We start from the raw sequence: 68,251 nt of genomic DNA on the forward strand, positions 1-68,251 counted from the left end.
ATATAGCCCGAAAAAACCTATAACAACCCAATCAATAAACATATTTTTCAACCATTTCCCAATTATTATTATTATTTTGCCTTTTGTTGCGGACGAATGGAGTTCTAACCATGGTCTGGCGTGAAAGCAATATAAGTCAAGCAGTCTGGAATGTAATCCGCCAATATGCCCCTTGATGAGAAAGCTGTAACATAATAGCAATTAATAATTGTTTATAATAACTGTCATAGTTATGACAGGCTATTAGTCAAAGCCTTCATAGCCTAGGAACAATTCATACCAGTTCCATTGAAATCAGCAAGTCCTTCCTTGGGTGCTTCCAGACAGTGGTTCGAAACGAAAACGAGCCTTGGGCAACCCTTCTGTGTTTTCGTCCTGAACAGATTTGTTTATCTGGTCTGTTAAAAGAGAGGAAGCAATGGGAAAGCAGAGGGAGATGTAAATAGAAGGCGGCGGCATCTGGAACCCTGTACGATTCCAGGAATGAGTCAGGACGACTGCACATTGGAAGTCTTGTTTGGAAGCATCCTTTGTTCAAAACGATGGACTCAGCCAGGGAATGACATGTTGAAATTACACAAAGAATAATTTCATGCCACCAGCAACTGCGGCGCACAGTTGTCGGATTAATCACTAGTTGATGAATGTGCATTGTGCAGCAGTTTGGAAAAATACTGTGGCTGCGAGGCAAGAAAGTTCTGTTTGCGGTGGGAGGGTCCGTACGCATTATCTCTCTTGCTTTCTCTCTCTTTCAAACATCACCTTATGACGTTGAGTACATTGTGAGGACCACGTCTGTGTGAACCAGCCACCGGTGGGTCCTATGTTGGCAAATAAAGCCAGGCATAATGCAAACAGCTCCAAGCTTAAGTAATTAAATGCAATAAAATTTGGAGGCAAATGGGAAAGAACTGGCTGCTACTGCCAGCTGGTGGCCTCGAGCTGTCATTGGAAAAGATAACTCCCATTAGGTTCTTGTGGGTTTTTTTGGGCTATAGGGCCATGTTCTAGAGGCATTTCTCCTGACGTTTCTCCTACATCTATGGCAAGCATCCTCAGAGGTAGTGAGGTCTTTTGGAATTAGGACAATGGGTTTATATATCTGTGGAATGGCTGGGGTAGGGCAAAGAGCTCTTCTCTGCTGGAGCTAGGTGTTAATGTTTCAACTGACCACCTTCATTAGCATTTGAAGGTCTGGCTGAGCCTGGGAAAATCTTTTGTTGAGAGGTGCTATTAGTCAAAGCCTTCATAGCCTAGGAACAATTCATGCCAGTTCCATTGAAATCAGCAAGTCCTTCCTTGGGTGCTTCCAGACAGTGGTTTCCTCTCTGCTGTTTCCTCTCTGTTGTTTTGCTGTTGTAATTTTAGAGTTTTTTAATACTGGTAGCCAGACAAGTCTACCTAGGGACCACCAAATGCAGCATTGCCCAGACACGAATCAAGGAACATGAAAGGCACTGCAGACTCCTTCAACCAGAGAAGTCAGCCATAGCAGAGCACCTGATGAACCAGCCTGGACACAGCATATTGTCTGAGAACACAGAAATGCTGGACCACTCCAACAACCACCATGTCAGACTACACAGAGAAGCCACTGAAATCCACAAGCATGTGGACAATTTCAACAGAAAGGAAGAGACCATAAAAATGAACAAAATCTGGCTAAAATTACAACAGCAAAAGAGCAGAAAGAAAACAACCAGGCACCTCTTAACACCTCTCAACAAAAGATTTTCCCAGGCTCAGCCTGGCGTTCAAATGCTAATGAAGGTGGTCAGTTTAAAAATTCACACCTAGCTCCAGCAGAGAAGAGCTCTTTGCCCCACCCCAGCCATTCCACAGATATATAAACCCATTGTCCTAATTCCAACAGACCTCACTACCTCTGAGGATGCTTGCCATAGATGCAGGCGAAACGTCAGGAGAAATGCCTCTAGAACATGGCCCTATAGCCCAAAAAAACCCACAAGAACCTAGTGATTCCAGCCATGAAAGCCTTCGACAATACATAACTCCTATTGTTTTGGCAGTCCCTGAGTTGCAAACATCTGACTTACAAACGACCCGTACTTACAAATGGGGGTGAAACAACAGGAAGTGAGAGAGATCTACCTCTAGCAAAGGAAAATCGCTCCTGGAAGAGGTATTCTCATGGAGGAAAGGAGTCTCTACTGAAGCTTTAGCACTAATTCTTGTTTCCATAACAAGCTGAATTTTCCAGAAACCAATTATTACAGGAACAGAAAGTGAGGTGAAATCTTCTAAACAGAGAAACAGGCAGCAAAGGAAACAGAATGATGGTTTCAATAATAATAATAATAATAATAATAATAATAATAATAATAATAATAATAATTTTATTTATACCCCGCCACCATCTCCCCCGTGGAGCCCCCAGTGGCGCAGTGGGTTAAACCCCTGTGCTGGCAGGACTGAAGACTTGACAGGTCGCAGGTTCAAATCCAAGGAGAGGCGGATGAGCTCCATCTATCAGCTCCAGCTCCTCATGCGGGGACATGAGAGAAGCCTCCCACAAGGATGATAAAACATCAAATCATCCAGGCGTCCCCTGGGCAATGTCCTTGCAGAAGGCCAATTCTCTCACACCAGAAGCGACTTGTAGTTTCTCAAGTCACTCCTGACACGACAAAAAAAAACAACCCATCTCCCCATGGGAGATGATTGTATTCTGCCTTGGGCTTGGGCTCCATGTAAGCCGCCCCGAGTCCCTTTGGGGAGATGGAGGCGGGGTAGAAAAATAAAGTTCTTCTTCTTCACCTCCTCCTCCTCCTCCTCCTCCTCATTCGTCTATATATAAACATCACTTACTTAGTTTCCAACAGACCCCTCAACCTCTGAGGATGCCTGTCATAGATGTAGGTGACATATCAGGAGAGAATGCTTCTGGAACATGGCCACACAGCCTGGAAAATTCACAAAAACCCATTGATTTCGGCTGCTAGCACTTCGAAAACATGCAAATGTGAGTAGATCAATAGGTACCACTCCGGTGGGAAGATAATGGCGCTCCATGCAGTCATGCTGGCCACATGACCTTGGAGGTGTCTACGGACAATGCAGGCTCTTCAGCTTAGAAATGGAGCTGAGCACCAATCCCCAGAGTTGGACACAACTGGACTTACTTTTACTACCTTTTACTTTCCCATTGCTTCCTCATAAGATAGCCTTGATGCACAGTGATACGTTCTCTACATATTCTGATCCCCTAAAAGCTTGCCGCAGTTTTCATTGCTGTTGGGTGTGATTTATGTGTTTTTTACCTCAAGCACAGCTGTGAAATAACATGACGTGCGGCCTGTCACATTGCTTGCAAATCTTGAGATATCATTTTCTTATTATATTAATATTGATCATCCTCCCCGCTTTTGAAAAATGCACACTTCAAAGCAGGGAGGGAAAGGCGAGAGCGCGACTGGCCTGGTGATAATAAGAACACAACGATCCCCAAAAGTGCTAATGTCATGGAACACGAGTTTCTCTTTCTTTTCTTTCTGCCTCTCCTTAATGAAAGGGAGAAAAGGATAAAAGCAGGCGGCCAGCAACTCAAACAGAGCTTTAAAAGAGTATTAAACGGGTTCATGGAAGACAAATTCAAAGGCTTACACTGACTAGGAGAGTATTACTATGAGCAAAACGAGGTGTAGGGATGGATGGACCATTGGCACCGGAGTTATTCAGATCTTTCTGTTCTCATTAACTGCAGTCAAGTTTGACTTATGGTGAACCGATGAATGAGGTTGGAGCTACACTGCCATATGGTGTGACATATGGAAATGTTGACCATTTCCGCACCCTTGGCAGCCACCTCTCCACAAAAGTCAACATTGACACTGAAATACAACACCGTCTGAGCTCTGCGAGTGCAGCATTTTCCTGAATGAAGCAGAGAGTGTTTGAGGACCAGGACATCCGTAGGGATACCAAGGTGCTTGTTTATAAAGCTATTGTCCTCCTGCTATACGCCTGTGAAACGTGGACTGTCTACAGACGTCACATGCAACTCCTGGAACGATTCCATTAGCATTGCCTCCAAAAAAAATCCTGTAAGTGCAGCATTTTTCCGAATGAAGCAGAGTGTTTGAGGACCGGGACATCCGTAGGGATATCAAGGTGCTCGTTGATAGAACTATTGTCCTCCCAATCCTGCTATATGCCTGCGAGATGTAAACTGTTTACAGACATCACACTCAACTCTTGAAATAATTCCATCAGCCTTGCTTCCAAAAAAATCCTGCAAGTGCAGCATTTTTCCGAATGAAGCAGAGAGTGTTTGAGGACTAGAACATCCGTAGGGAGACCAAAGTGCTTGTTTATAAAGCTATTGTCCTCCCAACCCTGCTCTATGCCTGCGAAACGTGGACTGTCTACAGACGTCACATGCAACTCCTGGAACGATTCCATCAGCGGTGCCTCCAGAAAATCCTTCAAATCTCCTGCAAAGACAGGCAGACAAATGTCAGCGTGCTGGAAGAAGCAAAGACCACCAGCATTGAAGTGATGCTCCTCCGCCATCAACTCCACTGGACTGGCCACGTTGTCCAACTGTCCGACCACCGTCTCCCAAAGCAGTTGCTCTACTCCGAACTCAAGAACGGAAAACGAAATGTTGGAGGACAGGAAAAGAGATTTAAAGATGGGCTCAAAGCCAACCTTAAAAACTGTGGCATAGACACTGAGAACTGGGAAGCCCTGGCCCTTGACCACTCCAGCTGGAGGTCAGCTATGACCAGCAGTGCTGCAGAATTTGAAGAGGCACGAATGGAGGGCAAAAGAGAGAAACATGCCAAGAGGAAGGTGTGTCAAGCCAACCCTGACCGGGACCGCCTTCCACCTGGAAACCAATGCCCTCACTGTTGGCATAGCGGGTTAAACTGCTGAGCTGCTGAACTTGATGACCGAAATGTTGGTGGTGCTAATCTGGGGAGCAGGATGAGCTTCCACTGTTAGCCCCAGCTTCCGCCAATCTAGCAGTTCAAAAACATGCAAATCAACTTATATCCCCATACCAAAAAAGGGAAACGCGAAAGACTGCTCAAACTTCCGTACAGTGGCCCTTATTTCTCATGCCAGTAAGGTAATGCTCAAGATCCTGCAAGGAAGACTCCAGCAATACATGGAACGAGAGTTGCCAGACGTTCAAGCTGGGTTTAGAAAAGGCAGAGGAACGAGAGACCAGATTGCCAATATCCACTGGATAATGGAGAAAGGCAGGGAGTTTCAGAAAAACATCTACTTCTGCTTCATTGACTATTCTAAAGCCTTTGACTGTGTGGATCATAATAAATTGTGGCAAGTTCTTGGTGGGATGGGCATCCCAAGCCACCTTGTCTCTCTCCTGAGGAATCTGTACAAGGACCAAGTAGCAACAGTCAGAACTGACCACGGAACAACAGACTGGTTCAAGATTGGGAAAGGCGTACGGCAAGGCTGCATCCTCTCACCCAACCTTTTTAACTTGTATGCAGAACACATCATGTGAGGATGTGCGGGGATTGATGAATGCAAAGCTGGGGTGAAAATTGCTGGAAGAAACATTAACAACCTCAGATATGCAGATGATACCACTCTGATGGCCGAAAGCGAGGAGGAGCTGAGGAGCCTTCTAATCAAGGTGAAAGAAGAAAGCGCAAAAGCCGGGTTGCAGCTAAACGTCAAAAAAACCAAGATTATGGCAACAAGAATGATTGACAACTGGGAAATAGAGGGAGAAAATGTGGAGGCCGTGACAGACTTTGTATTTCTAGGCGCAAAGATGACTGCAGATGCAGACTGTGGCCAGGAAATCAGAAGACGCTTCCTTCTTGGGAGGAGAGCAATGTCCAGTCTCGATAAAATAGTCAAGAGTAGAGACATCACACTGGCAACAAAGATCCATTGCCTAGTCCAAGCCATGGTCTTCCCTGTAGTCACCTACAGATGTGAGAGCTGGACCTTCGGGAAGGCTGAGCGAAGGAAGAGAGATGCTTTTGAGCTGTGGTGTTGGAGGAAAGTGCTGAGAGTGCCTTGGACTGCGAGAATAAAGCCTGACTGCTCCTTGGAGGGAAGGAGACTAGAGACAAAGTTGAAGTCCTTTGGCCACATCATGAGGAGACAGCAAAGCCTAGAGAAGACAATGATGCTGGGGAAAGTGGAAGGCAAAAGGAAGAGGGGCCGACCAAGGGCAAGATGGATGGATGGATGGCATCCTTGAAGTGACTGGACTGACCTTGAGAGAGCTGGGGGTGGTGACGGCCGACAGGGAGCTCTGGCGTGGGCTGGTCCATGAGGTCACGAAGAGTCGGAGACGACTGAACGAATGAACAACAACAACAACATAATAATAATAATAATAATAATAATAATAATATACTGAAATAATATATTATTATTATTATTATTATTGATGTTGGTTATGTTTTAAAGGAAGGAACTGGCAAAATGACCTCTGTATATATAAATTTCCCTGCAGAAGAAACTCTATGAAAGCCCATAATATAATAGGCCTGTGTGATGTATTAAATGTTCCAATACTCATTAGGAAAGTGGGGTAGGGAAACCATGTCTTTCCGAAAAAACACAACAATAATGACACTGTTATGACCCCAATTTATGCCCCGCCCCTAAGAATCCCCTAAAGCCCGCCCTCTGCCTGCTTTCATTCACACATTTTTAGCCAGTGATGTAATTGAAGACCTTCGTCCAATCAGCAGCCGCGCCTGCTTCCTCTCCATTCACTGGATGGGAAAACCCCGCCCACCGTTCCATCGGGGGGCGTGGCTCCTCCTCTGTTCCTCCTCCCTCTTTGTCCTTTCTCGTCCTCCTTTCCTTTTCCCCGCCTTCCGGGCCCTGTCAGCCAATAAGGAAAGGCGATGTGCCTTGAGTGACGCAAGCGAGACCAATGAGCTTGAAAAGAACGAAAGAACCGCTCTCTTTTGCCTTTCCCCGCCTTCCAAGCCGTTTCGCCCAATGGGAAGAGAGAATTGACTTTGAGTGACGTGAAGGGTTAAGAGTGAACCAATAAGGTTCGAGAGTCAGGGCGGAGTCGAAGTGAGGCAAATAAGGCGATTCGGAAACGGTTGAGAGGAGTTTGTCCAATCCCCTTCGCGTTCCGTCCATTACCCCGCCTTCGAGGCCGTTTTACCCAATGGAAAGAGATAATTCCCTTTGAGTGACGTGAATGGTTAGACCAATAAGGTTCGAGAGTTAGGGCGGAGTCGAGGTGAGGCAAGTGAGGTGATTGGAAAAGGGTTGATGGCTGTCTGTCCAATCCCCATCCGTTCCCTCCGTTTCCCCGCCTTCCGAGCCATTTCACCCAATGGGAATAGGAAATTAACTTTGAGTGACATGAAGGGTTAGAGTGGACCAATAAGCTTCGAGAGTTAGGGCGGAGTCGAGGTGAGGCAAGTGAGGCGATTGGAAAAGGGTTGAGAGGTGTCTATACAATCCCCTTCCCGTTCCCTCCGTTGCCCCGCCTTTCGGACCGCTTCACCCAATGGGAAGAGCGCATTGACTTTGAGTGACGTGAAGTGTTGGAGTGGACCAATAAGCTTCAAGAGTTAGGGCGGAGTCGAGGTGAGGCAAGTGAAGCGATTCGGAGAGATTTGAGGGCTGTCTGTCCAATCCCCTTCCCGTTCCCTCCGTTGCCCCGCCTTTCGGACCGCTTCACCCAATGGGAAGAGCGAATTGACTTTGAGTGACGTGAGGGATTAGAGTGGACCAATAAGCTTCGAGAGTTAGGGCGGAGTCGAGGTGAGGCAAGTGAGGCGATTGGAAAAGGGTTGAGGGCTGTCTGTCCAATCCCCTTCCCGTTCCCTCCGTTGCCCCGCCTTCCGAGCCATTTCACCCAATGGGAAAAGCGAATTGACTTTGAGTGACGTGAAGGGTTCGCGTAGACCAATAAGGTTCGATAGTTAGGGCGGAGTCGAGGTGAGGCGAGTGAGGCGATTGGAAAAGAGTTGAGGGGTGTCTGTCCAATCCCCTTCCCGTTCCCCCCGTTGCCCCGCCTTTCGCACCGCTTCACCCAATGGGAAGAGCGAATTGACTTTGAGTGACGTGAAAGGTTAGACCAATAATGTTCGAGAGTTTAGGGCGGAGCCGAGAGTTGAGGGAAGGAAGACAAGGCAGGTCGAAGGGTGGCTGTCCAATCACCTTCCAGTTCCTACCGTCGGAGACTTTTCATCCAATGGGGGTAAGGGAAAGGCTTGAGTGACGCGGCTGAGTGGCCAATGGCGGGGAGGAGCGAGGGCGTGGGGCGGGGCGTGGCGTGAGGGGCCGCCGGGCGCGAGGCGGGGCCGGGCATTTGCGAGGCGAGACCGGAAGTGGGCGGACGGGGCCGAGAGGGGCTCCCCTCCTGCGGCCATGTCCGGGGTGGTGCGGACGCTGAGCCGCTGCCTCTTGCCGGCCGAGGCCTCTCCCCGCGGGACCGGGAAGGAGCGGGGCGGGGGCGGCGGCGAGGCGGAGCGCGAGGCCCGGCGCCGCAGCCGCGAGATCGACGCCCAGCTGGCCCGCGAGCGCCGCGCCGTCCGCCGCTTGGTCAAGATCCTGCTGCTGGGCGCCGGGGAGAGCGGCAAGTCCACCTTCCTCAAGCAGATGCGCATCATCCACGGGAGGGAGTTCGACCAGAAGGCCCTGCTTGACTTCCGCGCCACCATCTACGAGAACGCCCTCAAGGTACTGGCCCAGCGAGCGAGAGGGCCTCCAGGCCAAGGGGAAGGGGGGGGGCGCCCCCAACAACACTCAACAATAACAACACACACACACATATACACACATATATAAATAAGTATACCAACTGCTGTGGTCAATAGACTATTCAATAAACTTTGCTTGCTTGCTTCACAGTGACCTGACCCGGCAAGCTCATCTTGATCTCCGGGTCAGGAGGAGTTCTCGCCTGGCCGGCAGACGAGAAGCCAGCTCAGTGAAAGGTCATCGCAATGATTTCATGTAATGTTTTCATGTTAGCAAGGTATTTACCCCCCTGCTACATCAGCTCCACTGGCTGCCGATCCAATTCCGAGCACAATTCAAAGTCCTGGTTTTGACCTACAAAACCCTATACGGTTCCGGCCCAGTGTATCTGTCCGAACGGATCTCCCTCTACATCCCATCTCGAAATTTAAGATCGTCCGGGGAGGCCCTGCTCTCGACCCCGCCACTATCACAAGTGAGGTTGGCAGGGACGAGGAGCAGGGCCTTCTCAGTGGTGGCCTCTCACCTGTGGAACTCACTCCCCGGGGAGATTACATCGGCGACTTCCCTTTTGGCGTTCAGGAAAAAACTGAAGACCTGGATATGGGGCCAAGCTTTTGGACCTTCTGGCAGTTAAGGGAAGATCTGACGATATATGTGGGCGAATGGAATTGAATGGAAATATGGAACTCTGAACACTGAGCATGAGATTGTTTTGCTATTTTATTATGTATGAATGTTTTAACCTGTTAATTGTTTTATGTACTGCTTGTTTAATTGATTCAGGCATCAAATTGTGACTTTGTTTGTAAGCTGCCCTGAGTCCCCGTCCCCCCCAGGGGTGAGAAGGGCAGGGTAGAAGTAACTGAAATAAATAAATAAAATAAATATTTAGGCTTCTTGCAAACCAAGGGAAAGTGTCAGTTCAACGTAGCTTATTAGCCTGAAAGCTTCATGGAATAACCTTAGCCTGGAAAGCAGTACGCTTGGGATTTCTTGCATGGTGATTCATTATTATTATTATTATTATTATTACTAAACTTTATTTGTACCCCGCTAGCATCTCCCGAAGGATTCGATGCGGCTTACACAGGCCGAGGCCTCAACACACAACACAACAGTACAATCTAAGCAAATCAAACAATTAAAAACAGAATAAAGCAAAATAAACAACAGGCACAATACACTAAAACACAATAAAACTGGGCCGGGCCAGAGAATGGGTACAAAGATTAAAAGTGCTGATGTGACAGGAGGTGTATAAAGGGCTTCTAGGGCAAGTGCGATGTGCAGTGTGCAACAATCATTGGTTCTGATAAAGTGCTTATGGGACTTGGTAGTGGAGATTTCCTAATCTGGGAAGGCGCATCGGAAAAGCCAGGTCTTCAGGTTCTTTCTGAAGACAGCCAATGTAGGGGCCTGTCTAAGGTCTTTGGGGAGGGTGTTCCAGAGTTGGGGGGGCCACCACGGAAAAGGCCCTGTCCCGCGTCCTCACCAAGCGCGCTTGCGACGCTGGTGGGATCACGAGCAGGGCCTCTCCAGATGACCGAAGTGAACGTGTGGGTTCGTAGATGGAGATGCGGTCACGCAGGTAGGCTGGTCCCAAACCGTTCAGGGCTTTGTAGGTAAGCACCTGCACCTTAAATTGGGCTCGGAGGATAAACGACAGCCAGTGGAGCTCCTTGAACAGGAGGGTTGACCTCTCTCTGAAAGGGGCCCCAGTTAGCATGGGGCAATTGTTTTATTGCTTGTACCAGGGACTCTGGTTTGAACCTTGCCAATAGGATTGTGTCTCCTGTTTTTACCTGAAGATCTTTGGAACTATATTCTGCATTTAACTTAATCTTTGGAACTTTGCAATGCTTATTCTTTATTTTGACTTGGATAATATTATAATGTATTACAATATAATAAAATATACCAGTTTCTGCTCTGGGACCAGAGTGAAGAGAGGGGGCCAGGAAGATAGTTCCCCCTTGTCTCCTGCACTGTGCTAATAATATAATATACTAGCCGCCCCCTGCCACGCATTGCTGTGGCCCACTCTGGTGGTCATGGGAGAACTGTGTGCCAAGGTTGGTTCCATTTTATCGTTGGTGGGGTTCGGAATGCTCTGATTGTAGGTGAACTATAAATCCCAGTAAGTACAACCTCCAAATGCCAAGATTCTATTTTCCCCAAACTCCACCAGTGTTTACATTTGGGCATATTGAGTATTAGTGTAGAGTTTGGTCCAGATCCATCATTGTTTGAGTCCACAGTGCTCTCTGGATGGAGGTGCACTACAACTCCAAAATCAAAGGACACTGCCCACCAAACCCTTCCAGTTTTTTCTGTTGGTCGTGGGAGAACTGGGTGCCAAGTTTGGTTCTATTCCATCATTGATGGGGTTCGGAATGCTCTTTGATTGTAGGTGAACTATACATCCCAGCAACTACAACCTCCAAATGACAAAATCACAATTTTTTGAGTGATGGTCACTCCTTGTGTTGTGAGATGTTTTGTTGCCAAATTTGGTGTCAATTCGTCCAGTAGTTCTTGAGTTCTGTTAATCCCACAAACGAAAATCACCTCACTACCTCCGAGGATGCTTGCCATAGATGCAGGCGAAACGTCAGGAGAGAATGCCTCTAGACCATGGCCATATAGCCCGAAAAAACCTACAACAACCCAGTGATTCCGGCCATGAGAGCTTTCGACAATACATTGAACATTTATATGCACACACACACACATATAATTATACCAACTGCTGCTCTGGGACCAGAGTGAAGAGAGGGATCCAGGAAGACAGTTCCCCCTTTTCTCCTGCCCTGTGCTAATAATGTAGTGTAGAGTTTGGTCCATATTTATCATTGTTTGAGTCCACAGTGCTCAAACTGTGGACTATAATATATTGTATATACATATAATATTGATAATATTATAATGTAATACGATATAATATATATAATACCAGTTGCTGCTCTGGAACCAGAGTGAAGAGAGGGATCCAGTAAGACAGTTCCTCCTTGTCTCCTGCACTGTGCTAATAATATAATGTATATACGTATAAAATAGATAATTTTATAATGCAATTTAAAAAATATACCAATTGCTGCTCTGAGATCAGAGTGAAGAGAGGGGGGTCAGGAAGACAGTTTCAACTTGTTTCCTGCATTGTGCTAATAATATATTGTATTACATTATAATATTGATAATATTATAATGTAATACAATATAATAATAATACTACAATATTATAATTATATATTTTATATTACATGTAATAGTGCTAATAGTATTAAAGTATAATGGTGCAGTACAATATAGTAATATATCATAATAATACTGTGTTATGGTAATAATATTTATATGTCACCTGGTCACGCCCAGCATTATTTTTTAATTATTTTTTAATTAGTACATTTGGCCCTGCCATAGGTTTTTAAACGTCTATGTGTTATTGTGAATGTTTATTGCTATTTTCCGTTTATGAGCTTTATTTATTGTTGTATATTTTGCTATTGTTGTATTGTGGGCTTGGCCTCATGTAAGCCGTATGGAGTCCCTTGGGGAGATAGTAGTGGGAAACAAATAAAGTTTAATAATAATAATAATAATAATAATGTATTCACATATTACTTGTAAGTCCCCTTTGGGAAGGGTGGCATATAAATGTCATAAATAAATAAACTCGCACACTAGCCGTCCCCCTGCCATTCATTGCTGTGGCCCAGTCTGGTAATCTAGAAAATAAAGTAATGAGAAAGTGCTGGTTTCTAATATATGTCATTTCTTTGTGTTTGTGGGTAAACAGTATTTCTTGTTGTTTCTTGGTCATGTTGATGTAGAGATTGTCTGGTTTGCCTACTTTGGAACATGCAAGATATATTTGTCTTTCTTTGTGGGTCCCTTTCAAATCTATGATACTACATTTGTCATATATACAGATATATGTGTATGAATAATATCTATCTATCTATGGCTTGATGGCTCTTTGTCAGGAGGGCTTTGATTATGCCTTGCTCTTGTGAAGGGAGTTGGACTGGAAGGCCTTAAAGTGGCATTTCTCAACCTGGGGGTCGGGGCCCCTGGAGGGGGGGGGTCACGAGGGAGTGTCAGAAGGGTTGCCAAAGACCATCAGAAAACACAGTATTTTCTGTTGGTCATGGGGATTCTGTGTGGGAAGTTTGGCCCAATTCTCTTGTTGGTGGGATTCAGAATGCTACTTGATTGTAGATGAACTATAAATCCCAGAAACTACAACTCCCATATGTCAAGGTAGCCATGTATAAATATGTGAGAGGAAGCCACAGAGAAGAGGGAGCAAGCTTGTTTTCTGCTTCCCTGGAGACTAGGACGCAATGGAACAATGGCTTCAAACTACAAGAGAGGAGATTCCATCTGAACACGAGGAAGAACTTCCTGACTGTGAGAGCCGTTCAGCAGTGGAACTCTCTGCCCCAGAGTGTGGTGGAGGCTCCTTCTTTGGAAGCTTTTAAGCAGAGGCTGGATGGCCATCTGTCAGGGGTGCTTTGAATGCAATATTCCTGCTTCTTGGCAGAATGGGGTTGGACTGGATGGCCCATGAGGTTTCTTCCAACTCTTTGATTCTATGATTCTAAGGTCTAGTTTCCCCAAACTCCACCAGTGTTCACATTTGGGCACATAGAGCATCTATAACAAGTTTGGTCCATATCCATCATTGTTAGAGTCCACAGTGCTCTCTAGATGTAGATGAACTGCAACTCCAAAACTCAGGGTCAATGTCCACCAAACCCTTCTAGTATTTTCTGTTAGTAATGGGAGAACTGTGTGCCAAATTTGGTTCAACTCCATCATTGGTGGAATTCAGAATGCTCTTTGATTGTAGGTGAACTATAAATCCCAGCAACTACAACTCCCAAATATCAAAATCAAGTATTCAAATTTGGGCATATCGGGTATTTGTGCCAAATTTGGTCCAGTGAATGAGAATACATCCTGCATATCAGATATTTACATTACAATTCGTAACAGTAGCAAAATGACAGTTACGAAGTAGCAATGAAAATAATGTTATGATTGGGGGTCACCACAACATAAGGAACTGTATTAAGGGGTCGTGGCATTAGGAAGGTTGAGAAACACTGCCCTAACAGGACCCAAAGCAGCTCACGAAAAAATACAATACAAATCAAAGTAAGTCTGTCTATATATCTAGATACACATAATAAAAGTGAAAATATGTAGGTGTATATGTGGCTGGGGTGTCCACTTGCACACACAAGCTCCTGCTTCCACAAACAACTATAGCTCCCACTGCTCAGGAGACACCAAAGGTCCTCCCTCCAATGACATTGCAGGTTATAGTGAGCGCCAAGAGCTCTGTCAATGTCCTCCACAAACACCACACTGCCCACCACCCAAGTGAAAGTTTTCATTCGGGGACAGTTCCATCCTAGATTTTATGTGTTTCTTCCACTACAAGCATCCCAGTGTTCCTTACTCTCTCCATTGGTGTGGAATTTGCATGACTCTACCTATGGCCTCTCCCTTAACCCTTTCCTATTCTCTGTGGCATACAGCAAACAGAGGAATTGATCAGCAACTGAACATACTGGATAGGTTTGGGGAGAATTCACTATGATTTATAGGAGTTGTAGGTACTGGGATATATAGTTCACCTGCAGTCTTAGAGAACTCTTAACTCCAACTATGGACCTGGAACTAACTCGGCACACAGAACCCCCATGACCAACAAAACATACTGAATGGATTTATAGGAATTGTAGTTCACCTATATCCAGAGCGCACTATGAACACAAACAAAGATGGATCTGGACTAAACTTGGCATGCATACCTCGTATGCCAAAAAATTAGATTGTGGTTTGGAAGGAACTGACCTTCCTTTCTGGGAGTTTTAGTTCACCCACAACCAAATAAACTGTGACCTCCACCAATGGTGGACCTGGTCCAAACTTGGCACACACAACCCCCATGACTAACTCAGCCTACTGGAGGAGTTTGAGGGGACTGACTCCCCATAGTGGGAGTTGTAGTTTACCCTACAGCCAGAGAGCACACCGAACCCCACCGATGATGCAATTACTGCGAACATAACAAGCTTTAAGTCCTGATGAAGTATTTCAGGGTTAACCTGGCATTATGTGATTTGTAGTTCACCCACACCCTTATGTGTTGTGTACAATTAAAAAAATTGATGACAAAATTACATCACATAAAAATACAACAAAAAACATCATATAAGCAAAACTAAACACAAATACACACTACATAAGCCAAGTTTGCCAAATTAATAAATTGAAACATCATACCATTAAATCTATTACAAAATTCTCTGACCCTCAGGCCATTATGGTTATCCATTAAAACTTGTTCTAGGGTCCTAAAAAGATCCATTTCCTTTAAGCCGTGTTAAAATGTTGCCGGTCTGAACTAACATTCCAGTAATATACAATTACTGGTACTAGTATGTATCTGGCCATTGCCTATTGTTGATATTCAGGAAATGCCTGTTGCCATCAAAAGGTCAAGTTAGAGAGTAAAAGGTCAATAAAGAGGGGGCGGATCATACCTCTCTAGGAAGAGAGTTCGAGAGCTGTAGAGCCACCACCGAAAAGGCCCTTTCTCTTGTTCCCACCAATCATGCTTGTGACGATGGCAGGACCGAGGAAGGGCTTCTCCTGATGATTTTGGGGCTCATGTGGGTTCGTAGAATGCGATGGGGTCCCTCAAGTAGGCTGGGCCCAAACCAATTAGGGCCTTATAGGCTAAAAAATGTGTTGTATTTATGTGTTACTAGCTGTCCCCTGCCACGCGTTGCTGTGGCCCAGTCTGTGTATATGTGCTTTGTGTGTGTACATATTTGTGTATACGTGTGTATATTTGTGTTTGTATATATATATATATGGTTTTGCGCATGTGTTGTGATTTTTTTTTGGCTTTTTAAGTCCCTTCTGCTGTGTTTTCTGTGTTTTTATGAGTGATGGTCACTCGTTGGCCTGATAGGTGTCTTGTGTCTGAATTTGGTGTCAATTCGTCCAGTGGTTTTTGATTTATGCTAATCCCACAAACGAACATTACATTTTTATTTATGTAAGATAACAGGAGTTCTACTAACAGGAGCTGGTTACAGGGAGCACACCACTCCACTTCTAATAATAATAATGATAATAATCATCATCATCACTTGGGAAGTGTCCAACGTGTGATCCAATACAACAGCCAGCATAGTGATCTTGTTTGCTGTGTACTAATCTTGTTGTTGTTGTAATAATAATAATAATAATAATAATAATAATAATATAACTACAAATGCTCTGGCATAAACCAGTACAGGTGGTCCCAGTGGTAATTGGACCCCGGGTGCCGTACCAAAAGTTCTCAGCATTTGAAAACAATAAACATTGACAAAATCACGATCTGTCAACTGCAAAAGGCCACCTTGCTTGGACCTGCGCGCATCATTCGAAAATACATCACACAGTCCTAGACGCTTGGGAAATGTTTGACTTGTGATTTTGTGATACAAAATCCAGCATATATATCTCGGTTTGCTGTGTCGTACTGTGTTTTTGTGTTAGTAAAATAAAATAAAAACCTTTATTTTTAACACGCCCTCTCTCTTCCCCAAGGGGACTCAGGGCCACTTCCAAAAACAAAAAGCAAACATTCAATGCCTTGTGCAGTGTCAACATAAAATGAAACAAACAACAAGATAAAACAAAACAAGCAATTAAAATAAACAGTTAAAAATGCACAACTTTGGCTAAAACAAGTAATAATAATACTTTATTTCTAGACCACCTGTCTCCCTAAAGGGACTCAGGGCAGTTTACACACACAAAAAGGCAAACATTCATTGCCTAGGTAAGTGCAAACACATCAAAAACAATGCAGAATAATGCACAATAACAACAGTAAACTTACAATAAAAGAATTAAAGATTTGAATGCAACTTTTTTTTGTTGTGTCAGGAGCGACTTGCAAAACTGCAAGTCACTTCTGGTGTGAGAGAATTGGCCGTCTGCAAAGACGTTGCTCAGGGGACGCCCGGATGATTTGATGTTTTTAATCACCCTTGTGGGAGGCTTCTCTCATGTCCCCGCATGAGGAGCTGGAGGTGACAGAGGGAGCTCATCCGCCTCTCCCCGGATTCAAACCTGTGACCTGTCGGTCTTCAGTCCTGCCGGCACAGGGGTTTAACCCACTGTGCCACCGGGGGCTCCTGAGTGCAACTAAAATAGCAATAATCTAATAAGACAATAAGTAAACATTAAAACATATACCCTAAAAGCAGTTGAGAATCGTCCAGCACTAAGAAATATTAGTAATCTTGTGAGCTTGTTATGCTACTTCCTGTGCCTTGTTGCTTGTAGAATTCAGAATAAATTGTATTTCAGCCATATATCATCAGGCGGGCAAGGTTAGAGCCTCACTGAAGGTGGATTGTTTAAAAAAGAGAAGCCACAACTGAAGGAATAGGGGGCTGAGCAGCATTTACACACCCTAGTAACTGCTCAGACTTGTTTTCTGGTCTTGCTCTCTCACCCTCGGGGCTAGAAACCTGTTTTTAAAGAACAGCAGGAATCCAGATTTTCCATGGTGCAGAGAATATAACCCTGAATATTGGAAGCAAACAGATTCCAGAATGTTGGCTTTGGAAAGAGTGTTTTTCTAGGGAGTGGTACCACTCTGCGACTTTGCAAAATTTACAGATATGTTCTAGCATGAGAAGCTACTGAGAATCTCATGCAAGATTGAAGGAAAACATCCATCTGCTGCTTTTCTGCAAAAGCGAATGCAAAAATAAACTTAGTTTATTCATATTTATTGAAGTATTGAAGAGTTCATTATCTATTAATCCCTTATGTCTGTATCCTGTATGTCCTCCAGTAAGTTAACAGTAGTGTAGATAGCAGTCTGTAACCCAGATCTGTTTGCCTATATAGTTTTAGTTGGTTGTGTTTACAGCAGACAGATGTTACCCCTGATTAAAAAAATACATTGAAAATTGTAATAGTATAGAAATTGGCTCTGAAAGTGACTTGGTATTATCCTGTGATGTCACTGGCACTTTTGGAGCCCCAGGCGGCGCAAACACTTGTGCTGGCAGGACTGCTGACCAATAGGTCAGCGGTTTGAATCCAGGGAGAGCAGGTTGAGCTCTCTATCAGCTCCAGCTCCCCATGCGGGGACATGAGAGAAGCCTCCCACAAGGATGGTAAAACATCAAAAAACATTCGGGCGTCTACTGGGCAACGTCCTTGCAGATGTCCAATTCTCTCATACCAGAAGCGACTTGCAGTTTATCAAGTCACTCCTGACATGAAATAATAATAATAATAATAATAATAAATATTTATATCCTGCTGTTCTCCCTAACGGGACCAAAAAAAGCAGCTCACAGCATAATACAATACAAATCAAAGCACATCTATACACATAATAAAAGTGAACATATGTATTATTTCTTTATTTATTTCACATGTTTGTATCGCTTCCTTCTCACCCCCAGAAGGGGACACAGCGCGCCTTCACAATACGCCAGACATGGAAAAAAAGGCACCTTATGACTACAGAAGGATTTAAGGCTCATGCATAGATGGGCACACATAAAAGTGAACATTGCATTAACTTTTCAATCAATTTATATTTTTTAAGTAGTTTTAATTTTAGAAATGTTACATCCATGTTTTAATCTAATTACAATTTATTCAATCATCCATTTTTATGCCAAAGATGTTTATTTATTTATTTACGACATTTATATCCTGCCCTTCTGACCCCGAAAGGGACTCAGAGCGGCTTACAAGTTATATGCATGTACATATAATATTGTCCTGCCCCTAAACTAGTGCCGGTCAGCAGTGATGGACTGGATGAGGGCTAATAAGTTGAAAGTAAATCCAGACAAGACAGTGGTACTCCTGATCAGTCAGAAGGCAGACCAGGGTATGGGATTACAGCCTGTGTTGGACATGGTTGCACTCCCCCTGAAGATGCAGATTTGCATTCTGGAGGAGATCCTGGACTTATCGTTGACCCTGGAACCCTAGGTGCCGGTGGTGGCCAGTAGCGCCTTTGCACAATTAAAACTTGTGCGCCATTTGCACCCATACCTTGAGATGCCAGACTTGGCTATGGTAGTCCACACCTTGGTCACATCCCGTTTGGACTAGTGCAACGCTCTCTACGTGGGGCTCCCTTTGAAGACAGTTCAGAAGCTACAGCTGGTTCAGAGATCGGCAGCCAGATTACTAACTGGAGCCACGTACAGAGAGCGGAAAACTCCAATGTTATGGCAGCTCCACTGGCTGCCAATCTGCTTCCGGCCTAAATATAAAATGCTGGTCATTACCTATAAAGCCCTAAACCAGTGTTTCTCAACCTGGGGGTCGGGACCCCTGGGGGGTTGCGAGAGGGTGTCCAAGGGGTCGCCAAAGACCATCAGAAAACACAGTATTTTCTCTTGGTCATCTGGGTTACGTGTGGAAAGTTAGGTCCAATTCTATTGTTGGAGGGTTTAGAATGCTCTTTGATTGTAGGTGAACTATAAATCCCAGCAACTACAACTTCCAAATGCCAAGGTCTATTTCCCTTAAACTCCACTAGTGTTCACATTTGGGCATATTGAGTATTTGTGCCAAATTTGGTCCAGATCCATCATGTAGGTGAACTACAACTCCCAAACTCAAGATCAATGCCCACCAAACCTTGCTAGTGTTTTCTGTTGTCATGGGAGTCCTGTGTGCCAAGATGGGTTCAGTTCCATCATTGGTGTTCAGAATGCTCTTTGATTGTAGATGAACTATAAATCCCAGCAAGTAGAACTCTCAAATGATAAAACCAGTCCCTCCTCCCAACCCCACCAGTATTCTAATTTGGGCATATTGGGTATTTGTGCCAAATTTGGTTCAGTGAATGAAAATACATCCTGCATATCGGATATTTATATTACGATTCATAACAGTAGCAAAATTACAATGAAAATAATTTTATGGTTGGGGGTCGTGGCATTAGGAAGGTTGAGAACCACTGGGGCCTAAACAGTTCAGGCCCAGACTATTTGAAAGACCGCATCTCTGTATACAAACCAACATGAGCACTGTGGTTGGCGGAGGAGGCCCTCTCCTCGGTTCCACTCCTGTCTCAAGCATGGCTGGCGGGAGCGAGAGAGGGCCTTCTCTGTGATTGCTCCCCACCTCTGGCACTCCCTAAAGTGTTAAAAATGGCCTCCTCCCTCCTTTCCTTTAAAAAGCTATTAAAAACACATCTATGCAATTTAGCTTATGGAGAGGAGGACTAGGTATATCTATATGCGCCTTACCTAGCTGCTAGCATCCGCTCTGTTTATCTGCTGCTCTCCATCTCCCCTCCAACAATTTTTGCCTAATTTTAGAGATATTAAATGAGATTTCAAGGATTTAATATATTAGTAATTATGTGGAATATGCGGCTTCTTATTCATTGACATTGGTTTATAATTTATTGAGCTCCACCTCACATCCGCCGGGAAGTAGCAGTAGTGAAAGGACCAAGGCAGAGACATCTCCAGCTCATCCCCTGTTTGGGTATCAGCCAGCATGTCAACAACTTAAATCTAGAAATAGTTTTCTAAGATCTACAGAGACATTCGCCGGAACACCTCAGCAAGCGAGAGTCCAAAAGTGGCAGGCTCAAACCCAGAACCTCAACCAATGGCTGATACCAAATGAGAGACTCCACGCTGGGCACACAGAGGACTGGGCGACTTGGAAGGCGCTGAACAGACTGCACTCTGGCACCACGAGATGCAGAGCCAACCTCAAGAAATGGGGCTACAGAGTGGAATCCTCGACATATGAGTGTGGAGAAGAGCAAACCACGGACCACCTGCTGCAATGCAACCTGAGCCCTGCCACATGCACAATGGAGGACCTTCTTGCAGCAACACCAGAAGCACTCCAAGTGGCCAGATACTGGTCAAAGGACATTTAATCAACTACCAAACTCACACATTTTGTATTTTCTCTGGTTTTGTTTTGTTTTTTGTTTCTTGCTTTGTTCTGTTAGAAATGTAATATAATCGACTGGTTGCACTGACACGATAAATAAATTTATTGAGCTGTTTTTAATTGGTTTAGTGATTTGTTTATACGTATATTATTGTAGGCATTGAATGTTTGCCATGGTGTGTTTTGTTGTAAGCCGCCCTGAGTCCCTTCAGGGAGATACGGTGGGTGATAAATAACGTTTCATTTCATTCATTACACCCACCACTACTCTCCCCTGAAAATGATTAGTTTTCAAGCAAAGATTGCCTATATATGATCTATTACAAAGTTAATCATAGATTTTCATTCACTCTGACAGACATTAGATGCTTTCGGAAAATATTAGTAATACTTAAGTGTCAATTAGGCAATTTGCCTTGTTTACTGTTGTGTTTTCCCTTTATATCTGTCTTTACAGAGAAGGCACAGTTGCAAGTGCTGAAAGTAAACCACAATCCAAAATTTATTTTTCCATCCAGTGCAGGCAGTGGTTAGACTTGTATTTTTTCCTAGCATTTATCCTAGCTTTCCAAACGTCGGTTTTGCTTTGCTTTAAGTAAATACTCACAACCTATCGGTGGATTTGCTTGTTAATTGAAACTAAGTTTTAACATAGGTTTTTAAAATGAGGAACAGTAGTCTTAGAGATCATAGAATCCTAGACTTGGAAGAGACTTCGTGGGCCATCAGTCCAACCCCATTTTGCCAAAAATCAGGAAAATTGCATTGAAACCACCCCCAATAGATGGCCATCCAGCCTCTGCTTAAAAGCCTCCAAAGAAGGAGCCTTCACCACACTATGGGGCAGAGAGTTCCACTGATGAACAGCTCTCACCATTAGGAAGTTCTCCCCAGTGATCAGATGGAATCTCCTTTCTTTCTCGTATAAAAACAATTCCAGAAACACTTATTAAAAGGATATTCCTGCTTCCAATTCCAGGGCAGCAGAAAGGAAGTTTGCTCCCTCCTCTCTATGACTTCCCCTCACAACTTGATCCATGACCCTCATCCTGTCTTCTCTCAGCCTTCTCTTCTGCAGGCTAAACATGCCCAGCTCTTTAAGCCGCTCCTCATAGCGCTTGTTCTCCAGACCCTTGATCATTTTAGTCACCCTCCTCTGGACACATTCCAGCTTAGTCAACATCTCCCTTCAATTGTGGTGCCCAGAATTGGACACAGTGTGACTCTAGGTGTGGTCTGACCAAGGCAGAATAGAGCGGTAGTATAACTACCCTAGATCTAGGCACTAGACTCCTATTGATGCAGGCCAAATCCTATTGGCTTTTTTAGCTGCCACATCATATTGTTGACTCATGTTCACCTTCCTGTCCACGAGGACTTCAATAACTTTTCCACAGGTACTCCTATCGAGCCAGGTGTCCCCAATTCAGATACATGGAGTTTGTTAGTTCAGACTATCCAAAGGAATATACAAATACATTAAAAACCTGTAACAAGAGAAATTCATCTGAGTTGAACATTGCAGTGAAATCCTATATTGCTTTATCTGGAACCTGTATACAATGGGCTTTTCTGTTCAATGGGTATGATTGTGTTGCAGCCTTAATCAATTATATATGTATGAATGCATAATACATTTTTCTGGGGGAATGAGCCTTTCAAGTGTTAAAATTATAGGTGAACGTCTGAACATTGTAAATTAGAGAGTTGTTGTGAGTTTTCCGCGCTGTAAGGCATGTTCCAGAAGCATTCTCTCCTGATGTTTCACCTGCATCTATGGCAGGCATCCTCAGACTTTGTGAGGTCTGTTGGATTGGTTTTTAATATATTTGTGTTGTTAGCAGTATATTATTGTTGTTGTTATTATTATTATTTGAAACACAAATTAGCAGTATTAGCAGTATATTATTGTTGTTGTTATTATTATTATTATTATTATTATTATTATTATTATTTGAAACACAACAAGATGAGTCCACAGCAGACAAGATCACTCTGCTGGTTGTTGTATTGGATCACATGTCGGACACTTCCCAACTGTCTAGGACTGTGTGATGTATTGGCAAATAATGTGTGCAGATCCCAGTAAGGTGGCCTTCTGCAGCTAGGAGATGGTAATTTGATCAGCACTGATTGTGTTTAAGTGCAGGCCAAGGTCTTTAGGCACTGCACCCAGTGTGCCGATCACCATTGGGACCACCTTTACTGGTTTGTGCCAGAGTCTTTGCAGTTCGATCTTTAAATCCTCATATCATGTCAGCTTTTCCAGTCCTGCTGTCACCTGGGATTGCGACATCGACAATCCGTATTTTGTTTTTTAACACGATTGTCAGGTCAGGAGTATTGTGCTTCAAAACTCTGAATTCGGAAATCCCAGAGGAGTTTGACGTGTTCATTTTCTGTAACTTTTTCTGGCTTGTGATCCCACCAGTTCTTTGTTGCAGTCAGATGGGATTTGTGGCACAGGTTCCAATGAATCATCTGAACAATGGTGTTATGCCTCTGCTTGGAATCTGTCTGCGGAATCTTGCAGGAGCTGAGGATGTGATCCATTGCGTCATCTGCTTCCTTGCAGAGTCTACATCTGGGATCTGACATCGACTTTTCAATTCTGGCTTTGATGGCATTGGTTCTAATGGCTTATTCTTGGGCTGCCGGAATCAGGCCCTCTGCACCTGGAATATTGTATCCAATTAGACCACACCTGGAATATTGTGTCCAATTCTCGGCACCACAATTCAAGAGAGATATTGACTCTAAGCTGGAATGTGTCCAGAGGAGGGCGACAAAAATGATCAAGGGTCTGGAGAACAAGCCCTATGAGGAGCGGCTTAAGGAGCTGGGCATGTTTAGCCTGAAGAAGAGAAGGCTGAGAGGAGATATGATAGCCATGTATAAATACGTGAGAGGAAGTCACAGGAAGGAAGGAGCAAGCTTTTTTTCTGCTTCCCTGGAGACTAGGCCATGAAACAATGGCTTCAAACTACAAGAAACATGAGAAAGAACTTCCTGGCTGTGAGAGCCGTTCAGCAGTGGAACTCTGCCCTGGAGTGTGGTGGAGGCTCCTTCTTTAGAAGCTTTTAAACAGAGGCTGGATGGCCATCTGTCTGGGGTGATTTGAATGCAGTATTCCTGCTTCTTTGCAGGGGGTTGGACTGGATGGCCCAGGAAGTCTCTTCCAACTCTTTGATTCTATGATTCCGCCTCCTTTTTCAAAGTTCCATCATCATCATTATTATTATTACCATCATCACCATCATCATTATTGGAAACTAGGATAATGGGGTTTATATGTCTGTGGAATAATGTCCAGAGTGGGAGAAAGAACTCTTCTCTATTTGACATAGGTGTGAATGTTTCAATTGGCTACCTTGATTAGCATTCAATGGCCTACCAATTTCAAGATCTGGCTTCTTACTGCCTGGGGGAATCCTTTGTTGGGAGGTGATTAACTGGCCCTGATTGTTTCTTGTCTGGAATTCCCCTGTTTTTGAGTGTTGTTCTTTATTTATCCTTCAACAATACATTTCAAATTAGAGTTGTTAATTTACAAATAGGTTTTTGCTTGATCTGTTAAGTTGCCGTGCAGTGTATGTACTAATTTGGATAATACATTTTCAGTAAGTATCTCATATCAATTTCCGTCTCGCCTCAAATCAGTTTTCACCTTCAAGGTTTCACTGTCACGGCATCAAGACAACCCTCTTAAGCCTTTTTTTCCATTTCTTGGGATTTACTTGGAGCCAGAAAGTCGTCTTCTAGATTGCAGGCATAAATGCAGCTACAAATACGAAGACTTTCCGCTTAAGTCGATGGATTAAGTTTTCGTAGGCTAAGTAAAGTGAAGATTCTTTTGTTCGTGGGGTCTGTTCTTTTCATTCAGTATTCCAGTAATCTTGATGTTTACACTACTAACCTGTGTCTAAATGACGAAATATGTGGGACTGTGCAAGATACTTTTAATTCTGTAAGTGCCAGGTCTATGGTGTCCAGAAACACTGTGTTTGACACATACATAATACTGTGTGACACTATTTTTGTTACTGAATTATAACTGTCACGCATTGCTGTGGCCCAGTCCGTTTGATATGGAAAACAGAGTAATGAGAAAGTGTTGGTTTCTAATCTATGTAATGTCTTGATGCTTGTAGGTAAACAGTATTTCTTGTTGTTTCTTTGTCAGTGTTCATGTGGAGAGTGTCTGGTTTGCCTACTCTGGAACATGCAAGATATCATTGTCCTTCTTTAAGGGTCCCTTTCAAATCTATGATACTATATTTGTGTGTGTGTAAATCATATCTATATCTATGGCTGGATGGCTCTTTGTCAGGAGGGGTTTGATTACATTTTCTTGCCCTGGTGAAGGGAGTTGGGCTGGAGTATTAACTTGAGTTAATACGTTTTCCCTGTTTTTTGTGATACAGTTAGGTGCCTCAGCTTATATTTGGGTTGGCTTATACTCAAATATATGCAGGTTTTTGTTTTGTTTTTGTTGTTTTTTTTGTCATGTCAGGAGCAACTTGAGAGACTGCAAGTCACTTCTGGTGTGAGAGAATTGGCCGTCTGCAAGGATGTTACCCAGAGAACGCCCAGATGACTTGATGTTTTTATCATCCTTCTGGGAGGCTTCTGTCATGTCCCCAAATATATGCAGTAATTAGATATTGATAGTTGAAAAAAGGGGAAGACAAAAGGGCATTAGACACTTTGTCCTGTCCTGTGAGATTGGCAGTAGTCAATATTGAAATACTAAATACTATGCCCCAAATGTCATATTATAATGTATTTGAACATCACTGAATGTGTGTTTTCTGTCTTTTTCAGGGCTGCAAGGTTCTAGTTGATGCACGGGACAAACTAGGCATTCCTTGGCAGTACACCGAGAATGAGAAGCATGGGATGTTTCTGATGGCTTTTGAAAACAGGGCTGGGATGCCCATTGAACCCTCTCTGTTCCAGCTGTATGTGCCTGCCTTGATTGGTCTGTGGAAGGATTCTGGGATCAAAGAAGCTTTTAGCCGCAGGAGTGAATACCAGCTGGTGAGTATGTGAAATGGCATTTTGGACGAAAGAGCAAGGATTTGCACAAGTATAGAAATACTCCTCCAGTTGTAAGAGCAGTTTTTGGAAATAACACTCTGTTTACTATTCAAGCAGCTGTGGAAGTGCTATGAATCTTAATGTATGGATAGTGGTGGGGAGTAATATGGGAGAAAAGTTTTAAAACTTTAAAACAAGATTGCAGGGAGTGATTTGAGATCTCTCTTCCTGATGAACTAAATTCCCTGCCCGGTTCTTTGGATTGTGCCCTTCTCTTTCAATAAAGGAGTAATATTATAACCATAAAGCTCAGTGGAAAATGCTATTTTTTCCTCTCCTAAACCTTTATCCTATATGAAACAACTTTTCCAAAATGAAGAAATTCTCCAATTCCTTGTTACTGAATTGGGAAAGTAGAGGTCTTTTTTTTCAAAGGTTCGGAGTATAACAGACTTAATGTGTTGTCAAAGGCATTCATGGCTGCAAGCACTGGGTTGCTGTGAGTTTTCCAGGTTGTCTGGCTATGTTCCAGAAGCATTCTCTCCTGATGTTTTGCCCACATCTATGGCAGGCATAGTACTTTGTACTATGTACTTTGATGTACTTTGTACTATGTACTTTGATGTACTTTGGCCATATCATGAGACAGCAAAGCCTAGAGAAGACAATTATGCTGGGGAAAGTGGAAGGTAAAGGGAAGAGGGGCCAACCAAGGGCAAGATGGATGGATGGCATCCTTGAAATGACTGGACTGACCTTGAAGGAGCTGGGGGTGGTGACGGCCGACAGGGAGCTCTGGCGTGGGCTGGTCCATGAGGTCACAAAGAGTCGGAGACGACTGAACGAATGAACAACAACAACAAATGGCAGGCATTCTCAGAGTTTGAGAGGTCTGTTGGAAACTAGGAAAATAGGGTTTATATATCTGTGGAATAATGTCCAGGGTGGGAGAAAGAACTCTTGTCTGTTGGAGGTAGGTGTGAATATTGCAATTGGCCACCTTGATTAGCACTGAATGGCCTTGCAGCTTCAAAGCCTGTCATGTTGGTGCCTGGGCGGGCATGTTTTGTCACCAGGATAGTAAATAAAGAGGAACACTCAGGAAACAGAGAATTCCAGACAGGAAACAATCATGAACAGCTAACACCTCCAAACAAAGGATCCCCACAGGCAACAACCAGCCAGGCTTTGAAGCTGCAAGGCTGTTGTATGCTAATCAAGGTGTGCTGTGCTAATAATAAAATATATTGTATATACGTATAATATTGATAACAGAATTATAATGTAATACAATATAATATTAATAATAATACAATATAATAATTGTATATTATATATTACATGTACTATTAGTAATAATATTGCAGTATAGTGGTATAGTACAATATAAATCAAGAAATAGTTTTCTAAGATCTACAGAGACACGCACTGGAACACCTCAGCAAGCGAGAGTCCAAAAGTGGCAGGCTCAAACCCAGAACCTCAATCAGTGTCTGATATCAAATGAGAGACTCCCCCCTGGGCACACAGAAAACTGGGCAACTTGGAAGGCACTGAACGGACTGCACTCTGGCACCACGAGATGCAGAGCCAACCTTCAGAAATGGGGCTACAAAGTGGAATCCACAACATGCAAGTGTGGAGAAGAGCAAACTACAGACCACCTGCTGCAATGCAACCTGAGTCTCGCCACATACACAATGGGGGACCTCCTTGCAGCAACACCAGAACCACTCCAAGTGGCCAGCTACTGGTCAAAGGACATTTAATCATCTACCAACCTTGCAAACTTTGTGTTTTGTATGTATGTATGTATGTTTGTTAAAAATATGCAATATAACTGTTAGGTTTGCTCCTGACACGATAAATAAATAAATAACAATATAATAATATATAATACTAATATTGTGCTATGCTAATACTTATAATATATTGCATGTACATATAACTTGTAAGCAGCTGAGTCCCCTTCAGAGTGAGAAGGGTAGCATGTAAATGACATAAATAAATAAATAAATAAATAAGGTGGCCAATTGCAACACTCACACCTGCCTTACGCAGACAAGAATCTTTTCTCCCACCCTGGACATTATTCCACAGATATATAAACCTCACTTGCCTAGTTTCCAACAGACCTCACAACCTCTGAGGATGCTTGCCATAGATGTGGGTGAAATGTCAGGAGAGAATGCTTCTGCAATATGGCCATACAGCCCAGAAATCTCACAGAAACTGTGACTTGTTTTGACTCTTTATCTTCACCGTGTATCCATGTAATGCACTGCCACTTTGAAAATCAAAGTCGAAGTATGACCCAAAATACGTATGACAAGGTTGGATCCCAGCTGCATTGTTGGCAGCATTAAGTTTGCTATTTGATCATGGCTTACTATCATTTGTTCATTCTATTTTTCAACCGATGTATCAAAACTCTGGCTGTGAATCCTTGTGTGGGACCTTGGGTCTTTGTGTCCTGTGTGGGTGGATGCTGCAATAGTAGTCTTTTCTCTGCTTCCGCCTTTCTCCCCTGGAGCACACTAACGGGCTTCCTCCCATCTGTGTCCCTTGGTAAGTTTCTTTTCTTCCAGCAAGTCTTTGAGTGACAAAAGCTTCATTGTGTATTCCAGCTACATTTATCAGGTTTCTGTCCTTTTCTGATGGGAGGGGTGTGCATAGAGCTGCAGAATAGGAATTCTTTTATAATCAGTATGCGACTGCCTCCGGCAACCATATTTGTCTGCTTGCTTATTCGGAAGGAGTGTACTGTGTTGCTTTCTGTCGCTATCATATACAACTCCTAGTTTCTTGAACTTCTTTCCAGAGAGACTCGATAAGCAGAAAGTCTCTGGTGTTTTGAACGGGCGGTACTTACTTCCCCATAGTGTTGCCAGAATTATTTTGTAATCCTTTGCACAATGGTTCGTCAGAGCTATGCATCTCCCTTCCCGGATAACCTATAAATCTGTGGAGAGGGGTTTTCAGAACTTTGGAATGGGAGGATTCATCATTCTAGGCAGCTCCTCTTGCCATAATTATCTTCCCCTTCCTGTTGTTGTTATGTCATTTATACTTTGTCTTTCCCCCAAATTGGGACTGAATCTGTCTTGCGGTACGTTTTGGCAGCCGCTAGAAGAGAGTTGTAATTGTATTTTGTTGTTGTTGAGGATTCCATTAAAATAACCCACAGCAAAAAAGGAATTGGGCAAAAATGTCTCCAGTTTAGTACCGTATATACTTGAGTATAAACCAACCCGAATAATTTTAGCACAAAAAAACCTAATTTTAGCACGAAAAACTGGGAAAACGTATTGACTCGAGTATAAGCTGAGGGTGGGAAATGCAACCGCTACTGGTAAAGTTCAAATTAAAAATAGATACCAATAAAATCACATTAAAAGCCATCAGTAGGTTCAGAATGTTTTAGAATCTTTATATAAATAAAAATGTAATGTTCGTTTGTGGGATTAACATAACTCAAAAACCACTGGGTGAATTGACACCAAATTTGGACACAATACACCTATCAGGCCAATGAGTGGCCATCACTCACAAAAACATTGGAAAACACAGCAAGAGAGACTTTAAAAGCAAAACTCCCCAAAAAAATTACAACACATGCACAAAACCACACATATACACAAACACACATACACAAATATACACACACACACACACACATATGCATATATACACACACAAAACACATATACACAGAAAGGGGGAAGGAAGGAAGGAGAGAAGGAGGGATAGAAAGAGGGAAAGGAGAGAAGGAAATAAAAAGTGAAGGAAAGAAAGAGAGAGGGAAGGAAGGAGAGAAAGAACAAAAGAGAGAAAGAGGGAGGGAGGGAAGGAAGGAAAGAGAGAAGGAAGGATGGAACCAAAGAGCAAAGGAAGGAAGGAAAGAAACAGGTAGAGAAGGAAGAAAGAAAATGGGAAAGAAGAAGGGAAAGAAAAAGAGGGAAGGAAGGAGAAAAAGAAAGGAAAGAAAGAGGGAGGGAGGGAGGGAGGGAAGGTTTGGCCACAGTCACTCATAAAAACACTGAAAAACACAGCAGAAGAGACTTAAAAAGCAAAAAAAAAATACATTACAACGCATGCACATAACCACATAAATACACATATACATAAATATATAAATACACATATATACACACACACAAACACATATACACAGACTGGGCCACAGCAACGCATGGCAGGGAATGGCTAGTATTTACATAAAACTGTATTTTAAGATGAGACTGTCCAACTCTGATTAAACCTTTATTCTAACCTACTTCAATGTAAAGGTGCTTATGTATCTTTCCAATGAGTAGTAGTAGTAATTTTATTGATTAGCCCTTAGGCCATATCACAATAAGAAACAGAACAACAAGGCCTGACAAGACGCGATCACACTCCACGTAGTAAGTTAAAAGATAATAGAGAGTAAAATAATAAATGTAATAATAATAGAGTGAAATCATCAAAATGCAATAATAACAGTAATAATAGAGTAAAACTGAATTCTTGGCAGGAGAAGGTGTCACCCCAAAGAGATTCATCAGGGAATGCAAGCTGTTTATGGTGATTGTGTTGATGTGAGTACTGTGCGTTGTTGGGCGAGTAAGTTTAAAGATGTTGAGGTGGGAACATCTGACTTGCGTGACAAACAAAGAGTTGGATGTTCTGTGACAGCAACCACCAAGTTTCACAAGCAAAAGGTTGACAGATTGATTCAGGATGATCGTCGTATCACTCAAGAGCAGTGGTTCTCAACCTTCTTAATGCCGCGACCCCTTAATACAGTTCCTCATGTTGTGGTGTCCCCCAACCATAACATTATTTTCGTTGCTGCTTCATAACTGTAATTTTGCTACTGTTATAAATCATCATGTAAATTTCTGATGTGCAGAATGTATTTTCATTCACTGGACCAAATTTGGCACAAATACCTGATATGCCCAAATTGGAATACTGGTGGAGTTGGGGGAAATAGACTTTGACATTTGGGAGTTGTAGTTGCTGGGATTTCTAGTTCACCTACAATCAAAGAGCATTCTGAACTCCACCAACAATTGAACTGAACCAAAGTTGGCACACAGAACTCCCATGACCAGAAAATACTGGAAGGGTTTGGTGGGCATTGACCTTGAGTTTGGGAGTTGTAGTTCACCTACATCCAGAGAGCACTGTGGACTCAAACAATGATGGACCTGGACCAAACTTGGCAGGAATACTTAATATGCCCAAATGTGAACACTGGTGGAGTTTGGGGGAAATAGACCTTGACATTTGGGAGTTGTAGTTGCTGGGATGTATAGTTCACCTACAATCAAAGAGCATTCTGAATCCCACCAATGATAGAATTGAACCAATCTTCCCACACAGAACCCTCATGACCAACAGAAAACACTGTATTTTCTGATGGTCTTTGGAGACCCCTCTGACACCCCCTCATGACCCCCTCAGGGGTCCCGACCCCCAGGTTGAGACACACTGACTCAGAGAGAAATTTCAAGTATAATTGACATTTCACAAGAACGTGTGAGTCACATTATTGCTTTCCTTCGCTATTGGAAGATCTGTGCATGATGGGTTGCAGAAACAGTGTCGACTTCTTCTGTGACGGCTTCAACGTTGGCAGAAATGTATCCGATTGTCTGGTGATTATGTGGAAAAGTGAATAGTGGTAGTTAAAGAGCAGATTCTAAGGATTATTTCTGCGTTTGATTGATTAAAATATTACCATCCAAACCCAAGTAACAAAGGTGGAGGCATTACTTTTCATTCAACCCTCGTATGTGTATCTTGATGAACTCCCCCCTACACCTTCTAGGGGCCATGGGGACAATTATAGCCCGGAAAAACCTACAACCCAGTTATAGCCATGTTTGTCATGGGCTGACCTGTCTTAGATGAAGAAGGGCCTTGAGTGAGCCTTGCTCAGTTTGATCCTGTGGACTGCTTGGCATCCATAAAAATAAGTAATTTCCCAACAGTGTTCTTGAGAGAATTTACCTCCCTCTGGGTTTTGAGATTCAAATGCTTTCTATAAGGTTTAAATAACAGCTACCTTTGTGAGCAGCCTGTCCATCCCCATTAGGAAGTGTTGGCACATGATGTGAGAACGGAGGGAGGAAACCGCAGACCAAAGTCTTGCTGAGTCCAGGCCAAACAGTGGTAAAGTCATTAGCATAGTCTGCTCTTTTTTCAGTCTGGCAGGGGAAAATCCCTGATGCTTGCAGATAACACGCAGTCCAGTGGGAAGGTCTTGGCTTTTGATGAAACAATTTACACACGACTAGTCAGGAATTCATCTGGTGAACTTCAACAAGTCTGTAATTGCTATGGATAGCCATTTTGTGGCAGGTATGCTTTCATGGCATCTATAGTATTGTCTAATTGTCAAAAGCAATTGTATGTAAGGAAAAATAAAACCTCAGATCACACTATTTCAGCTATAGGGGAAGTCAGTGGCAACCCGCCTCTAAACAAATCTGACCAAGAAAAAGGTGACAGGTTTACCTTAGATCAGGTATGGGCAAATCCAGACCCGGGAGCCGGATGCGGCCCCTTGGGCTCCTTTCTCAGGCCCTCCTTTCTCTCACTACCCTATCCTTCCTTCCTTCTCTTTTTCCTTCCTTCTTCCCTCCCTCGCTTCCTTACCTCCCTCTTTCTCCCTCCTTCCTTCCTTCCTTCCTTCCTTCCTTCCTTCCTTCCTTCCTTTCTACCCTTTCATCCTTCCTTCCTCTTTCCTCCTCCTATCTCTTTCTCCTTCCTTCATTCCTTCCTTCCTTCCATCCCATTCATCCATCCATTCATCCATCCATTCCCTTCCACCATTCATTCCTTCCACCTTCCTCTTCCTCTTTCCCTCAACAACATAACAAAAATAGCTAACAACAACAATAACAGCAGACTAATTTTGGAGGAGGGGAGGAAAAATCATGGAAACAGAGCAAATGAACAGGATCAATTAATATAATACAGGACATCAGATTGGATGACAATTCAAGTCATGATACAAGCCATTTGTCATAGGAGTCATCAATCGAAAACATGACGAAACATCCACGTCTTTAATTCCTTACAGAATGTGACTAGGGAGGGTGCCAGCCTAATCTCCCTGGAGAGGGAGTTCCAGAGACGGGGGGCCACCACCGAGAATGCCCTCTCTCTTGTCCCCACCAACCATCCCTGAGACAGGGGCGGGAGCGAGAGAAGGGCAACCCCAGAAGATCTTAAGGACCACGTGGGCTCGTAAGGGAGGAGGCGGTCGCGCAAATAGGCAGGTCCTGAACCGTTTAGAGCTTTATAGGGGACTGGAAATTATCAGCAGCCAGTGGAACTGTTTAAACAGGAGGGTTGATCGCTCTCTGTAACTTGCTCCAGTTAACAATCTATTTAGCTGAGAGAAGGTGGAGAGGGAACATGAGAACCATGTTTCAAGATTTCAAGGGGTCTCCCATTGAGGAGGAGGAAGAAAACTGACTTTCTGCTGCTCTAGAGACCAGGGCACAAGGGAGCAATGGGTTCAAATGGCAGAGAAGGAGGTTTGACTGAAAAGATTAGGAAGAACTTCCTGAGAGTAAGAGCTGTTGGAGAGTGGCCTAGGCTGCCTCGAAGTGTGGTGGTGTCTCCTTCTCTGGAGGCTTTTTTGCAGAGGCTGTCTATCGGGGATGCTTTGATTGTGCCTCCCTGTATGGCAGGGGGTTGGATTGGATGGCCCTTGGGGGTCTCTTGCAATGCTAGGATTCTATATAAGGAGTGAGCAAAATGGGGCCTAAGGGATACACTTTGTCTCTCCCATCCACCATCTCATCCTGACCAAGACTAACCCTTTTGGGATCCAAATGTTTCCCATCTTTCCTTCATTTTCTCCCTCCGAAACAGAAGAGTAAGGAGAAGAAAGGGCAGGGAGGGGACTTGGGGAGAACCCCCTCCCTCCCAGGCCACCCAACTCACTCCGGCCCACCATGCTGTCTCCAAGTTAGAATGTTTGCCCATGCCTGCCTTAGATGGGTCTACATTGCCATATAATCTGTTTCTGAATCCAGATTATCTGCTTTGAAATGTATTATACGAGTCTACGCTGCCACATAATCGTAGTTCAAAGTAGATAATCTGGATTCAGAAACTAGATTTATATGGCAGTGTAAGAGATGATGCCTTAGAATTGTCATAAGTCTGAAACAACCTGAAGGCACACAATAACAATGTGTAGGTAGGGAAATGAAAAATGTCTGTGAATTTATTTGCAGAGTTATTTGCAGTACTGGAAAACATTATGTACTGCCCTTGGCATGTTGTCTGGTAAGGTATTGAAAGAAATCAGTAAACTACTGATCACTATGAGCAAGCTAGGACAGTTTGGTTTGCTTGGTTCTTCTTGTATTTATTTGGATGCAAAAAATACAACCATTATTCCAGATACATAGGAAAAGCTATACTGTATTGAAATAAATTAGTCTAAAACAATTCATGTCTGTCATTCTCCCATTAGCCTAGGATTTACCTTATTTCTTTGAACTCTCTGTTCAGCTCAGATATATAGAGAACATCTTTCTGTTTACACAAATCTGTGATGTTTGGTGACAGTTGTATTGCTTTTACAACTAAGTCTTATTTACAACTGTCTGGTTGCTCCTGATATGATAAATAAATAAAAATCTAAGTATTATTATTAGTTCTAATTCCCATTGAGCAACTGGAGAAGAAGAAAACATTTTGAATGCTTAGTTATTTTATTTATTTATTTATTTATTTATTTTATTTGATACACTTGTATACCGCTAATATCTCAGCCTGTGCGGCGACTCATTGCGGTTTACAACTTGTTAAAATACAATAGTCACTTAAAAATAAAAAATAACATATCAAAATACAAGACATAAAACATACATAGTATGAACATACTTCGTATCGGGCCACCAATACAAATCAAAAACATCTCATAGTTAAAATCGTAATTCAGTTCATTATCCTTGGTTGCAAGTCCATGGTCAAATACCTTACATCGGAAATTAGTTAAAAACTTGCTCGAACATCCAAGTTTTTAGTTTTTTCCGAAATGCCATTAGCGAGGTGACTGATCTTAGTTCAATAGGGAGGGCATTCCAAAGCCGGGGGGCCACCACAGAAAAGGCCCTGTCTCTCGTTCCCAGTTGCCAGTGTTAGTTCTGTAGATAATTCCCCGGATATCTGATACTTGAAAATTGCCCAGTGTTGGTAGGAGAATGTCTTTGTCCAGCCTTTCCAGTTGATTCAGTATTTGGTAAGAAATCAGGAAAGCCATTGCATTATCTTTGTGGAGTGGAAGAGTGGAGTATAAATAAACATTATAATTATAATTATTTGACAAGGAAAAAAGATGGATGTGGCCCACAAATGGAACTTTGAGAAAGGAGACTGAGAACCCCGATTCTTGCAGCCCAAGAACAAGCCATTATAACCAATGCCATCAAAACCAGAACTGAAAAGTCGGTGACAGAGTCCAAGTATAGACTCTGCAATGAAGCAGACGAAGCAATGGATCACATACTCAGATGCTGCAAGAAGATTGCGCAGATGGACTATAAGCAGAGGCATAACACCATTGCTCAGATGATCCAGTGGAAATTGTGCCACAAATACTATCTGCCTGTGAGAAAGAACTGGTGGAATCACAAGCCTGAAAAAGTTAACGGAAAATGAAACTACTCTGGGAGTTAGAAATTCACGATCGTGGAAAAAAACAAAGTATGGATCATCGATGTTGCAATCTCAGGCAACAGCGGAATTGACGAAAAGCAACTGGAAAAGCTGACATGCTAAACAAAAAACTGGCACAAGCCAGTCAAGGTGGTCCCAGTGCTGATTGGCAACCTGAGTACAGTGCCTAAATACCCTGGCCTGCACTTAAAAACAATAATCATTGACAAAATTACCATCTGTCAGTTGCAAAAGGCCACCCTACTCGGATCTGCATACATTATTCGTCAATACATTACATAGTCTTGGGAAGTGTCCGATGTGTGATCAAATACAAAAGCCAGCATAGTGATCCTGTTTACTGTGTACTAATCTAGTTGTGATGATGATGATGATGATGATGATGATGATGATGATGATGATGATAATGATGATGATGATGATGATGATGATGATGAAAATGAACACGTCAAACTCCTCTGGGACTTCCGAATTCCGACAAACAGAGTTTTGGAGCACAATACACCTGACCTCACGATCGTGTTAAAAAACAAAGTATGGATTGTCGGTGTTATGATCCCAGGTGACAGCAAGATTGAAGAGAAACAACTGGAAAAGGTGACACGATATGAGGATTTAAAGATTGAACAGCAAAGACTCTGGATACAAACCAGTAAAGGTGGTCCCAGTGGTGATCGGCACACTGGGGGCAGTGCCTAAAGACCTTGGCCTGCACTTAAACACAATCGGCGCAGACAAAACTACCACCTGTCAAATGCAAAAGGCCACCCTACTCTGCATGCATTATTCGCCGATACATCACACACTTGGGAAGTGTCTGACATGTGATCCAATACAACAGCCAGCATAGTGATCTTGTTTGCTGTGTACTAATCTTGTTGTGTATCTAATAATAATAATAACAACAACAACAACAATAATAATAATATTAACCTGGTCTGTAGTTCCATGTTTCACAAAGGTCATCATGAACCCCCCATTTTATGTGAAACAACTGTGATTGATTTCACTATTTGTGTGTGCATTTGCATGTGTGTACGAAAGGCGTTCAGAAACATCTTTTAAGGGGTATTCTCCTTGAGAAGGTGGAAAATGTTGCTTTGAGTAATACATTAGTGACACTTTTCAAATGTCTTCTCTGATGGCAACATTGATTCCTGCAGTTGAGACTGTAGCTGATCTGTGCTTCATTTGGCTTAACTCCTGAACAAACTGTCAGTATGTGTCCTAAGAGGATAACTTGCCTACCGCATCCCCAAAGAAACTAACTGAGCTCCATTTATTCATTTGAGTCTGGCAAGAAAGCCTAGAAAACGTCTAGCAGGAAAGAAATTGCACATAACAGATTGCATTATGTGGCGTGTTTGATCATAGGATCCTAGTAGCCGGGACTCCTTTCCAGCCGCACTGTTAGCCCAATAGAAAAAAATGCTACTCTCTTGGGTACAGCCAAGATCCCATTTTTCAGTGTCATTTTTAAGGGACCTCTAAGTCGTGTTGCTTCTGGTAACAAACCATAAAATCTCACTGTATGTAACAGCCTACAAACACTTCTGATCAGAGGAAGGGCTGTATTTGAAGCGTAGGGAAGTGAAACTGTGGATATTCAATCTGCAAAAAATGTTGTACTTTTGGAAAATGGAAATCTTTGTCTTCTCTTTTCCCAGCTAAACATCCCCCAGGAGGAAAGGAGGAAGGAAAAAAAGAAGGGAGGGTAGAAGGGAATGGAGGGAGGGAAGACAAAAGGGAAGGAAAGAAGGAAGGAAGTAGAAAAAGGGAGAGAAGGAAGGAAGGAAGGAGGAAAGAGGGAAGGATGAAAGGGTGGAAAGGAAGGAGGAAGAGAGAGGTAAGGAAGGGAAGGAGGAAGAAAAGAGGGAAGGAAGGATAGGGTTCTGAGAGAGAGGAAGGCCTGAGAAAAGAGCCCAAGTGGCCGCATCCGGTCCCCAGGCCTGGGTTTACCCATACCAGATCTATAGGGAGATGTTTTAATTATGCTTAAAATCAGAGGTCCTCGAACTTTTTAAACAGAGGGCCCGGTCATAGTCCCTCAAACTGTTGGAGGGCCGGATTATAATTTGAAAAAAACATGAATGAATTCCTATGCACACTGCACATATCTTAGTTGTAGTGCAAAGAACAATTAAAAACAACACAATAATTAAAATGAAGAATAGTTTAAACAAATATAAGCTTATAAGTATCTCAGTGGGAAGTGTGGGCCTGCTTTTGGCTGATGAGATAGTGTTGTTGTTGTTGTTGTGTGTTTTCAAGTTGTTTCAGACTTAGGTTGACCCTTAGGTTGGAGGGCCATATTCGGCCCCCGGGCCTTAGTTTGAGGACCCCTGCTTAAAATGATCAGTGATTCAAGTGTGAAATTTGTGCAGTGAGTGTAGTTTTTCTGAAAGAAACACATTTAATTGTATTTGTGTGTAGAAGTATTGCTAGGGAGTGCTTATCTTGCGGCTGCTTTGTACACAAAGAAATAAAACCGACTGACAATTGCATGTGTTATTTTTCTCAAATATTTTAGTGGGAAAATGTAGAAGTTGCAGTATTTCTATCATCTGTGTTCTTATGCAAGTTTCCTCATTGGTTGCTTTTCGGTGTGGCTTCTGTTAACTTTGTGCAGTTGTTTTCAACATCAAATGCAAGAAAGAAGAAACTGTTTCCTTTTAAGTGTCGGAAATGAAGATGTCATAAATGTCCCCATAGTCAGCCTTTCAAGACCAGCACAGTAAGAATGCACAGTGTAGGCCAGCTATAAACAAACAAAACAAAAAACCAGATATGAAGTTCAGAGTAATGCTGAAATGTGGGAGCTGACTTTTTCTAAGCCAGTATACTGTTTGTTTCTATTGCTGCGCGCTTCCATTCCCAGATGTGGAGTGACTCATGGCTGCCGCTCAACAATGGGAACAGCACCTCCCATTCGGTCCTAGTTGGCAAAACTGACTCAGAGGATATCGAGCATTAGAGGAGGGGGCACTCCGAGCTGAAATTAATCATCTGCTTTTTTTTTTCTGTTAACTCTTTGAGTAGATGGAACAAGAATTGTAGGACAAAATAAGGTTTCAATTGGAAACTGGGCAGTGTATTGTCGAAGGCTTTCATGGCCGGAATCACTGGACCATGACAACAACCCACTGGGCAGTGTGTTTCTCTCAGAAGGAATAATCAAAACATAGCCTCTGCAATTGGAAAAAAAAAGATAACAGACTTAGCACAAGGATATTTGAGACTTCCTTCTTGTTAGCCCCTGTTGGTACTGTTTGTTTAGTATTAGAGACATTTAAACCTGTTGAAAGACTACATTATGCCATTGTTTCAAACCTGAAACTTTTAAGTCCGATCTAAATTTGTTGAATTCTGGAATGTATTGGAATTTGTCAATCCTGTTTCCCAGAATTCTGGTACTCTGGTACATTTGTAATATACATAGGATCTAGCTTTTCACATGTGATAATCTGAGAGGACCACCCTTGATACAATGCAATGCTGGGCTTATATTATTCCCAAAAGTTCCCTAGGGCAGTGATGTTTGTGAAGTGAATGTATTGAAATGTACAGGATCCAAGTGATCCTAAGCATCAAGGTTGTCATACCCCCATTTAACTCTTTCATGGGTGCTTCAGGCATATTTGAAAGATGTCTGTTCTTCTACTCCTGGACATAACAAGGATTGTATTAATTACTAGCCATCCCCTGCCATGTGTTGCTGTGGCCCAGTCTGTGTGTGTATACAGGTGTATGTGTATCTGTATATATGTGTGTGATTTTGCATATGTGTTGTAATGTATTCTTTTTTTTCTTTTTAATTCTCTTCTGCTGTGTTTTTCAGTGTTTTATGAGTGATGGTCACTCCTTGGCCTGATAGGTGTCTTGTGTCCAAATTTGGTGTCAGTTCGTCCAGTGGTCTTTGAGTTATGTTAATCCCACAAATGAACATTACATTTTTATTTATATACTAGCCATCCCCTGCCATGCGTTGCTGTGGCCCACTCTGGTGGTCATGGGGGTTCTGTGTGGGAGGTTTGGCCCAATTCTATTGATGATAGGGTTCAGAATGCTCTGTGATTGTAGGTGAACTACAAATCCCAGCAACTACAACGCCCAAATGCCAAGATTCTATTTTCCCCAAACTCCACCAGTGTTCACATGTGGGCATATTGAGTATTTGTGCCAAGTTTGGTCCAGATCCATCATGCTGTGCTCTCTGGATATAGGTGAACTACAACTCCAAAACCAAAGGACACTGGCCACCAAACCCTTCCAGTATTTTCTGTTGGTCATGGGAGAACTGTGTGCCAAATTGGGTTCAATTCCATCATTGGTGGGGTTCAGAATGCTCTTTGATTGTAGATGAACTATAAATCCCAGCAACTACAACTCTCAAATGACAAAATCAATTTTTTTGAGTGAAGGACATACATTGGGTTGTTAGGTGTCTTGTGTCCAAATTTAGTGTCAATTCGTCCTGTGGTTTTTGAGTTATGTTAATCCCACAAACGAACATTACATTTTTATTTATATAGATGTGGTTTTGCACATGTGTTGTAATGTATTCTTTTTTTTTTTTTTGCTTTTTAAGTCTCTTCTGCTTTGTTTTTCAGTGTTTTTATGAGTGATAGTCACTCCTTGGCCTGATAGGTGTCTTGTGTCCAAATTTGGTGTCAATTCATCCAGTGGTTTTTGAGTTATGTTAATCCCACAAACGAACATTACATTTTTATTTATATAGATGTGATAAACATGGTTGTTTATCTTTCTTTTAGACTGGAAGGGAGTCAGTGTGTATTCTGCTCAAGTTTGTGCAGCTATGTTACATGTGTATATGTCTCCATAGATTACTGGTTCCCAACATTTTTTTGACCAGGAACCACTTTGACCCCTCTCCAACATTAGTACAAAAGGGTTACAAATCAGTTTTTGGTCAACTTTAGATTCAGTTACTTGGATGCTGACTCAGAACATTGCATGAGATAGACCACATCAGCTCTAGTTTCTGATACAGAACACCCAGTAGTCACCATCTACTCGCCCACAGAAAACCATATTTAGTATCCTAGAGCTGATGTGGTCTATCCCAGAGTGTGGTGGAAGCTCCTTCCTTGGAGGTTTATAATCTGAAGTATCCCTTGTCTTCTATTCTATCATCTTTTTATGATTTCATTAGAAAGATTTCATAGATGGTTATGGAACAGTATATTTTTCCTGTATCATTGCTATTCAAGCAACTTTTTGTTCAGAACTTCGGATAAATATCAGGAGAGTGTGGCGAACAAAAACACCTTTCTGCGTTTTCAACAAGATTTGGGCTTTATAAACTTACACCAGAAATAGCATTAAGCCACACATATCCCCTTCTCTCAACAGGGTGAATCAGTGAAATATTTCCTGGATAATCTGGACCGGATTGGACAGTTGGTAAGTTTTAATTGTTTTCCTAGCCACATTCTATCCGCGGTATTTGTGTCCCTCCTGTATGTGTTTTCCCTCTGAGTTGATCTAGATCAGGGGTCCTCAATCTTTTTAAACAGAGGGCCAGGTCACAGTCCCTCAAACTGTTGGAGGGCTGGATTATAATTTGAAAAAAACATGAATGAATTCCTATGGACACTTATTTATTTTATTTATTTCGCGTATTTCTACCCCGCCCTTCTCAACCTCCGAGGGGGGACTCAGGGCGGCTTACAAAACGCACAATTCGATGCCTACACAATAATACAGATAAACATAGATAAACAGCAATTAAAACAGTCACAACAGTTAAAAACTATCACTTATATATCACAGTCAATAAAATCAATCTCAGGCTCAGCGTTCGCCAGCTCAGAATCCATAAACCCATTCCACATTGCCCATTCCTATCCGTCGTCGTTGTCCTTTATTTATCTGCCAGATTACCCAAACGCCTGGTCCCAAATCCACGTCTTTAATCTCCTTCTAAAGGAAAGGAGGGATGTCGATGATCTAATTTCCCCGGGGAGTGAATTCCACAGGTGAGGGGCCACCACCGAGAAGGCCCTGCTCCTCGTCCCCGCCAATCTCACTTGTGATAGAGGCGAGGACGAGAGCAGGGTCTCCCCAGAAGATCTTAAACTCCGAGGCAGGACGTAGAGGGAGATGCGTTCGGACAGATACGCTGCAAATATCTTATTTGTAGTGCAAAAACACTTCAAAACAATACAATAGTTAAAATGAAGAACAACTTTAACAAATATAAACTTATTAGTATTTCAATCGGAAGTGTGGGCATGCTTTTGGCTGATGAGATAGAGTTGTTGTTGTTGTTGTTGTTGTTGTTGTGTGCTTTCAAGTCATTTCAGACTTAGGTTGACCCTGAGCGAGGGCCAGATAAATGACCTTCGAGGCCGTATCCGGCCCTCGGGCCTTAGTTTAAGGACCCCTGATCTAGATGTTGACTTAGAGCAGTGGTTCTCAACCTGTGGGTCCCCAGGTGCTTTGACCTTCAACTCCCAGAAATTCTAACAGTTGGTAAACTGGCTGAGATTTCTGGGACTTGGAGGCCAAAACACCTGGGGACCCAAAGGTTGAGAACCACTGCTTTAGACAGTTCTTCCTCTGTGCATGAGGCAGGGCATAGTGGACAAGCATACAGATGCAGAGTTGTTTGTTCTGCTCCACAGTTAAACAAGGTGGAGGATTCTTCTAGGTAGTGCCATTTTACTAGGTTGTCTTTTGATTTGTCCATTCCACTTCTGAGTCTCTTCAGGGACTTCCAAGTCTAAGTTGGGTTGATCCAGGTGTTGACTTAGAGCTGTGATTCCCAACCTGTGGGTCCCCAGATGTTTTTGGCCTTCAACTCCCAAAAATCCTAACAGCTGGTAAACTGGCTGGGATTTCTGGGAGTTGTAGGTCAAAACACCGGGGGACCCACAGGGTGAGAACCACTGACTTAGAGGGGAAACTTTAAACCAGGGGTCCTCAAACTAAGGCCCGCGGGCCGGATACGACCCTCCAAGGTCATTTACCTGGCCCTCACTCAGTGTCAACATAAGTCTGAAATGATTTGAAAGCACACACCACAACAACAACAACAATCCTATCTCATCGGCCAAAATCAGGTCCACACTTCCCATTAAATTACTAATAAGTTAATATTTGTTAAAATTGTTCTTCATTGTAATTATTGTATTGTTTTAAAGCAGTGGTTCTCAACCTGAGGTCCCCAGATGTTTTTGGCCTTTAACTCCTAGAAATCCTAACAGTTTTAAATGTGTCATGATGCTATTGTTTTAATGTTTTACTGTTATTGCTTTAATGTTTATTGGTTTGCGTTATGAGTTTTATTGTTGTATTTGTAATGCTGTTGTTTTATTGAGGGCCTTGGCCTTTGTAAGCCGCACCGAGTCCTTCAGGAGATGTTAGCAGGTACAAATAAAGATAATAATAGTAATAATAATAATAATAATAATAATAATAATAGCCACTAAACTGGCTGGGATATCTGGGAATTGTAGGCCAAAAACATCTGGGGACCCTAGGTTGAGAACCACTGTTTTAAAGTGTTTTCTTGCAGTGCAAATAAGATGGGCAGTGTGCATAGGAATTCGTTCATGTTTTTTTTCAAATTATAATCCGGCCCTCCACAGTTTGAGGGACTATGACCTGGCCCTCTGTTTAAAAAGATTGAGGACCCCTGCTTTAAACAGAATGAAAAACTGATTACTATCTACTGCTATTCTTTTTTAAATTATTTCCAGTTTTATTTACTTTCTGGGAAAAATCTAAATGCAGATTTCTTTTTTCAAAACATGCTATATAAAGCGAGAAGTTTTCGTATTTGCGAATGTTAGAATAAAACAAATTTGTGACAGAGAAGAATAGGCAATGTGAATATATAGACCACCAAGTAATAGAATCTGAATTGTCAGGTTGCACTTACAGTTACATATAAGGATAGGGCAGTGGTTCTCAACCTGGGGTCCCCAGATGTTTTTGACCTTCAACTCCCAGAAATCCTAACAGCTGGTAAACTAGCTAGGATTTCTGGGAGTTGTAGGCCATAAACATCTGGGGACCCCAGGTTAAGAACCACTGGCATAGGGTAACATATCCATTTACTGAAACATAAGTCTATTATCAGTTATTAGACTACAATTTGCTTTTTCAGTGCTGTTGTTTTACTGGTGAGTGGGTGCGTTTCCCCTGGACCCAGAGATGATCTACAAGAGAGGTTCTCAACTTGTGGGTCCCCAGGTGTTTTGGCCTACAACCCCCAGAGATCCCAGCCAGTTTACCAGCTGTTAGGATTTCTGGGAGCTGAAGGCCGAAACACCTGGAGACCCACAGGTTGAGAACCACTGATCTAGAAAATGGCCTTAGACAGTCATTTAGTAGCAGTGAAACTTACCCAGTACCTGCAGCAGTGAAACTCACAAGACTTAGCTTATCAGAAATGCCAGATTTTATTGCACATGTTGCAAGCCTGCTACACAGAACTTCAAAGGATATGCTCTTGATACTGAAAAGGCTTTTAAACCTTTTAGATGCCTCCAAATTGGGTTTGCTTGGGGCTGTTTAATGAAGTGCAAACATACTGAATGAGAGTGGGCTATTTTTGTGTAGCAAAGGAGTTAGTTGCAGATGAAACTTTTGTTTCTTCTCTCCCACTTCATACTTTTTGCCACAACACATCTTGGCTTGAACTCCCTGGAGGCAGCTAATTTTTTATTGTTATTTTATTCAGTTCTTGTGGGTTTTTTCGGGCTATATGGCCATGTTCTAGAGGCATTTCTCCTGACGTTTCGCCTGCATCTATGGCAAGCATCCTTGCCATAGATGCAGGCGAAATGTCAGGAGAAATGCCTCTAGAACATGGCCATATAGCCCGAAAAAACCCACAAGAACTGAGTGATTCCGGCCATGAAAGCCTTCGACAATGTTATTTTATTGTTTTTTCCCCATTCCCACCCTCCCATACTTGTAAATGCAATTGATACAGCAAACTACAGAAATTACATTTGAAATATCAATCTCAGTCTTAATTTTTTCCACCCAGTCTCTAAATAATTCCTAACTGGTTCCCACATCCTCTTAATTATTGTAACCTTCTCTGTGTAGCCTGACATGGTGGTTGTGAGAGTGGTCCAGCATTTCTGTGTTCTCTAGTAATATGCTCTGTCCAGGTTGGTTCATCAGCTGCTCTTCTATGGCTGACTTCTCTGGTTGAATTAGTCTGCAGTGTCTTCCATATTCCTTGATTCGTGTTTGGGCATTGCTGCACTTGGTGGTCCCTATTCTGGACCACTCTAACAACTACCATGTCAGACAACACAGAGAAGCCATTGAAATCCACAAGCATGTGGACAAATTTCAACAGAAAGGAAGAAATCATGAAAATGAACAAAATCCCACTACCAGTATTTTAAAAACCCTCTGAAATCATAACAGTAAATAAAGAACAACACTCAAAAACAGGGGAACTCCAGACAAGAAACAATCAGGGACAGTTAATCACCTCTCAAACAAAAAGATTCCCCCAGCCAGTAAGAAGCCACACCTTGAAAGTGCTAGGCCATTAAATGCTAATCTAGGTGGTCAGTTGAAACATTGACACCTAGCTCCAACAGAGAAAAGTTCTTTCTCCCACCCTGGACTTTCCACAGATATATAAACCCAATTTTCCTAGTTTCCAACAGGCCTGACAACCTCTGAGGAGGCTTCCATAGATGCAGGCAAAAATTCAGGAGATAATGCTTCTGGAACATGGCCAGACAGCCTGAAAAACTTACAACACATTTCCTAATCACCTTCTCAATTTTCTAATTTTTTTCCCCTCCATCTGAAAATTTTCCATCTTATAGTCCAGCTTTGAATCTAATTTCCTGATCCTATCCTATTCTGAATTCCTTTTTGTTCTACAGGGTTTCCATCTACTGTATACAAGTCCTCCACTCATCTTTTCTCTCTCCTTTCAATTAATCTCCAGATTTATTTATTTATTTATTTACAGCTTTTATGTTCCGCCCTTCTCACCCCGCAGGGGACTCAGGGCGGATTACAGTGTACACATATATGGCAAACATTCAATGCCAATGTTTGACATACAAACATATACAGACATACACAGAGGCTATTTAACTTTTTTTCCGGCCACCAGGGGAGCTGTCGCTTTCATCGTCCCTCTGCGATGCTGATGAAGCACTTCCGCATTCCCTGCATGCTTCCCCACTGGAATGCTTTACTGGAGTCTTTTTTATGGCCTCATAAATCAGTTAATTTAGCCTCCCCACACTTTAAGGTGGTACCTAATTTTCCTACTTGACAGATGCAACTGTCTTTCGGGTTGCAAAGGTCGACAACAGGTTACACACAAATGGTTGGAAACCCACTCCAACCCAGGCTGGCTTCAAACTCATGACCTTTTGGTCAGAGTGATCTTAATGCAGCTGACACTCAGCCAGCTGCACCTATAATTTCCTCATTATTCCTAGAGCCAGCTATTGATCCATTTTTTATCCATGATGTCTCTTTATTTCCCCCTTCTCTTTCTGCAGAACTATTTCCCCAGCAAGCAAGACATCTTACTCGCGAGAAAGGCCACTAAGGGAATTGTGGAGCACGATTTCGTCATCAAGAAGATTCCTTTCAAGATGGTCGACGTGGGTGGACAGCGGTCTCAGCGGCAAAAGTGGTTCCAGTGCTTCGATGGGATCACCTCGATCTTGTTCATGGTCTCCTCGAGCGAATACGATCAGGTCCTGATGGAAGACCGGCGCACAAACCGACTCGTGGAGTCCATGAACATCTTTGAGACCATTGTGAACAACAAGCTCTTTTTCAACGTCTCCATCATTCTCTTCCTGAACAAAATGGACCTTCTGGTGGAGAAAGTGAAGACTGTCAGCATTAAGAAGTACTTTGGAGACTTCAAGGGTGACCCGCACCGTCTGGAGGACGTCCAGCGTTACCTGGTGCAGTGTTTTGATCGGAAGCGGAGGAATCGCAGCAAGCCCCTTTTCCATCACTTCACCACCGCCATAGACACTGAAAACATCCGCTTTGTCTTTCACGCTGTCAAGGATACAATCCTTCAGGAAAACCTTAAAGATATCATGTTGCAGTGAAAGGAGGTTCGCTTTTTTCCTGGGAGCCAAGCCTAGCCGTAGACCCAGCTTATTTTGGTTCTAGTGTTGGATTTTTTAAAAAGATCCTAAGTATTTGTTTGGCTCAAGAAAACGACAAAATAGCCGGTCCAGACAGACGAGCAACGGGCAGAAGGACTGTGAAAGCGCAAACTAGCTACTGAATCGCTTAACTAAAACACTACTGAAAAAAAAGTGGCTGTTAGAAGTTCAGTGCCTTCTTCTGAATCACACTATTGTATTCTGCCTTCCGAAAAGAAAACTCTAACTTTGGAGAAAAGCGTGTAAAGTAATTTGTGATTATAATTAATGTTATTTAATGGTGCCAAAATCTGATGCCATACTGCCTGTCTCCCCACGTTAGTATTTTTTTTTTTAACGAACCCAATCATGTATCTAATTCTCTTGACTGAGACTTCATTTTGGAAAATGCATTGCAAATACGTGGTTGTAATCCTGAGATCCAACGCTCAGGTTTGGTGCGTACAAAATTATCCGCCAGTATTCAGATTGTGTTTGAAAATCTCTGCAGTTTCCCTCAAATTAGAGGTTCAGAATTGCAAAAGCAACTTCGCTGGTTGTTCAAACTGGTTTTTTTTTTTTAGGGATTCTGATCCAAAAGGGCGGAAATTCAAAGTCTGAGTTGGTGCAACACAAGGTTTTACTTTGCACTACATGTATAGTATCCATTGCATCGTGGAATTACGACATGAGCCCACTATGCACATTTTAATATTCTCATCGGACATCTTCAATCTTCTAACCTACAGCTGGAACTATTTGGAAATGTCCTCTCATCTAAACAATGTTTTCGGTCTCAGATATGAAAGTTGACCCTACTCTTTGGGCAGTTTGGTTCATCAGTGGCTGTTCGTCACGTCAAGGCAAAACACTACTCATTTTGAACTGAAATGCCTTACTTTCAATTAATTGTGAGTATCTGGTGCCAGATTTGTATCAACCTATGAATATACATTGAGAATCTTGTAAACTGACAAGTTCTAGCTGGCCCCTTTAAGGGTGCCACAAAATTATGTGTACGTTTGCAAGAGGCTGTGAGTAATGTTGATGTGAGCCTTTCTTTTTTTAAGTTTCCTACATTGAACTTAACTATGGGTGCCTTTTCTGTGTGTACAAATATTTCACACTACGACGTCTGTATTAACCAAAACAGTGGCCTACCTTTTCAGTGCTAATAGTCTTCATTCAGGGATCCTGTTCAACATAAGGAAGTTTACTGTGACATTGGTACATTACTTGTTGTAATAGAACACAAAGGGCTTAGATTTTGTATCGCGTTATCGGAACGCTTTCGTTTCTGCTGTTTGTGCCATTTGATGACAGTCGTATCATGGATTCCAAGCATGTCTTGGGTCTTCTGCGTGGACAAATCCTAGAATGTTTTCTTCTCCGTGTGGAATACTTAAATGTATATATGCATGCTTTTGTATGTGTACCATACATTCTGAAACTGAAATTGGCACAAATCTTGCTTTCCTGCAAAATGTAGCTCAGCTCAATTCCAGACTTTTCCAACTTTCAAGGTTACATTACACTCAAGAACTTACATAGTGTAGTTTTCTAAGGACCAACTACCATTCCCACTTCTGGGTCTAGGCAAGAATCCAATAGTCCCACTCTACCACGTATATGCTAATATGTCGAAATAGTATTGAAGTTTATAGTATCTATTAAAGGATGAACGGGAATGTAATTCACTCATGGCTGTTGATCACTATAATCACTGGAATTCTTTGTGGCTTTTGTCTCGCTCTTAAGAATCCATATCCAGCATCAACCATTTATTTTATTTCGTGTTAAAAAGATTGCATAACTCAGTATAAAACTGATAAAATAGAGAGAGCACAAGCAGCTAAATAATTTTAGACCAAAAACAGGCAACAGCGACCACATTAGCTTTAGACCAGTGGTTCTCAACCTGTGGGTCCCCAGATGTTTTGGCCTTCAACTCCCAGAAAGCCTAACAGCTGGTAAACTGGCTGGGATTCCTGGGAGTTGTAGACCAAAACACCTAGGAACCTACAGGTTGAGAACCACTGCTTCTTGCTCTGTACATGAGGCAGGGCATTGGGGCAAGCATGTAGATGCAGAGTTGTTTGTTCTGCTCCAAAGTCGCACAAGGTGGAGGATTTCTCTAGGTCAGTGGTTCTCAACCTTGGTTCCCCAGATGTTTTTGTCCTACAACTCCCAGAAATCCCAGCCAATTTACCACCTGTTAGGATTTCTGGGAGTTGAAGGCCAAAAACATCTGGGGACCCCAGGTTGAGAACCGCTGATCTAGGTTGTGCCATTTTGCCAGGTTGTCTTTTGATCTGCCCATTCCACTTGGACTTCCAAGTTGCCCATTCTTGGTTTGCCCCTGGAGACCCTTGTGGGGGGCCATCCAGTTGGAATTGCCTTGTTTAGCTGCTGTTGCTGGAGGAACATTTGGAGGAGTAGTGGTTCTCATGAAGCTTTCCCTTGATTTAAGTCTACTGGGAGGAGGCTGATAGCAATGCAGTGAGTGGCTTTCACAGTGTTCAGCCTTATTTCTAACCCTCTCCAAAGACTGAGTAAATACAGTTAGACGTCCCCTGAGCAACATTTCTTGTAAACCAGTAGTTCTCGACCTCTGGGTCCCCAGATGTTTTGGCCTTCAACTCCTAACAGCTGGTAAATTGGCTGAGATTTCTGGGAGTGGTAGGCCAAAACACCTGGGGACCCACAGGTTGAGAACCAAAGTTGTAAACAGCTAATCTTTCCAACCCAAAAGCATCGCTTTACAATACTGTTTTTTTGTATCAACAATGATACTTCTGTATTGTCGAAGGCTTTCATGGCCGGAATCACTGGGTTGTTGTAGGTTTTTCAGGCTGTATGGCCATGGTCTAGAGGCATTCTCTCCTGACATTTTGCCTGCATCTATGGCAAGCATCCTCACAGGTAGTGAGGTCTGTTGGAAGTAGGAAAATGGTTTTATATATCTGTGGAATGACCAGGGTGAGAGAAAGGACTCTTGTCTGCTGGAGCTAGGTGTGAATGTTTCAACTGACCACCTTGATTAGCTCCAGGCACAGTCAGCCCATTGTATGCTAATCAAGGTGGTCAGTTGAAACATTCAGACCTAACTCCAGCAGACAAGAGTCCTTTGTCTCACCCTGGTCATTCCACAGATATATAAACCCATTTTCTTACTTCCAACAGACCTCACTACCTCTGAGGATACTTGCCATAGATGCAGGCGAAACGTCAGGCGAGAATGCCTCTAGACCATGGCCATACAGCCCGAAAAAACCTACAACAACCCAATGATACTTCTAATTTGCATTTTTAAGATGCTAGTTTTGTCTTCGCAAATGGCAGGAACTGACAAGGTTTTACAAGCAATTAATCATAGAACAACATATACTTCTGATCTTACCTTTTAGCTTTCACAGTGGAACATTCCCATAATTTTGGGCATGCCTGGAGTGGGTCTTCTGTATTCTAACGTCACTGTATTGCAATCTTTATATCGAGAAGAACCTTTAACTTTCGTCTTCACTTAACCCAACGTAGCTTCTTTGGCTTCCCAAAAGTGCCTCATACACTATTTAATTTTGGGCTGAAGTCCCAGACTGTAGCACAAACTCTTACTGCAAGTATTTAGCATCTGAACTATGCTTCTGTTTGCATTTAAAGCAAGAGCTAATTCATTGTAGTCCCTTTGTTACAGCTCTGTACTCAGATACGTATGTTCTTGCGTTTCCTGTTACAATTATGGCTACCATTGCAACCACAACTAGAATGTAGTCCTCTATCTAGTATGTATACCTGTCATACCAGATACAGGTTTTTTGGTGCGAGGGAGTCCCTTGCTGAGATAAGCATGCTCGGTTACCACCGGTTTGGGTGGCCAGAATGAATTTTACTTAATCTGGTACATCATCTGTTACGATGCAAGTAACTCTGATTTCATGCTCTCATTCTGCAGCACATTTTGAAATGATCTGTACTATTCCTTATGTTAGATATTGCAATTGAAGGCCAATACATTTGACTTCTATTTTAATCATGTCAGGATTTTTTATGTACATAACTGTTACTACTCAGACTCCTTGGACTTCAAAATGAATTTGTATTCCTATCCCTAATCCTAGTATATTGACGATTCGCCAGTGGTGCAATGGGTTAAACGCTTGTGCTGGCAGGACTGCTGACCGAAAGGTCAGCGGTTCAAATTCAGGGAGTGGGGTGAGCTCTATTCTGTCAGCTCCAGCTTCCCATGCGGGGACATGAGAGAAGCCCACAAGATGGTAAAACATCAAACATCTGGGCGTCCCCTTGCAGACAGCCAATTCTCTCACACTTGCAGTTGTTCCTGACACACACAAAAAAATCCTAGTATATTGTGTGCCAATGTTTTGCTTAGAACCTGGACATTTTTTAAAAAAATCTACCACAGTAGTACCAAGGTCTCCACAGGCACAAATTGACTCCCTTTTCCTTTTGTTTGCCAAAGCCACAAGGCATTTGCCTGGAGAACATGCTGTCCCAAGTCTTAACTAGAGGGTGGGACAGGATTTTGAGTTGGAGGACTTCTGACTAGCCAGGAAATGAGTTACACGCAGGACAGTCATAGAAAGGGCCTTGAACTTACCTTTCAGCATATTTTACTCCAAATAAATAGTCCTCCACTATGGCAGGATTTCTCGTTTGTTGGAAAAGGTCTTCTGCAAAGAGTTGTGCCATATTTTCAGTGCTTTCAGGCAAGAGCTGAGAGAGGAAACACTCCCTTCCGATAGATGGAGGGATGTATAGTTGGAATCAGGCCCTGGAAAACATGCAATTTCTGCTTGGCTGCAAGTTGGCATGAATTTGTAGTTTCCCCCATGTTGGGCAGCTTACATGAATAGACTACTCAACAGAACACTAACACTTTTTTTTCATGTCAGGAATGACTTGAGAAACTGCAAGTTGCTTCTGGTGTGCAAGATTTGGCCGTCTGCCCAGGGGACGCCTGGATGTTTAACCATCCTATGAGATCCTTGGGAGCCCCCGGTGGTGGAGTGGGATTATACTGCTGAGCTGCTAAACTTGTTGATCGAAAGGTCACGGGTTCAAATCCAGGGAGACAAATGAGTTTCCACTGTCAGCCCCAGCTTCTACCAACCTAGCAGTTCGAAAACATGCAAATATAAGTAGATCAGTACGTATCACTCTGGTGGGAAGGTAACAGCGCTCCATTCATTCATGTTGGCCACATGACTTTGGAGGTGTCTATGTACAACACCAGCTCTTCACCTTAGAAATGAAGATGAGCACCGCACCCCAGAGTTGGACATGACTGGACTTAATTTCATGTCAGGGGAAAACCTTTACCTTTACTATGAGATGCTCCTCTCATGCCCCTGCATGGGAAGCTGGAGCTGACAGACAGGAGCTCACACCACTTTTCACATTCGAACTGCCGACCATTCCTGCCTGTGGTGCAATGGTTTAGCCCATTGCACCACAGGCGTCTCCAGTATTCAACACTGAAACCGACTTTGCCTTTGTCATCTGAACAGCTGTGCATCTTTACACAAAGGAACTGGAGAGGTGTTTGTTTCTTCCATCCAGGCCAAATGTTGGGCAGTTTGGACCAAATTTCCATATCCTCTGAACTTGTGAATGCATTGGCCACAGGTCAAGTGAACAGGTTGATGGTGGTACTTCTACCACTAGTTTACTCATTGAATTAAAGGATATAGCAAGTGGCTGGAAAACAATCTAGTCTTGACTTGCTTCCCATAGTTTTAGCCATCTCGAAAAATCCCCCCAGTTGAGAAAGATGCCCTGGCTTCTGTGGTTGACTTCCTGGTCTTGGTCCAAAAACACATCTATTGTTGGGAGGGAAAGATGTGGGCGAGGGAAGGCTCTTGTTGCTGAATGGATTTTCAAGCGCCGCTGCATCAACACTGACAGTTTGTGTATAGTGAAACAGAATGCCATCAATGAAGAGTCTGTGCACTTTGATGACTCTCTCCAGAAGGAGGATTTGGCTGCTGCTCACTAAAACAACGTATTGACATCATTGTCATTGTTGGCACGCACATTATACATCTTTTCCCCAAATAGTTTCCCTATTTGTTTATAACTAGGACATGCACATTCAGACAGCTTCTAGTATAGTGAGAGGCACTGACCATATAGATGGTCTCATAAATACCTTCAAAGCCTTACTTGCTTACTTACTTAGGCGATCCCTCGTTTTCCGAGGAGGATTGTCTTCCAGTGTTCTTGTGGGTCCATATGTGGCTGTGGAGCCCTATTCTTGCTCTGCATCTTCTTCCGCAGTGAGGGCATCGGTTTCCAGGTGGAAGGCGGTCTCGGTCGGGGTTGGCTTGACGCGCCTTCCTCTTGGCGCGCTTCTCCCTTTCGCCCTCCATTCGTGCCTCTTCAAATTCTGCAGCACTGCTGGTCACAGCTGACCTCCAGCTGGAGCAGTCAAGGGCCAGGGCTTCCCAGTTCTCAGTGTCTATGCCAGAGTTTTTAAGGTTGGCTTTGAGCCCATCTTTAAATCTCTTTTCCTGCCCACCAACATTCCGTTTTCCGTTCTTGAGTTCGGAGTAGAGTAACTGCTTTGGGAGACGGTGGTCGGGCATCCGGACAATGTGGCCAGTCCAGTGGAGTTGATGGCGGAGGACCATCGCTTCAATGCTGGTGGTCTTTGCTTCTTCCAGCACGCTGACGTTTGTCCGCCTGTCTTCCCAAGAGATTTGCAGGATTTTCCGGAGGCAGCGCTGATGGAATCGTTCTAGGAGTTGCATGTGACGTCTGTAGACAGTCCACGTCTCACAGGCATATAGCAGGGTTGGGAGGACAATAGTTCTATAAACAAGCACCTTGGTATCCCTACGGATTTCCTGGTCCTCAAACACTCTGCTTCATTCGGAAAAATGCTGCGCTCGCAGAGCTCAGGCGGTGTTGTATTTCAGTGTCGATGTTGACTTTGGTGGAGAGGTGGCTGCCAAGGTAGCGGAAATGATCAACATTTTCTAATGTTACACCATTAAGCTGTATTGCTGGCATTGGAGAGGGGTTGGCTGGTGTCTGCTGGAACAGCACATTGGTTTTTTCAATGTTCAATGACAGGCAGAGCTTCTCGTATGCTTCTGCGAAGGTGTTTAGAGTGGCTTGTAGATCTTCTGAATGCACACAGACGACGTTGTCATCAGCATACTGGAGTTCTATAACATGTTGTAACCTTGGTTTTGGCTTTCAGTCTGCTGAGGTTGAATAGCTTGCCATCTGTCCGATAGATGATTTCCACTCCAGTGGGAAGCTTCCCATCAACAAGTGAGCGGTACTGACCATGTTAAACGCCTTCAAAGCCAAATAAGTGTTGCCCTCTGAATACGTACAAACTCCAGCCTTTAACAGCTGAGCTTCCACATATTGTAAAGACAGCTTAATACTTTTTCCCTACTAAGGCCTTTAAGATCACCCAAGAGTGCCTTCCTTGTATACATTTCCTGCCAAGTCCTACGTTAAAGACATAAAGAATGGTATTTTTAATTGTCACACAACGCTGAAACTCCATTCCTATTCAAGATCTCTGTAACCATGGGTGCCATTCCTATATTCTCACTTGCACACATCTCTAGGAATTTAATACTTCACTTACTTAGGCGATCCCTCGTAATCCGAGGATGATGGCCCTCCAAGTGTAATGTCTTGGTGATGGGTCTGTAGAGCCCTAATCTTGACCCACATGTTCTTCCACAATGAGGACATCGGTTTCCACGTGGAAGGCGGTTCCGGTCAGGGTTGGATTGACGTACCTTCCCTTTGGCATGTGAAATACAGCTCAGAAATGTGGTGCTCTTGGCTATGAAGTTCAGCAGTGAATCATGTATGCCGAAGCATAATTTGTAGTATTTATGTTGCTCTGTTCAAATGATTGCAATGCTTTACATGATATTAATAAATCTGCACAATGGTCCAGTATGTGATCCTGCGACTTTCCAGACATTTCTGATGAAGCAAGGTTTAGGGATTTCCCGATTTGTTGCTCATCCTTCATCTGCCACAACACACCTTTTCTGCTTGGACAGTATTCTATGCAGCATTGCAAATCTCAAGAAAAAAAATGCATTTGTGGGCACAGACATATCGTTGCCCTGACTTAAGAAAAACACAAAGTCCTTTTGGAAAGGTGCCAAAACATATAAGTGCCACAACTCATAACTTAGTGATAAGATTCTTGGGTTTTTTTCATGTGATACTTTATAAGCACTAAAAGAGCATCTTTGTGGCTTCTTTTGCTGTGACGGTGTCGGTTTATGGAGCTGTGTATTCGATTTCTAAATATATGGTGGTGTAAAAATGTACTTTATAGCTTTGTATTCACTTAACTGTTTTGTATATATGAATTTTGTAAATCTTATTAAAATGTGATTTGTTCTTATTTGGCTTCACAGTGTCTGCAAAGCAGTTACAATCTTTTTAGGGAGCAACTGTTACAATATTTTTATTTATTTATTTCCTATATTTATACCCGCCCTTCTCCCCCCCAAAAGGGGACTCAGGGCAGCCTAACAAAAGCATCATATAAACAACCACAGTACAATTAAAATATTAAAAATTAAAACAACAATTAAGACACATCCATTAAAATGGAAATCCAAAAAACCAGTTCGGGTCAATTCATTGCCATAAGTTGTGTGATCTTCTTCCACTTGCTGCTCACTGATCAAATGCTTGATCCCATTACCAGGTCTTGATTTTCCTGCTAAAAGACAATAGGGAGGTGGCCAATCTGATATCTCTAGGGAGGGCGTTCCATAGGTGGGGGTGCCACTGCCGAGAAGGCCCTGTCTCTCGTCGCCATCAACCGTGTTTGCGATGGTGGGATTGAGAGCAGGGCCTCTCCTGAAGATTTTAAACTTCGTGATGGTTCGTGGCAGGAGATACGTTCAGACAGGTAGTCTGGGCCAGAACTGTTTAGGGCTTTAAAGGTTAAAACCAGCACTTTGAATTACAATACATGCTATAGTATACAAGGTTGGCAGCCACTCATCCCAAAAGCTTAGAAATACTTTTCAACTGCCAGGTAGTCCTGTTGGGCGAATGGGCTTATTAACAAAAGACCCTCCCCATAAACACATTGCAGAGTAACTTATTAGCAGCAGCACCAGTAGCCCAGAGTGATAAAAAGAACAAAAAACACACAAACCAATGTTATCTCTTCCATAGGAGGCTTTTCTTTGTAGTAAAATAATATGGTTGCACTATTTACAAGGATGGGATTTCTGTAACACAAAGTAGGGCTGTCCAACCACGGAAAAATTTGTTTCCAAATTCGATTCGTTTTTAGGGGGGTTTTGCATTTCGTTATTTGAAAGAATTCCGAAATTTTTCTTTTAAAAAGTTCGATATTTACGAAATTTCGGAAATTACGAAACAATTTCGAGACAATAACGAATCGATTCGTTAATGGCGGACGCGATTGCGCAATACGCTAAAAAACCCTCCAAATGGGACAGGGGGAACTTCTGAAGCTTCCCTCTCCCTCTGTTGTTGGCTGTTGGTGTGATAAATTTTTTTTTTATCACTGATAAAACAAACAACGACTATAAAACTTGCACCAGACATACGGAAATAATAACGAAATAATAACTAAACAATTTCGAAACAATTACGAAACAATTTTGAAACAATTACGAAACGAATTGGAAAAATTCGTTTCGTTTTTTAGTTGCTCCTGAATGGTTCAATATCGCTTCGTTATCAAAAAAATAACGAATTAATAACGAATTACAAAATTAACTAACGAAACCGCCCAGCCCTAACACAAAGTTCTTTATACTTCCTTCTTTGCTTCCACACTGGGCTTCTTTCTCATGCAAGTAAACAACTTCGCTCTCACAGAACCTCCTCTCACGCTGAAATCATACAGGAGCTTCACATAGTAGCTTTACACACAGCTTTACAGATGAGCCTTCAACTTCTCGTCAAAGCTTCTCAGACCAGGCCTTCTCGCACTCAGCCTTCTCATAGACTAAGGCCTACCTCACAGAGAAGCCTACTCATACAGACTGAGGCCTACCTCACACTGAGGCCTTCCCTCAGATAGACCTTTCTCCCACTTAGTCTATGAAAAGGCACTCAGCCTTCTTATAGACTAAGGCCTACCTCACAGTGAAGACTGAGGCCTACATCACACTGAGGCCTTCCCTCAGACAGACCTTTCTCCCACTTAGTCTATGAGAAGGCAGACTTCTCATAGACTAAGGCCTACCTCACAGAGAAGCCTATTCACACAGACTGAGGCCTACCTCACACTGAGGCCTTCCCTCAGACTGAGACATTTCTCCCACTTAGTCTATGAGAAAGCACTCATCCTTCTCATACACTAAGGTCTACCTCACAGAGAAGCCTACTCATACAGACTGAGGCCTACCTCACACTGAGGCCTTCCTTCACACTGAGACCTTTCTCCCACTTAGTCTATGAGAAGGCACTCAGCCTTCTCATAGACTAAGGTCTACCTCACAGAGAAGCATATTCACACAGACTGAGGCCTACCTCGGACTGAGGCCTTCTCTCAGACTGAGACTTTTCTCCCACTTAGTCTATGAGAAGGCACTCAGCCTTCTCATAGACTAAGGTCTACCTCACAGAGAAGCCTACTCACACAGACTGAGGCCTACCTCACACTGAGGCCTTCCATCACATTGAGACCTTTCTCCCACTTAATCTCAGCCTTCACTCAACCTTCTCATAGACTAAGGTCTACCTCACAAAGAAGCCTATTCACACAGACTGAGGCCTACCTCACACTGAGGCCTTACCTCAGACTTGAGACTTTTCTCCCACTGAGGTTTACCTCAGACTGAAGACACTAAGCTACAGACACACTTGCTTATATAGAGCTGCAGCTTTTGCTGAGTCATTGCATCCATTTAACCTGTTCAGTGCTTGACTTACACTTTTGTAATTAAAAATACCTAGTTATAGAAGATGGGAAGCCAATCAACCTCTTATCGTCCCCTTAAACTTCCCTCCCTTTTCTAACCCTATCCCTCCCTTCCCCCTTCAATTTTAACCCATAAGCATCACCCAGAAACTTAAAGATCCTTTGAGACTGAAGCTGGTCTCAGTCGACAGCACCTGTTAAGTCCTTTCTCTTGCTGCATAACCTCCAGCGATAGTAATGCGACCTCCATCTCTGCCACTTCCTCGGGGCCGTGGCCTTCCCAGATCTCTTTATGAACACTTCAAAGGCTGGACATTTGGGGCAATGGACGCTGCCGCTCCCAATATTTTGGCCATCACAGATCACCCTAGCTAACCACTCCTCTCCCTTGTGCTTTATGAAATGATTCCTATTTTACTTTGTTCTTACGCTCTTGGCTCTAAAGAAATTATTGACTGTTTCGCATCGTATGGAGTTTGGGAAAACAATGACTTGGCCGTAAAAGGAATAGGATATTCCTCTTTCACATTTTGAGCCTCCCCTAAACAAGCCATTTATTGTATTGTCGAAGGCTTTCATGGCTGGAGTCACTAGGTTCTTGTGGGCTTTTTCGGGCTATAGGGCCATGTTCTAGAGGCATTTCTCCTGACGTTTCGCCTGCATCTATGGCAAGCATCCAGGATGCTTGCCATAGATGCAGGCGAAACGTCAGGAGAAATGCCTCTAAAACATGGCCCTATAGCCCGAAAAAACCCACAAGAACCAAACCATATATTTACAGGACAGATCTAATGCTTGTGCCCTACAGGATGTGTTTGTTGGAATATTAAATAGGGGCATCTGCTGCTACCAACCCATTTTTAATTCTAGGTACAACGAATCAAGATTGATAATGACTTGCACTGCTGTCATGTGGAAGATGTAGTCCTGCCTCTTCAGTCAAAAGAGCTGTAGAAGGGAAAGTAAACAAGCCACTCTGTCTAACTTTGGAAATGAGTTAAAAGAATCTGCCTTGCTCCTTCATCCTTTGTTTAGCACAGTGTTTCTCAACCTGGGGGTCGGGAGCCCTGGAGGGGTCACGAGGAGGTGTCAGAGGGGTTGCCAAAGACCTTCAGAAGAAACAGTATTTTTGGTCATTATGGGATTTCTGTGTGCCAAGTTTGGTTGTTAAAGTTCAGAATGTTCTTTGATTGTAGGTGAACTATAAATCCCAGCAACTACAACTCCCAAATGTCAAGGTCTATTTTCTCCAAACTCCACCAGTGTTCACATTTGGCCATATTGAGTATCAGTACCAAGTTTGGTCCAGATCCATCATTTTTTGAGTCCACAGTGCTCTCGGGATGTAGGTGAGCTACAACTCCAAAACCCAAGGTCAATGCCCACCAAACCCTTCCAGTCTTTTTTTGTTGGTCATGAGAGTTCTGTGTGCCAAGTTTGGTTCAATGTCATCGTCGGTGGGGTTCAGAATGCTCTTTGATTGTAGGTGAACTATAAATCCCAGCAACTACAACTCTCAAATGGCGAGGTCCATTTCCCCCAAACTCCACCAGTGCTCACATTTGGGCATTTTGAGAATCAGTGCCAAGTTTGGTCCAGATCCATCATTGTTTCAGTCCACAGTGCTCTCTGAATGTAGGTGAACCATAACTCCAAAATCAAGACCCGTGCCCACCAATCCCAGCAACTACAACTCCCAAATGTCAAGGTCTATTTTCTCCAAACTCCACCAGTGTTCACATTTGGACATATTGAGTATCAGTACCAAGTTTGGTCCAGATCCATCACTGTTTGAGTCCACAGTGCTCTCTGGATGTAGCTGAACTACAACTCCAAAACTCAAGGTCAATGCCCACCAAACTCTTCCAGTATTTTCTGATGGTCATGGGAGTTCTGTGTGCCAAGTTTGATTCAATTCCATCATTGGTGGGGTTCAGAATGCTCTTTGATTGTAGGTGAACTATAAATCCCAGCAACTACAACTCCCAAATGGCAAGGTCTATTTTCCCCAAACTCCACCAGTGTTCACATATGGACATATTCAGTATCAGTGGCAAGTTTGATCCAGATTTATCATTGTTTGGGTCCACAGTGCTCTCTGGATGTAGGTGAACTACAACTCCAAAACTTGATACGAGTGCCCACCAATCCCAGCAACTACAACTCCCAAATGTCAAGGTCTATTTTCTCCAAACTCCACCAGTGTTCACATTTGGACATATTGAGTATCAGTACCAAGTTTGGTCCAGATCCATCACTGTTTGAGTCCACAGTGCTCTCTGGATGTAGCTGAACTACAACTCCAAAACTCAAGGTCAATGCCCACCAAACTCTTCCAGTATTTTCTGATGGTCATGGGAGTTCTGTGTGCCAAGTTTGATTCAATTCCATCATTGGTGGGGTTCAGAATGCTCTTTGATTGTAGGTGAACTATAAATCCCAGCAACTACAACTCCCAAATGGCAAGGTCTATTTTCCCCAAACTCCACCAGTGTTCACATATGGACATATTCAGTATCAGTGGCAAGTTTGGTCCAGATTTATCATTGTTTGGGTCCACAGTGCTCTCTGGATGTAGGTGAACTACAACTCCAAAACTTGATACGAGTGCCCACCAATCCCAGCAACTACAACTCCCAAATGCCAAGGTCTATTTTCTCCAAACTCCACCAGTGTTCACATTTGGACATATTGAATATCAGTGCCAAGTTTGGTCCAGATCCATCGCTGTTTGGGTCCACAGTGCTCTCTGGATGTAGCTGAACTACAACTCCAAAACTCAAGGTCAATGCCCACCAAACCCTTCCAGTATTTTCTGTTGGTCATGGGAGTTCTGTGTGCCAAGTTTGATTCAATTCCATCATTGGTGGGGTTCAGAATGCTCTTTCATTGTAGTTTAACTATAAATCCAAACAACTACAACTCCCAAATGTGCCAAGTATAGTTCAATTTCATCAATGGTGGGGTTCAGAATGCTCATTGATTACAGGTGAACTATTAATCCCAGCAACTACAACTCTCAAATGGCAAGGTCCATTTTCCCCAAACTCCACCAGTTTTCACATTTGGACATACTGAGAATCAGTGCCAAGTTTGGTCCAGATCCATCACTGTTTGAGTCCACAGTGCTCTCTGGATGTAGGTGAGCTTACAACTCTCAAACTCAAGGTCACTGCCCACCAAACCCAGTATTTTCTGTTGCTCATGGGAGTTCAGTGTGCCAAGTTTGGTTCAATTCCATCATTGGTGAGGTTCAGAATTCTCTTTGATTGCAGGTGAACTATAAATCCCAGCAACTACAACTCTTAAATGGCGAGGTCCATTTCCCCCAAACTCCACCAGTGCTCACTTTTGGGCATTTTGAGAATCAGTGCCAAGTTTGGTCCAGATCCATTATTGTTTCAGACCACAGTGCTCTCTGGTTGTAGGTGAACTACATCTCCAAAACTTAAGACCCGTGCCCACCAGTCCCAGCAACTACAACTCCCAAATGTCAATGTCTATTTTCCCCAACTCCACCAGTGTTCACATTTGGGCATATTGAGTATTCATGCCAAGTTTGGTCCAGATCTATCATTGTTTGAGTCCACAGTGCTCTTTGTATGTAGGTGAGCTACAACTCCAAAACTCAAGGTCAATGCCCACCAAAAACCCTTCCAGTATTTTTCTTTTGGTCGTGAGAGTTCTGTGTGCCAAGTTTGATTCAATTCCATCATTGGTGGGGTTCAGAATGCTCTTTGATTGTAGTTTAACTATAAATCCCAACAACTACAACTCCCAAATGTGCCAAGTATGGTTCAATTTCATTATTGGTGATGTTCACAATGCTCTTTGATTGTAGGTGAACTATAAATCCCAGCAACTACAACTCCCAAATGTCAAGGTCCATATTCCCCAAACTCCACCAGTGTTCACATATGGACATATTCAGTATCAGTGCCAAGTTTAGTCCAGATCCATCACTGTTTGAGTCCACAGTGCTCTCTGGATATAGGTGAGCTTACAACTCCCAAACTCAAGGTCACTGCCCACCAAACCCATTATTTTCTGTTGCTCATGAGAGTTCTGTGTGCCAAGTTTGGTTCAATTCCATCATTGATGATGTTCACAATGCTCTTTGATTGTAGGTGAACTATAAATCCCAGCAGCTACAACTCTCAAATGGCAAGGTCCATTTCCCCCAAACTCCACCAGTGTTCACATATGACATATTCAGTATCAGTGCCAAGTTTGGTCCAGATCCATCACTGTTTGAGTCCACAGTGCTCTCTGGATGTAGGTGAACTACAACTCCAAAACTCAAGACCAGTGCCCACCAATCCCAGCAACTACAACTCCCAAATGTCAAGGTCTATTTTCTACAAACTCCAACAGTGTTCACATTTGGACATATTGAGTATCAGTGTCAAGTTTAGTCCAGATCCATCGCTGTTTGAGTCCACAGTGCTCTCTGGATGTAGGTGAACTACAACTCCAAAACTCAAGATCAGTGCGCACCAATCCCAGCAACTACAACTCCCAAATCTCAAGGTCTATTTTCTACAAACTCCCAACAGTGTTCACATATGGACATATTCAGTATCAGGGCCAAGTTTGGTCCAGATCCATCACTGTTTGAGTCCACAGTGCTCTCTGGATGGAGGTGAACTACAACTCCAAACCTCAAGGTCAATACCCACCAAACCCTTCCAGTATTTTCTGTTGGTCATGGGAGTTCTGTGTGCCAAGTTTGATTCAATTCCGTCATTGGTGATGTTCAGAATGCTCTTTGATTGTAGGTGAACTATAAATCCCAGCAACTACAACTCCCAAATGGCAAGGTCTATTTTCCCCAAACACCACCAGTGTTCACATATGGACATATTCAGTATCAGTGGCAAGTTTGGTCCAGATTTATCATTGTTTGGGTCCACAGTGCTCTCTGGATGTAGGTGAACTACAACTCCAAAACTCAAGATCAGTGCGCACCAGTCCCAGCAACTTCAACTCCCAAATCTCAAGGTCTATTTTCTACAAACTCCCAACAGTGTTCACATATGGACATATTCAGTATCAGTGCCAAGTTTGGTCCAGATCCATCACTGTTTGAGTCAGTGCTCTCTGGATGTAGGTGAACTACAACTCCCAAACTCAAAGTCATTGTCCACCAATCCCTTCCAGTATTTTCTGTTGGTCATGGGAGTTCTGTGTGCCAAGTTTGGTTCAATTCCATCATTGGTGGGGTTCAGAATGCTCTTTGATTGTAGTTTAACTATAAATCCAAACAACTACAACTCCCAAATGTGCCAAGTATGGTTCAATTTCATTATTGGTGATGTTCACAATGCTCTTTGATTGTAGGTGAACTATAAATCCCAGCAACTACAACTCTCAAATGGCAGAGTCCATTTTCCCCAACCAGTGTTCACATATGGACATATTCAGTATCAGTGCCAAGTTTGGTCCAGATCCATCACTGTTTGAGTCCACAGTGCTCTCTGGATGTAGGTGAAGTACAACTCCAAAACTCAAGATCAGTGCGCACCAATCCCAGCAACTTCAACTCCCAAATCTCAAGGTCTATTTTCTACAAACTCCCAACAGTGTTCACATATGGACATATTCAGTATCAGTGCCAAGTTTGGTCCAGATCCATCACTGTTTGAGTCCACAGTGCTCTCTGGATGGAGGTGAACTACAACTCCAAAACTCAAGGTCAATACCTACCCAACCCTTCCAGTATTTTCTTTTGGTCATGGGAGTTCTGTGTGCCAAGTTTGGTTCAATTCCATCATTGGTGGAGTTCAGTATGCAATTTGATTGTAGTTTAACTATAAATCCAAACAACTACAACTCCCAAATGTGCCAAGTATGGTTCAATTTCATCATTGGTGAAGTCCAGAATGTTCTCTATACAGCAAAGGGTCCTAGTGGAAGTAGTTTATGGAACTGTGGCTGATGTTTGGAACTGGTGCGCTGCCTCCAGCCTTGTGTCAGAGGCATGCGCTCCCATATTTTTGGTTTGGGAAGCATCGCAAAGCCCTCTGAGTGAGCCATACAGCAATAATGCAATGGGCAGCCTCCCAATTCCGAGCGGTGCCACTAGCCGAGCATGAGGGGCCCCTGTCTCTTCCCTATTGTGTTGGACAACAGTAGAGCTCTGTGCCTGCAGCTTGCCGTTCTGAGTGTCGCCCCAAACCCCCAACTCCCCCTGCATCCTGGACTTTGAATATTCATCGTGTTTTGGATGAATCATCAATTGTCCAGCTTTTCGTTCGAGAGAAATCCCTTACGTTGCATTAACACAGCTTCCACATTGCACAGGATACTCTTCAGTTCCTCCTGGCGTTTCAGTTTCGTGAACGAAACGCCACTGAGAATCAGGCTTATGTTCCAAACATGTTCGGAGAGTGTGAATTTGTATTCACATCTTCATAAAAAAAGGTAAAGGTTTTCTCTGAATTGTATGGCATTCTCTCCTGACATTTCACCCACATCTATGGCAGGCATTCTCAGAGGTTGTGAGCTCTGTTGGAAACTAGGAAAATAGGGTTCATATATCTGTGGATTAATGTCCAGGGTGGAAGAAAGAACTCTTGTCTGCTTGGAGCAAGGGTGAATGCTGCAATTGGCCACCTTGATTAGCATTGAATGCCCTTGCAGCTTCAATGCCTGGCTGCTTCCTGCAGCAAATCGCTTCCTAGAAATGGAAAGGGAATTGGAAGTGGGCACCACAATTCATAGAATCATAGAATCAAAGAGTTGGAAGAGACCTCATGGGCCACCCAGTCCAACCCTATTCTGCCAAGAAGCAGGAATATTGCATTCAAAGTACCCCTGACAGATGGCCATCCAGCCTCTGTATAAAAGCTTCCAAAGAAGGAGCCTCCACCACACTCCGGGGCAGAGAGTTCCACTGCTGAACGGCTCTCACATCCTCATGTTCAGATGGAATCTCCTTTCTTGTAGTTTGAAGCCATTGTTCCGCGTCCTAGTCTCCAAGGAAGCAGAAAACAATTCAAGAGAGATATTGACAAGCTGGAATGTGTCCAGAGGAGGGTGACTAAAATGATCAAGGGTCTGGAGAACAAGCCCTATGAGGAGCGGCTTAAGGAGCTGGGCATGTTTAGCCTGAAGAAGAGAAGGATGAGAGGAGATATGATAGCCATGTATAAATATGTGAGAGGAAGCCACAGGGAGGAGGGAGCAAGCTTGTTTTCTGCTTCCTTGGAAGGCCATTCAATGCTAATCAAACTGTCCAATTGCAACATTCACACTTGCTTGAAACAGACAAGAGTTTTTTCTCCCACCCTGGATGTCATTCCACAGATATGTCAACCCCACTTGCCTAGTTTCCAACAGACTTCACAACTTCTGAGGATGCCTGCCATAGATGTGAGTGATCGCAACATTCACACTTGCATCAAGCAGACTAGAGTTCTTTTTCCCAACCTAGATAATATTCCACAGATATGTCAACTCCACTTGCCTAGTTTCCAACAGACCTCACAACCTCTGAGGATGCCTGCCATAGATGTGGGTGATTGCAACATTCACACTTGCCTCAAGCAGACTAGAGTTCTTTTTCCCAACCTTGAAAATATTCCACAGATATGTCAACTCCACTTGCCTAGTTTCCAACAGACCTCACAATTTCTGAGGATGCCTGCCATAGATGTGGGTGATTGCAACATTCACACTTGCCTCAAGCAGACTAGAGTTCTTTTTCCCAACTTTGATAATATTCCACAGATATGTCAACCCCACTTGCCTAGTTTCCAACAGACCTCACAACCTCTGAGGATGCCTGCCATAGATGTGGGTGATTGCAACATTCACACTTGCCTCAAGCAGACTAGAGTTCTTTTTCCCCAACCTAGATAATATTCCACAGATATGTCAACCCCACTTGCCTAGTTTCCAACAGACCTCACAACCTCTGAGGATGCCTGCCATAGATGTGGGTGATTGCAACATTCACACTTGCCTCAAGCAGACTAGAGTTCTTTTTCCCAACCTTGACAATATTCCACAGATATGTCAACCCCACTTGCCTAGTTTCCAGCAGACCTCACAACCTCTGAGGATGCCTGACATAGATGTGGGTGATTGCAACATTCACACTTGCCTCAAGCAGATTAGAGTTCTTTTTCCCAACCTTGATAATATTCCACAGATATGTCAACCCCACTTGCCTAGTTTCCAACAGACCTCACAACTTCTGAGGATGCCTGCCATAGATGTGGGCGAAACGTCAGGAGAGAATGCTTCTGGAACATGGCCAGACAGCTCGGAAAACTCACAGCAATCCAGTGATTCCAGCTATGAAAGCCTTCGACGCCACATTGTGATTCTCTTTGCTTCCAGGTACAGATTGCTGGTTAGCTCCATCGTCTGCAGCGACAGGTTTCCTTTTCTGCAGTAAAACCGCTGCGCCTTTGATGCTCAAAAGATAACTTGCTGATTGAAAACTAATTCCAGTGCTCAGCCTTGTGCCAAATTAACTCCTGGAAAAAAACATGATGTGAATATAAACACATGCATCACACTCTCTCATATACACACGCATACACATACACACCCCAGCTCTTGTTGGAAGAGGTGCTGGATAGACCCTCATTTCTGGGAAAGCGGTTGCCATGGCAACAGGAAGGGTGCCACAAACACTTTTGCAGACACGTCTGGGCTCCTTCGTCACTTGCTGATCGAATTGAAAATCAGTGCAGTGTTCACTTTGGAAACATTATCTTATGTGGGTTGTTGTAGGTTTTTTCAGGCTATATGGCCACGTTCTAGAGACATTCTCTCCTGACGTTTCGCCTGCATCTATGGCAAGCATTCTCAGAGGTAGTCAGCACCTCACTACCTCTGAGGATGCTTGCAAAAGATGCAGGCAAAATGCCAGGAGAGAATGCCTCTAGAACATGGCCATATAGCCCGAAAAATCCTACAATAATCCAGTGATTCCGGCCACGAAAGCCTTCGACAATACATTATCTTATGTATCTTCCTCCTCCACCCTTCCACGCCTCGCTAATTAACCTGCCATTTTCCAAATATTATGTAAGGTAAGGTAAAGGTAGTCCCCTGAGATTAAGTCCAGTCATGTCTGACTCTGGGGTGTGGTGCTCATCTCCATTTCTAAGCCGAAGAGCCAGCGTTGTCCATAGACACTTCCAAGGTCATGTGGCTGGCATGACTGCATGGAGCGCCGTTACCTTCCCACTGGAGCGGTACCTATTGATCTACTCACATTTGCATGTTTTCGAACTGCTAGGTTGGCATATTATGTACATCCATATAAATAAAAAAATGTAATGTTCGTTTGTGGGGTTAACGTAACTCAAAAACCACTGGACGAACTGACACCAAATTTGGACACAATACTATGCTATGCTAATAATATAATGTAATGTAATATTTTGTATATACCTCTGAGGAACCATGGCTTCAAGCTACAAGAGAGGAGATTCCATCTGAACATGAGGAAGAACTTCCTGACTGTGAGAGCCGTTCAGCAGTGGAACTCTCTGCCCCGGAGTCTGGTGGAGGCTCCTTCTTTGGATAGATAGATAGATAGATAGATAGATAGATAGATAGATAGGGTAGTTAGGTAGATAGATAGATAGATAGATAGATAGATAGATAGATAGATAGATAGATAGATAGATAGACTGAGAGCTGTTCAGCAGTGGAACTCTCTGCCCCAGAGTGTGGTAGAGGCTCCTTCTTTGGAAGCTTTTAAACAGAGGTTGGATGGCCATCTGTCGGGGGTGCTTTGAATGCAATTTTCCTGCTTCTTGGCAGAATAGGGTTGGACTGGACGGCCCAGGAGGTCTCTTCCAACTCTATAATTCTATTATTCTAAGGAAGGTTTATATTCTGCCACTTTCCTATTTTGGAAGGGGAAAAAGCAAACATCATTCCAAGTGTGCCCTTTGGAAAACCATTTCCACACCAGCTTTGTTTCCGTTGCAAAGGTTTCCAAAGGTTTCTGGAGATGTGCAAAGGTCACAGAGCATGTGGGCCCCTCAAATGACTTGATTCTGACGGTTGTTATTTATAGCTGGCTCCTTAAAAAGGTGACATTATCAGAAGAGGGTCACCAGCGCTTTAGTCTTGGAATGCTGGAACTGATATCTACAGCAAAGCTTGCGTCTTCCTGAGTGTGACGGGAGGGACGAGCGGAGGGCGTGCTTGTCTCAAAATAACTGCCTACATGTAGCTTGCTGACCAAAAGGTCAGCGGTTCAAATCCAGGGAGTGGGGTGAGCTCCCACTGTTAGCCCCAGCTTCTGCCAACCTAGCAGTTCAAAAACATGCAAATGTGAGTAGATCAATAGGTACCGCTCCGGTGGGAGGGTAACAGCACTCCATGCAGTAATAATAATAATAATAATAATAATAATAATAATAATAATGATAATAATAATAACAATAAGAATAGGTTGTTGTAGGTTTTTCCGGGCTATATGGCCATGTTCTGGAGGCAATTTTTCTCCTGACGTTTCGCCTGCATCTATGGCAAGCATCCTCAGAGGTAGTGAGGTCTCTTGGAAGTAGGAAAAATGGGTTTATCTATCTGTGGAATGACCAGGGTGAGACAAAGGGCTTTTGTCTGCTGGGGCTAGATGTGAATGTTTCAGCTGATCACCTTGATTAGCATTCAATGGCTTGGAAGTGCCTGGGGGGAATCTTTTGTTGAGAGTGATTTTATGTGCCTGTTTGTTTCCCCTCCGTTGTTTTGCTGTTGCAATTTTTGAGTTTTTTAATACTGGTAGCCAGATTTTGTTCATCTTCATGGTTTCCTCCTTTCT

General features: G+C 43.1%; 1 protein-coding gene across 1 annotated transcript; it reads left to right on the forward strand.

The window, feature by feature from the left end:
* Positions 1 to 8,313: 8,313 nt before the first annotated feature.
* LOC137097873 (guanine nucleotide-binding protein subunit alpha-12) lies at positions 8,314 to 48,228 on the forward strand. The gene is made up of 4 exons (XM_067473184.1): positions 8,314 to 8,670; positions 25,498 to 25,713; positions 40,780 to 40,830; positions 45,927 to 48,228. The coding sequence occupies exons 1-4, from the start codon at positions 8,359 to 8,361 to the stop codon at positions 46,494 to 46,496; spliced, it is 1,149 nt and encodes a 382-aa protein (XP_067329285.1). The 5' UTR covers positions 8,314 to 8,358; the 3' UTR covers positions 46,497 to 48,228.
* Positions 48,229 to 68,251: the final 20,023 nt, after the last annotated feature.

The sequence above is a fragment of the Anolis sagrei genome, chromosome X, assembly GCF_037176765.1.
Source record: "Anolis sagrei isolate rAnoSag1 chromosome X, rAnoSag1.mat, whole genome shotgun sequence".
Taxonomy (NCBI): domain Eukaryota; kingdom Metazoa; phylum Chordata; class Lepidosauria; order Squamata; family Dactyloidae; genus Anolis; species Anolis sagrei.

Bases quoted from the DNA above. Each gene is read 5' to 3' on its own strand.
- LOC137097873 (XM_067473184.1), top strand. From the start codon at position 8,359: ATGTCCGGGGTGGTGCGGACGCTGAGCCGCTGCCTCTTGCCGGCCGAG. The intron at 8,671-25,497 runs GTACTGGCCCAG...TGTCTTTTTCAG, and splicing joins TCTACGAGAACGCCCTCAAG to GGCTGCAAGGTTCTAGTTGA. The intron at 25,714-40,779 runs GTGAGTATGTGA...TTCTCTCAACAG, and splicing joins GCAGGAGTGAATACCAGCTG to GGTGAATCAGTGAAATATTT.